Source organism: Erythrolamprus reginae, chromosome Z (genome assembly GCF_031021105.1).
Source record: "Erythrolamprus reginae isolate rEryReg1 chromosome Z, rEryReg1.hap1, whole genome shotgun sequence".
Lineage (NCBI taxonomy): Eukaryota > Metazoa > Chordata > Lepidosauria > Squamata > Dipsadidae > Erythrolamprus > Erythrolamprus reginae.
The window spans coordinates 112,192,332-112,264,420 of NC_091963.1; the positions used below are offsets into that span (position 1 = coordinate 112,192,332).

At 39.2% G+C, this 72,089-nt stretch overlaps 1 protein-coding gene across 1 annotated transcript; it reads right to left on the reverse strand.

The window, feature by feature from the left end:
• Window positions 1-15,465: 15,465 nt before the first annotated feature.
• Window positions 15,466-46,316, reverse strand: SP6 (Sp6 transcription factor). Its single transcript, XM_070726867.1, has 2 exons — window positions 45,963-46,316; window positions 15,466-18,136 (listed from the first exon to the last, which is right to left on the reverse strand). The coding sequence occupies exon 2, from the start codon at window positions 18,097-18,099 to the stop codon at window positions 16,996-16,998; it is 1,104 nt and encodes a 367-aa protein (XP_070582968.1). The 5' UTR covers window positions 18,100-18,136; window positions 45,963-46,316; the 3' UTR covers window positions 15,466-16,995.
• Between the last annotated feature and the right edge of the window lie 25,773 nt (window positions 46,317-72,089).

Here is a 72,089-nt window from a genome sequence, read left to right on the forward strand (position 1 = left end):
TCCGGCCCTCTAAAACCATCCCAATTTCTCATGCGGCCCCATGGCAAAATTAATTGCCCACCCCTGGTCTAGTTGATGGAGATGGCCAACTCTGTGAAACCTGGAGATGGCCGACTCTGTGAGACCTAACTGGTCGCTGGGACTCATGTGGCAGGAGGCGGTCCCACAAGTAATCTGGTCCGATACCATGTAGGGCTTTATAGATCATAACCAACACCTTGAATTGAGTGCGGAAACCAATTAGCAGTCAGTGCCAATTGAAAAAGCACTTTTGGTAAGACTCACAATAGACACATTCTTAATGTGCATAGGGAAAAGGTAGCATGCATTTGTTTGTTTATGGAATATGGATGACAGGATTTTAATATTTGTAGAAGTTACAGCAGTTCTAGATATGGGGTTTGACTGAATGTTGAAGTTTGCATTCTCTTATTTGTCTGCTGGAGAGAATAGTACATGACTCATGATGGTGTCTGCATAATCTTAGAGTTCTGAAATCAGTAGAAGAAGAAAAAAGATTGAACTGGATTTTGAGACTGCTTTGAAGCCTGAGGAAGGTGATGAGCTCGCAGTATGAAAATTTTTATTTTATTTATTTTGTCCAATACACAATGAGGGTTTTAGTGGGTATATATCTATATACACATAGTAAAATACATGATGAAGGTTATACAGGAGATACTCATAGTAAAATATATCTAAGAAATAATAGAAAAGAAGATATAGTAATAGAACATATCAATGAAAGAATAGAAGAAGAGATAGAGGAATAGAAGAAAGGTATAGGAGATATAGGAGAGCAATAGGACAGGGGGCGGAAGGCACTCTAGTGCACTTGTACTCGCCCCTTACTGACCTCTTAGGAATCTGGATAGGTCAACTGTAGATAATCTAAGGGTAAAGTGTTGGGGGTTTGGGGATGACACTATGGAGTCCGGTAATGAGTTCCATGCTTCGACAACTTGGTTACTGAAGTCATATTTTTTACAGTCAAGTTTGGAGCGGTTAATATTAATTGTGTGCTCTTGTGTTGTTGTGGTTGAAGCTGTAGTAGTTGCCAACAGGCAGGACATTGCAGCATATGATCTTGTGGGCAATACTTAGATCTTGTTTAAGGCGTCTTAGTTCTAAACTTTCTAGGCCCAGGATTGAAAGTCTAATCTTATAGGGTATTCTATTTCGAGTGGAGGCTCTTCTGGTGAAGTATCTTTAGACATTTTCAAGGATGTTAATGTCTGAGATGCTATATGGGTTCCAAACAGATGAGCTGTATTCGAGAATGGGTCTGGCAAAAGTTTTGTAAGCTCTGGTAAGTAGTGTGAGATTGCCAGAGCAGAAGCTACGTAGGATTAGGTTTACAACTCATGAAGCCTTCTTGGCTATATTGTTGCAATGGGCTTTGGCACTTAAATCTTTTGTTATTAGTATACCAAGGTCTTTAACCGAGTGGGGATTATCTGTGATAATTTGATTATTCAGTTCGTATTTGGAGTTCAGATTCTTCTTCCCAATGTGTAGGACAGAGTATTTGCTAGTTGAGATTTGGAGTTGCCATGTGTTAGACCACTCAGAAACAGAGTTTAGGTCTTTTTGGACAGTAGTTGTGTTATCGGTGGTGTTGAAGAGTTTCTGGACTAGAGACTAGACTAGACTTTCAATCCTGGGCCTAGAAAGTTTAGAACTAAGATGCCTTAAACAAGATCTAAAATACTCTACATTACTTTGGAGATGGAGAGCCTCCCCACAGCTTAGGAAATTATTTAACTCATAGGATGTTTTCCTCTCCATCTTATCCAGATTTCTTTTTTTTTTAGTTTAAACTTGGAAAAGAGTGTGTTTAGTTTTGATTCCTACCTATGGATCCCTTCCCCACTTTTCAAATGCTTATTCACACATTACACATATCTAAACCTTTAGAAAAGGTTTAAAGCAGAACTGCACAATGTATGTTTCCAGTCACTCTCAATAAATTGCTTTCTTCATTAAGCCTGGATAAAACCCTGTTTACTGCATGGGATGAAATCACCATCAATCAACTCAATGAAGAGAATGATCTCTTTGCTTTGGGCCGTCTTCCGAAGCTGGGTGGAAGATATTGGAGGGGGGCGAAAAATCCAACAAAGCCATCCCAGCATTTGTATATTATTGAGCTGGGGTGGCGCAGCAGGTTGAGTGCTGTACTGCAGGCCACTGAAGCTGACTGTAGATCTGCAGGTTAGCGGTTCAAATCTCATCACCGGCTCAAGGTTGACTCAGCCTTCTATCTTTCCGAGGTGGGTAAAATGAGGACCCGGATTGTGGGGGCAATAGGCTGGCTCTTTTAAAGAGTGCTATTGCTAACATGTTGTAAGCCGCCCTGAGTCTAAGGAGAAGGGCGGCATAAAAATCGAATGAATAAATAAATAAATAAATAAATAACCAAATCTTACAATCAGAACCTTGGATGGATTTGAGACAGTAACTGACATTTACTAAAGTCGAGTTTGGATTTTAGCATACAATTTTATTCATTGCATTCTGCATATGAGCTTTGGGGGCTAAGCCAATGTATGGTGTTACTAGTATAGTTTGCTCTTAGTTCCCCCCCCCCTAAAAAGGAGTTTGCAAAAGAGTAAATATTGAGATATCTGAATTAGAAGGACTCTGGCATGTGGTATTTGGGAGAGGTGTAGTAAATCTTCAACCAGTTTAGTCTTTTGCACTGACAAATTGCAATGGGGAAATTCTCCAATTCTTCCAACGTTTTTATATTTTGAACAGCCAAGAATATATAGTCTTACTCCAAGTCTAGGTGAAACCAATTGCCATTTATCAAATTAATTACCGGATATGTTAAGATTGTCTGTGTACAATATGTGTCTAAGGTAGCAACTTGCTTTATTTCCCTCCCCACCCACCCAAAACCCTGAAATATTTTTTTCAAATTCTTGTGTTGTGCTAAGCTAAAGCTTCTCCTTGTTCAGTACCATCATCCTGCTTTTTCACACAGGATACAAATCTTAACCCTAATCCTATTTATTGTTCAATTTTCTATGAAATATTTAAAGATGGGTAGGTTTGGCTGTTAAATGGGAAAAAAACCAAGAACAGGAGTCATTGATTTCCCCCTCAATGCCAAAATAATAACATGATTTTGATTTCTAAGTAACCCTAAGCTAAGCTTCTAAAGAACCTCAGAATTCTTGAGATTCATTCAGAAGGAACATTTCCAATATTCAGCTTTAGAGCATTCAGTGATCTTCAGCATAGCAACGAATACAAAATGGGACTAAAACTATGTGTCAAATAGTGAGCTGTTGAGTTACTAATAAATTGAATGTTTTCTTGTTGTTTACTTATTAGATTTTTCAAATAAGGCTCAAAGGGACATACAGGATGCTTTCTCCCTGCAAAATAGATTGGGCGAAAGAATGACCAGCTCAAAGTTGCCTAGTCACCTTCTATTGGTCTTTTGCCAGACCCATCCTTGAATACAGCTCATCTGTTTGGAACCCATATTGCATCTCAGATATTAACACCCTTGAAAATGTACAAAGTTACTTCACCAGAAGAGCCCTTCAGTCCTCCACTCGAAACAGAATACCCTACGAGACTAGACTTCCAATCCTGGGCCTAGAAAGTTTAGAACTAAGACGCCTTAAACAAGATCTAAGTATTGCCCACAAGATCATATGCTGCAACGTCCTGCCTGTCAGTGACTACTTCAGCTTCAACCACAACAACACAAGAGCACACAACAGATTCAAGCTTAATATTAACAGCTCCAAACTTGACTGTAAAAAATATGACTTCAGTAACCGAGTTGTCGAAGCGTGGAACTCATTACCGGACTCCATAGTGTCATCCCCAAACCCCCAACACTTTACCCTTAGATTATCCAGATTCCTAAGAGGTCAGTAAGGGGCGAGTACAAGTGCACTAGAGTGCCTTCCGTCCCCTATCCTATTGCTCTCCTATATCTCCTATACCTTTCTTCTATTCCTATATCTCTTCTTCTATTCTTTCATTGATATGTTCTATTACTATGTCTTCTTTTCTATTATTTCTTAGATATATTTTACTATGAGTATCTCCTCTATAACCGTATTTTACTGTATATATAGATATGTACCCACTAAACCCTCATTGTGTATTGGACAAAATAAATAAATAAAAATAAATATGAGGTGAGGCTTGCAGGAATCTAAACATACCAGGGCCCCCAACCATTACAAGTCAGAAGATATAAGAGCTCTTCCATGCCTCCTCTCTTTTAATTATTAGACTTTTTCATAAAATAAAAATGAAGGGTCTTCTATGTTTGTAAATCCTGGAAGTTTGCAAATGAGAGAGACACATATAATTCTTCCAACCTACCTGCTTTTCTGTCCCTAAATTTTGGGAAGCATCATGAAAACAAAGCAAATCTTGGGACAGCTGTTCCAAGTATAGTTGTTAAAACAGTGATGCTACAACTAGAATGGGTGTGTTCACTTCCTCGCGGAGACCTGATAGGGAATTGGAGGTTGTGCTTTCTGGCCAGACATGCAAGTGGACAAGTATTTCTGGTTTCACCTTTTGGCTTTGTGCCCAAACCTCAGAGTAAGGATTTGGTGTGTTCATCAAGATACCAAATGGAGAAACACTTGATCCTCTTGCAATTGTGATTCCTTTGCCCATTACTGATTTTCTATCACCTGGATATTAGCAGTTGTAAGGCAAGGCATGCCAGGTGTCCCCTCCAGCCTAAAATGATCCAACATTATTCTGTAGCAATACTCCTTTCAGACAAAACTTGTGGCTACAGCAGGAAGAGGACAGAACATCCAAGCACAAAGGAAGCCACCACATCTGATGTCAGTATAAGATGGGAATTAATTTCATTTAATGGGGTAACTGCATCTCTCTTTGGAAGAATTTGGTAAGGTGCATCCAAGCCAAAAGTGTTTATATGGCCTGAAACATTGAGAGAGAAATGCCTTGTTTTTATCAGTTCCATTCTTAATGAAATCAATGGCCAAAACACAAAATCCATGTGTCAACGTCTTTTACTATGCTTTTAATTGTATCTCTCATGGAACAAATGATGCAGCCACCATAGGAGGCAACTTCCAAGGCCTCCACTTTTACTTTTCTTGCTCTATTAATACATACTTTCATCTAAAATATTATTTTATTGTTTATTAAATTTAACTCACTTGTGATGACCCAGGGTAGTTTACAAGAATTATATCCCAAATAAAAATCTGACATGCACACACACACACAGAGCACCCTCCTGGCACAACATTCAACACTATTTGTTTGGCTCCTTATCAACTCAGGATCCCATTGGCAAACCACATCTCCAGGGCTTTTTGGAAGAGTAACAAGATGGGGGCTACTCTTATCTGCATGGGAATGATGTTCCACAGGTAGGGAATTACCACAGAAGCAACTTTTTCTTGGTCCCACTAGGTGGATTTCTTTGATGAAGGGGATATGTAACATACCTGGCGTCCGTCTCTGGTGGGTGGGTAGATACAAGCAGGAAAATATTTCAAATACGATCTTATTTATAGTTATGGAATTTTTACTTTCAGGATAAATCTTGAGGACGTCTGTTGAGGCCACTAAGTAATTTTTTCCCTTTCCCTTACACATGTCTATTCCTATGTCCCCCTTTTTTACATATTATCAGGGGTTTTGGTAACCCACGACTTCACTTTGCAATTTGTTAATTTGGGGGAAGGTGACCATCTACAGTGAGAAAGACCATGATGTAAAATGACAGGAAAAAAGAGAAAAACACAAAATACTTAGAAACAAAGGAGATTTAAACATTAAAACATGCACTTTATTCATCTTACATTTCAGTATTTTCAAGTCATGACTTATTTTAGAAGAAAATATTAGGTTGTAATAAGTGAACTACAGGATTGCTTGTGAAAAAAACTATCTGATAGCAATTTTTAAAAAACTATTTGCACACCACAGTTAACTCTATTCTGAGACCTAATTAGCAAGAACCTCCATTGGCCTTATTTTCAATGACAATGTTTTGCAATCTATTCTTATTTGTAACATTTTCTTGTTCTAATGCTTTCAAGCTAGGCTCTGCACATAGGATCTGTATAAGGAAGGTTGGGGGAATGTTATTTTAAATATTTGTTAAAGAAACAAAATCAGATTAGCCACCTAGAGTGGAACTACTCTAGCCAGCTTACAGTAATAAAAAGGAGAAAAAAATAAAAAGGCACATAAACAGAATGATAGAACAATGGAGTAAACAATGACAAAGAAACACCAATGATAATAAATACATAAAATGTGACAACTAAAAAGATGAGTGGTGGAGAGCAGAGAGCAAGGGGGAGGAGGGGGGGGTGTTCTGCCATCAATATAGCAGCCACCCCCACCACAAGGATGTCCACTGCTTTCTCTACATCCTTCTGGTGTTGTTTCCATTCTCCATTTTCATTGCTGCTAGTTGACACCTAAGAGTCTTCCATAAAATAAAACTGAAATAGATAGTGGATAATGAAAAAGGGGCAAAACATTGTGGTCAAGAAAACTAAATAGACAGTTTATGAAGTCTCCGGACGAGAACTTGGTTCCAAAGAGGCTACTTAGAACCTAACCTTTTTTATACAGCGTAAACGTTAGGGTTTCATTCGTACGTCTTTGGATATGACACCACCTTGCATGAAAGCTTGGAAAAACCTCCTGCATCCAGATCTACTTTTCAGTAAGAGCATTGGCAAAATACAACACTATTTGGCAGGAGACAAAAGAATTTCCTCTTGGCTTCAATAAGGCTTGAAGAAGCTGTGATTACTAGTTTGGTCTATGTTAACTCTATTGAACACTTCTCCACAGAGATAAGTAAGGCTCCTCTGCCTATATTATGCTGCCTGGAAGTATTCCAAACAGAAATTACTTTTGGAAAATACGCAATACCTCTCACCTGATCCCTGTTCTGTTCAGCAACTTAGGAGGAATTCACTGAAGGCAGAGAAAAAATATCACAGAGACTATATTCTGTCCTGTAAATGAATGAACTGTAAAGCAGGAACACACTTTTTTGGGGTTCAGCGCGGCTCTGAGTCTTTGTCCCGTCGTTCAAAATGTAATGAATTTTGATTTAGTGTAACTTTAATAGTTATTCTCCATGCATTCAATGTTTTCCCTGTCCATCACATTAAACATTATAATTCAGGAACAGCTTCTGAGATGACCAAAAGGAAGAGCCCCCAAGGCTCTTACAGCTGCATGGAATTCAGGCTTGGCATTTCTGAGGTATATAGTGCTCAACCTACGATAATATTTGTATGTAGTGGTGTTCATAAAGCAAACCATCGCGTGACTGATCTGATTTTACAACCTTTATGGTGCTTGTTAAGCAAATGTGGTGTGGTGAAGTGAATTTGTTGTTCTCCATGGGCCATGGTTTGTCAGAAACTGGAGGAAATTGCTGATTTCCAGAAGAAAAGGCTTAAATCATAATTGAATGACTGCAGGAAGCTGCCAAAGGCTGTAAATGAAGGTCAGTTGCTGAGCACCAAAATGTGGTCATATGACCTCAGGAGGAGGTACCCTTTGGAAATGGGTCATAAATAACTATTGGTGGGATTGTTGTAACTTCAAATGGCCCCCAGGCAATGAATTGTAAATTAAGAACTACCTGTATTTCAAGTGCCATATTTCAACCGCCAATATTCACTTGCCCTTTCCTTTCACTGTAAATAAGGCAGGTTTTGGGAAATTAGATCCATAAAAATTGCTCAGATCTAACAAGCAAGGAATGGGTTAAAAAGAGCCAAAACAGGAGAATCTGTAATGTGTATATGAATGGCCTTTTACTCTACTGAAATTTCTTTTTTTCCTTTTTTCATATTTCTTCTGCTAGTTCTTTCCATGTTTTAAGCTACAGTTCACCCATTCCTTGGAAGGGATTTCAAAAATATGTGTAAAAACTGGTTCCGTGTATGTTACAACCCCAATACTAGACAAAGGCATTTTCTTTACAGGTAATTTTTTGAGCTCAGCTGAAAGGATCGCAGTTACTTGGTTGTGTAGCTTGGAGATTCCATTCAGTTGTAAGATGCATTCATTATCTATTTGTGCCAAGGAGAATTACAGATACATTTCTTTTACAGAGCTTTACTCCATTAGATCAAAGCATACGTAAAACCTTGGGATAAAATATGTCAAGCAGGATATTGTAGTTGTCAGATATTGTTCTAGAACTGAACAATGGAGTTTGATACTTTTAAAAAGATAATTTACCATTATTAGAATTTCCTCTAATTATAATTTAAAAGAAAACCACCATCTATTATATACAGCATTTCTATCGACTCCTCCACCTATTGCTCCATATTTGGCTCTTCTCAAAGGTTTATGTAAATAACAACTGCAACGGAACAAGCCACAAAGGAAACTATTGCTACTGTAATATTGAGTGCCCTTCTTTTGAATTTGGAGTCTTTGGATTTTGAAGGAAAAAGAAATCCTATTAGCATTTAAAATCCACACTTGTTAATATAAACAATGCAATGGTTCAATGCGTGGAGGGCCCAGACATTGGTGTTTGAACATAGATCTTTTAAACATTTATTTATTATGTTTTACTAATCTAGATGAAATATTAATATATATTGCGAGTCCATATATGAAAATAGATAAACCCACATATTCTTATCTTATCAGACATTTTCACTATAGTTCTAGAATTGCTAGTTGTTTTAACTGATGTTGCAAAACTCTGCTTCAAGACAGAACCCAGATATGTGTCCTTCGATGAGTTGTACCACAGTCCATAAATTGTAGATGGGATTATTTTAAATAAAAAGGCCACAACTCTAGTAAAATTAGAACAATACTTTAGTATGTTACAATGTTACAAGTATGTTACAAGTAACAAGTATGTTACTTTAGTATGTTACAATACTTTAGTATGTTACAATGCCAAAGGCTAAAAATGTATCTTTATTGGGGGGGGGGGATGTTTGGAGTAAGCAGATCATGGCAGCACCAACTCCAAGGTGCTGCCTTCTATTTAGAGCAGAAACAAGGTGTTGTGTGATTGTTTTGCATTTATTTTCTTCCTTCATCTCTCTTTTTTATTTCTTTGCAGACATACATCTAGCATTCGAAGTATTGTTGTTTACTGAAATGTTTAGTGAAGTTTGGACTTGGGTAGAGTGGGTTTATAATGGCAAAATAGAAACATAAAAGTCTGACGACAGAAAAAGACCTCCTGGTCCATCTAGTCTGCCCTTATACTATTTTCTGTATTTTATCTTAGGATGGATATATGTTTATCCCAGGCATGTTTAAATTCAGTTACTGTGGATTTATCTACCACGTCTGCTGGAAGTTTGTTCCAAGGATCTACTACTCTTTCAGTAAAATAATATTTTCTCATGTTGCTTTTGATCTTTCCCCCAACTAACTTCAGATTGTGTCCCCTTGTTCTTGTGTTCACTTTCCTATTAAAAACACTTCCCTCCTGGACCTTATTTAACCCTTTAATATATTTAAATGTTTCGATCATGTCCCCCCTTTTCTTTCTGTCCTCCAGACTATACAGATTGAGTTCATTAAGTCTTTCCTGATACGTTTTATGCTTAAGACCTTCCACCATTCTTGTAGCCCGTCTTTGGACCCATTCAATTTTGTCAATATCTTTTTGTAGGTGAGGTCTCCAGAACTGAACACAGTATTCCAAATGTGGTCTCACCAGCATTCTATATAGCGGGATCATAATAATATTTTATAATATATTTAAAATAATACGAGTCTTCGGAGAGGGGCGGCATACAAATCCAAATAATAAATAAAATAATAATAATGAAAATAATATTCTATGGGTTTATAATTTTGCCATTATAAACCCATTTTGTTTTAAAATAGAGCTTTTATGTGGAAAGCACTAAGAAAACAACAAAGCAATCTTTTGGCTTGTATTTGTCATATTCTTGCAAAAAGCAACATGTCTCATCTTCTGAAAGTGGAGGGGACAAGAAATTCAGGTAAAAAAAATAAGGAACGAAGTCTCAATATCAGATGAATATAATAATGTAATCTCAAACCATCCTTACAAAACACTAGCCGAAGTATCTCACATTGAGCTCACTTATGCAGCTTTGTTTTTAACAGAAAAGTTAAATTAAAATGTAAGGCCCGGTTTGTACAGGAGACAGGTGCTGCATCACACCCTTTTTTGCCCCACACAATTGGGCCATCTCATTGGAATCCTTGCTGGTCCTGCTTCTCTGGCTTTTTGGGAACTCTTCCCACCTCCCCCTCGCCTCCATCAGCTTCTCCCCGGGGCAAAGAGAGTGGCAGGCGAGAGAGAGAAGTGGGTGTGGGAAAGGAGCAGGTGTTTTAGGCATTTGGCAGCCACTCAATGGACAGCAAGTTGCACAAAATGCAGCCAGCAGATGCAGCCATGGCTTGTGGGATTTCCACACAGGAATGAAGTTTCTCCTGCACACAGACAACTCTGCATATCCCAAGAGACACGTAAGCCTACTAATCTTTAGTACACAAATCGTTGTCTTTTCCAAAAAAATGAAACATCATTTTCCAGCCACTAAGAAACAAAAAACAAGGCAAGAGGACACTTTGTTTTGCATTATTAGGCCTTTCCCACATATATGCTATGTTGCATGTGTATATTCAAATTTTAAAATAAGGACAATCATGTTATCTTGCCATAATGAAGAAGCCTTTGACCAGGGGAGCAATTTAGAATAGAATAGAATAACAGAGTTAGAAGGGACCTTAGAGGTCTTCTAGTCCAACCCCTTGCTTAGGCAGGAAACCCTACACCACTTCAGACAAATGGTTATCCAACATCATCTTCAAAATTTCCAGTGTTGGAGCACTCACAACCTCTGGAAGCATGGATTATTCTAACTGTGAGGAAATTTCACCTTTATTCTAAGTTGCTTCTCTCCTTGATTAGTTTCCATCCATTGCTTCTTGTTCTACCCTCAAGTACTTTGGAGAATAGGTTGACTCCTTCTTCTTTGTGGGAGAACACTGAGATACTGGAACACTACTATCATGTCTCCCCTAGCCCTTATTTTCATTAAACTAGACATACCCAGTCCCTGCAACCGTTCTTCATGTTTTAGCCTCCAGTCCCCTAATCATCTTTGTTGCTCTTCTCTACTCCTTCTGGAGTCTCAACATCCTTTTTACATTGTGGGTGCCAATACTGAATGCAGTATTTCAAGTGTGGCCTTACCAAGTGGTATAAACACTTCCCCTGATCTTGATTCTATCCCTCTGTTTATGCAGCCTAGAACTGTGTTGGCTTTTTTAGCTGCTGCTGCACACTGTTGGCTCATATTTAAATGGTTGCTCACTAGGACTCCAAGGTCCCTCTCACAGTTACTACTGTTACTATTTGTTAGTCAATATGCTTCGATTCAGGGCAGATTCAATCTTTTCTTCTGTTCTGCTTTTAAAACAACTGGATTTGAATAGGAATAATCCTTTGAATAGAGGATAGAATTCTATAAAGACAGAGGCAATTCATTTCTGGAGCCACACAAGCAATAATGCATTTTGAAGTGGAGTCTGGACATGTTTTTTCTTATATACACAGCAGGTGAGGATTTCCCCACCCTCCTGCTGTGTCCAACAAGAGAAGGAAGAGGTATTTTCAATTTTCAAGTAGCAATTGAGGATTGTTGACATTGTGCCATAATTTGAATAAGCACCTTAGATGGCCACTCTAGTGTGATCATGAGTAGTCCCTGTATGTTTCCTTTAGAAATGCTTTTCACTAGTAATCCTTACAGAAAAAAACTATCAGCAAAGTTTAGGCTTATAAAATCTTCATGGTTGGGTATTGCCCTGGAAGTAATCAGTCTGAGAAAATGAAAGGCAACAATAAGGGGGGGGGGGGCATGTTGTTCTTCTCATCTCAGAGAATCTCTAGCTTAATTTGAGGCATTTAGAGTAATGGAGGAGTATAAATTCATTGACTTCAATATCTGCATTGTTTCACAAGCAAGGAGAAAAATTAGGGAGCCTTTCAACTCATGCGTAATGCCGTGTCCTTGTTATAGAACCTTCATGCCTAAGCATATAAAATTAGGAAGAATTTCCTCATAAAAGATTAATAGCTAGTACATTGCTTGAGTTTACAGCATTTCATCTGATATTAATTTTTGGAGTGTCATTAAACTGAAGTTTCAGTACTCAAATTAACCACTCTCCCTCCTACTAGCCTCTCTGCAAACATACTCTGGCAATGAGATCTGTTCTCACTAGTTAGTAGTTACTTTGGTTAATAGGAACCCCCATGCAAAGAACGTTCTTTTAAGGGTCACTAACTTTCACATCCCTAGCTAAGGTGTAATGAATCTTAACTTGCAAATGATAGAACTGCGACTGCTTGTAAATATTAGAACTGCAGCCAAAAACTTAGTTGCTGATGCTGAGGAGGGGACTGAGAGAACACATTAAAAGTGATGTGCCGGTGCCTGGAGGCTGTTGGGATCTGGATGGGTGTCAACAGACTCAAGCTCAACCCTGATAAGATGGAGTGGCTGTGGGTTTTGCCTCCCAAGGACAATTCTATCTGTCTGTCCATTACCCTGGGGGGGGGAGTTACTGACCCCCTCAGAGAGGGTCCACAACTTGGGTGTCCTCCTCGATCCACAGCTCACATTAGAGAAACATCTTTCAGTTGTGGCGAGGGGGGCGTTTGCCCAGGTTCGCCTGGTGCACCACTTGCGGCCCTATTTGGACCGGGAGTCACTGCTCACAGTCACTCATGCCCTCATCACCTCGAGGTTTGACTACTGTAATGCTCTCTACCTTTGAAAAGTGTTTGGAAACTTCAGATCGTGCAGAATGCAGCTGCGAGAGCAGTCATGGGCTTTCCCAAATATGCCCATGTTGCACCAACACTCCGCAGTCTGCATTGGTTGCCGATCAGTTTCCGGTCACAATTCAAAGTGTTGGTTATGACCTATAAAGCTCTTCATGGCACCGGACCAGACTATCTCAGGGACCGCCTTCTGCTGCACGAATCCCAGTGACCAGTTAGGTCCCACAGAGTGGGCCTTCTCCGGGTCCTGTCAACTAAACAATGTCGTTTGGCGGGACCCAAGGGAAGAGCCTTCTCTGTGGCGGCCCCGGCCCTTGGGAACCAACTCACCCGAGAGATTAGAATTGCCCCCACCCTCCTTGCCTTTCATAAGCTTCTTAAAACCCACCTCTGCCATCAGGCAGGGGGGAACTGAGATATTCTTTCCCCCTAGGCCTTACAATTTACGCATGGTATGTTTGTATGTATATTTGGTTTTATAATAAGGGTTTTTTTAGTTGTTTAGTATTGGATTGTTACATGCTGTTTTTTATCACTGTTGTTAGCTGCCCCAAGTCTGCGGAGAGGGGCGGCATACAAATCCAATAAATAAATAAATAAAAGAGCCAATATTTCCCCTTCTCTTAGGAAAAAATCGAAGGATTCTTCCTTTGGGCTGAGTTAAATTTTTAATGAACATGTCCCAAGCAATTGTTGTTAGATATTGCCTTCCCACCTTTTTTTTCTGGCCTGGACATGTCTGGACACCTTCATGATTTGAGGCTGCATGAGATCCCATGTGATTTTTGCTCTTTCCTTAAAAGTCCTCCCTTCTGCCAATAGTATGAAGTGCACAGCATGCTGTGCAGGAAGGAAAGGCAGGAGCAGTCAAGAACATTGCCATCAGCCAGAAAGTGCTTGAGTTAAATCCCCACTGGGTAACAGGCGGCGTGGTTGAACTTCCCAGGTGGGGTCATTAATGAGGAAGAAAAATGCTAAGATTGTGGGAGTTATGACGTTGCTTTGAAGAACTGAAACAAATTGGGGGTGGGTTGAAGGAGATTTTGGGGTAATTTATCCTAAATCAGATTTTCCTATGAAACTTCACTATCATGTAGAATAGAATTAGCAGAGGATTACAATATCAGTTGGAACAGTATTGTTAAGTTTTAGAGAGAGACATTACCAAACCGTGGGGTAAATGTCTTGCCTTTGGTGGACAATTAATGCCGTTGTTTTAGTGAAGACAATTCTGTTTAAAATAAACTTCCAAATTTTGATCTTAAAAAATATTTTAAATATCAACAAGTGTTACTATTTATGGTAAGTTCAAGTGGTCTGCTGAGAGATTAAGAGCCGGACATTCCTGCTTTTTGTGCAAAATATACCTCTGGTCACTGGGACCAGAGTTTTAATCGTCTGAGCTTTTGGACTAGGGTGCTGGATCCTATCTTCAGGAAACTTCTCTCTCACCAGAATGTGTGCTTTGGGCTATTTATGTGATGCATGGCTGTGTGTGGTTTTTTGAAATTGTTGATTTGAGCGGCTGATGGCCAGTTATTAAGTCATTGTCTGTTATGCCAAGTCCTTGATTCCTAAATGCCTAGTAAGTTGATGACAAGGGGCCTGTTTTCCAGGCTTCAATCATTTTCCTGGCTACCTTTGGACCCTGCTTGGCCTACAATCTTAGCTGCTAAATTGAAAGTATGTTCTTGTTCATTGCATTCTCAAGCTACTAATGAATTTGGGCTCTCTTATAACTTCCTTATGCTCTTGCAATCTTCCTCCTTGTCTATCTAATGTAGTCGCAGAAGCAATCCATGCAGGTCGTTCATAATCACAGAGGCAATTCATTACAATGCCTCCATGTCTGTGTAGGACAGACAGGGAGAAAACTAACCACCAGACTGCAAGAATACAAGGGAGCAGTCAGACAAGACCCCAACTCATTGGTAGCCTTACATTGCAATGAACAAGGACATACATTCAATCACAGGTACTAAGATTGTTTGCCAAAAAAAATACAAAAATAGGGAAATGACTAAAGCCTAAAAAATGGCCCTTTGACAGTCAACAGGACTGCTGATTTACCACCAACTTACCAGGTACTTAGGAGCTAAGGACTTAGCAGCACAAGTAAACAGCAGCCAATGACTTAATAACCAGCAATTAAGTGGCCTTCACCACCCCAATCAACAACTAAAAAGCTGCATACAATCTGGCATCACATAAATACTATGCATAGAATAGTCCAAAGCACACATTCTGGTGAGAGACAAGTTCCCCGAGGATGGGCAACATCCAGTCTAGGTCTTTAAAGCTGGAAATACTAAACCTCTGGTCCCAGTGACTGACCCAGATTAAATCCTGCATCATTTTCCTGGGACATGTATATTTGCCTTCATTTGTGAAAATATACCTCAAACACTTACCTGGCTCAAAAAGAATTACTAGCAATCCAGAGTATACAGTAGTATGCAGCCCTTCTGCATTCAGTTTCTGAGCAGAAATCTGCATTTTTCTATCCAAATTAAAAAAAACAAGTACAAATAAGATTTTTTAAATGCTTATATTATTTTCCTTGCACAACATGTATTGTAATTGCAATTTGTAAAAAATTGCACATGATGTCTGGGTCACATCTGAAACAAAAACCGTTCTAGGGTCAGTTCTTAAATCAAATCTGATTTAATTGTAGAACCTGGTTAAATTTGTGAGTCGCTACTGTGAGCAAAAGTTAAATCACTTTTTACGCAGCTGGAAATCAAGACGGTATTAACATAAATGAAAGATAGCCTCAATTTATCATAACCAATTCATGTGCTTGAACTAGTTTGCCATCTGCAGTAGTAAGAATGCAAAAAAACAAAACAAACACATCCTTAATTGCTGAATTTGCCCTCGGGCAATCAGAAACTGAGTCCTAATCCACAACTTTAGTACATATTTCCCTTGCAATGAAACTTTAAAGGCACAGTGAAGTAGGGGGAAAGGTTTGGAGGACTGAGAGAATATACATTTTTAAAGTGTGTGTACAGAGAAAGTGCTAGCCATTTCTACCCAATCAACAGATTTTCTGCCATGTACTAAGAAAATCCTGTCATTTTTGTGGAATTAAAAATATCAACCATAAGAAAGCGTTCTAGATATTAACAGAACAGCATATTAATTATAAGAAAATATGGTATTGTCATCCTGCCCTACACCCAATTGTTGTTGTTTTTTAAGGTAGGAAAAAACATCATTTTCCAGTTCCTTCAACTTTCTCTATCTTCTCATTTCTTTTTCACCTAAGAAAAGGAAACAGTCATATCACCTGGAAAGACCAGATGCTTTGTGTTTGGTTGAAAATATAAACGATTTTAGAAAACCTATTTTTAGTAGATAATCTAAGTAAAACATGGCACCAAAGGCGTATAGAAGTTCATGTTTCAGTTGGGACTTCAGGAAACTTTAAAGCTTGAATTATGTTATTCCATATTATAGTAATTTACAAGTGCCACCAACTGCCATAAAAATCCTAAACTACGTTTAGAGCTACCTTTATCCATAATTAAGGATATGGTCTGCTTTGGAAACAGAGTGAGGTAGCTGTCTGAGATGCAAGCCAATAATTCTACTCATACTCCTCGCAAAAAAATCCCCCATGGAAACTGAAGTGTGGTTAACATTTTGCATTAAACTGGATTTTTCATGTTACCTATTTAAACTGGAACCAAACATGGGATGGCTAATATCCAAACCCCTAAATCTCTAAGAGCTTAAACTAAAGAACAAGGTTCCACTATAAGCCTTTGTATGTTTTTGTGATTTTTGTATATAGCAAAAACATGAAACCTAATATTCAAATGGAAGGAGGCAAGGACTACATCCATCCATTTGTAACTGTCTCAAGATGTCACTTAACCAACCCACCTCCTCAACCATTCTTATAACAGTAGCTTCCTAAATTCCCTAAACAAAAGTACAATATGAAGTCCCACCCCAAAGCTGAAAAAGGCCAAACTTTCCAAATTGTCCCAACAATATCACCCTTTCCTCCTACAAAATAAATAACATTGCATTTAAGGACAGACTAATGTTCATGCCAGAGGATGGATTGATCCTATAGCCTTGAGTAGGAAGTTACAGACCCAAGATTGACCATTATAGAGAGACGGGAAGGGCTGGACATCCTTGAGAAAAGATGAAAAGAAAAAGGCTCAATTAGACTGAGAAGTAGCACTTGAAGTGCTTCCCTCAGGTTCCCGTTTGATTTTGGCAGGGAGCTCTGTTCCAGTTTTAGCCTCTCCTTCTGCTTCTTCTTTGGCACCATCGTGTGTCTTCATATGCTTGCTTAGATGGTCGCTTCTCATGAAGACTCGGTTGCAAACAGGACAGGTGAATTTTTTGGTTCCTGTATGGGTCTGAAGGTGCCTCTGCAATTCATCAGAGCGGGTGAAGCGCTTTCCACAGAACAACCAATTGCAGACAAAGGGGCGGTCACCACTGTGCCATCTCAAATGGGCCTTCAAATGGGATGTCTTGGCATATGCCTTGCCACAACCAGGAATATGACAGTTATGGAGATGCTTCTTTTTGGAATTGTCAGGGCACTGGCCCACCCTTTCAGCTTCTTGGCAGTTAGGACATCGACAGGCAGCTTGGCCAGAGCTCCGGGTCACTGAACGCCTTGAGCTTTTTGGCCTTCCACTACTATCCCCAGCTTGCTCCATTGGGTGAGGTTCTTGAGTAGAATCCAGGGATTTAATAACTTCTTGGTTCATGAGGTGGGATGCTGAAGGCAGCAGGTGATGAGGCGGACCACAGAGTTGATGTTCTGCAGAACCATAGCCACCCAACACTGGCTGAAGCCCACTTGTGTGGCCTGGTGGTTGGAGACCACTTTGGAGATCCATCCAGCTAGATCCAGCATGGAGATCCCACCATGGATTGACATTATTGTCATCGGTGGCATTGCCTGAATGTGTAGGTCTAAACCAAGGTTCATAGTGCTGAGACATATCTGGTGTTGCTTGTAAAAGCTTAGAGTATGACTCGGTTGGCAGCTGGTTTTCGCTGTCCAGATCTACCCTTGAAGACCCATGCAGCTCGTAACCACTGTTACCAGAGTATTCTGTGTCAGGTGCAGTCAAAGGCAAGTGCTGGAGTTCTGTGGGTTGCAGAGGGGATGGGAAATCTCCCCCACTCTCTGGGCTGGTACGAGGTTGATATGTCTGCAGAGGCTGCAGCTCCAAGTGGCTTGGAGAAGAACAAGGTGTCTCTGAGCACTGGTTGCCAAGAGAACCGCAGACGGCTGTGAGCATTGCAGAAGTCCCGTGGTGAGCAGGTTCTCAGATACACCTAAACATAAAAGACGGAAGAGGGAAGAAAGAAAAGTAAGACATCACCACTCATAGTATCCATGCATTAAAATTAACTTTTGTTTAGTTAGTACAACTCCAACTTTCTGGTATGGGCTCCAACCAGAGCATTTTTGATAAAACGGTAAAAATATACCAAAAATGTAATGGAAAACCTTTGTCCTAATGAATTTAAAGTTCATGGAAATATTTTTGTGATCAAATTGTGTTATCACTTCTTGCTAATAATTATTTTCCTAAGGAAAAGCTCTGAATTCAAAACACATTGGGAGTTTGAGGAATTCCTAATAAAACTGTTTTGTATCATTGTGTTTAAAAGCTTGACCTATGTTAATTGCTCTGATGCATCTTTGAAAGTAGACCTGTTACGCCGTCTGACAATTATTGAATAATAGCTTGAGGTTTCCATCTGCAATATTTGAAGAATTTGTACAAAGAATTAATAACAGTTGAGCCAAGAATTTTCTTATTTAAATCTCCTCCATTATTAACTCTCTAGACAAACACATGCAATTTTTAAAAACTTTCCTATCACATGAAAAAACAAATATATTGGTAAATAAGTCTTTCAACAAAGCCCACTGACATTATAAAAGAACTTGCTGTTTACTAATTACTGCTGAAAACTAGAAACATTAGTTTTTAAATATACAGTATAAATATTTCATTCAAAGAACATATGGAAGAAATCCCAAATTCAAAGATCAATATCCTACAATGTTGAAATATGTTGAGTACATATACCAGTGATGGCGAATCTATGGCACGGGTACCACAGGTGGTACAAGAAGCCATATCTGCTGGCACACTAGCTGTTGCCCTAGCTCAGCTCCAATGTTCATGTGTGTGCTGGCCAATTGATTTTTGGCCTGCACAGAGGCTCTGGAAGGCTGTTTTTTACTTCCAGATAGCCCCTGGGGGATGGTGGAGGGCGTTTTTACCCTGCCCCGGCCCCAGGAAAGCCTCTGGAGCCTGGGGAGGGTGAAACAAGCCTACTGGACCCACCAGAAGTTGGGAAACAGGCGGTTTCCGGGCTCCAGATGTGGGGGGGTCGGGGAAGCAGTTTTCACCCTCCCAAGGCATTGAATTATGGGCGTGGGCACTCGGGCATGTGCAATAGTATACGCCCACAATCTCTGGGCACCCAAAGAAAAAAAGGTTCACCATCACTGACATATACAGTAGAACCCCGACTTACGAGACTAATTGGTTCCGGAAGGAGGCTCGTAAGTTGGAACGCTCATATGACGAAACATTGTTTCCCATAGGAAACAATGTAAAGTCAATTAATCCGTGCAACAACAAAAAAAAACCGCTGCCGCCGAACGCGGAAGTTAGCGTTCGGCTTCAGGAGACAGCTGCGAAGCGGCGCGGGTGTTTTAAAACGTCGCAGCCGGCCTGGGGGGCTTGCCAGCACCCCCCCGAGCCCCCCAGGCCGGCTGCAACCTTTTAAAACACACGGGATACGAGCGCCAAGGAGCTGTCTCCTGAAGCCGAACGCGGAAGTTAGCATTCGGCTTCAGGAGACAGCTCCTTGGCGCTCGTATCCCGAATGTGAGCTCGGGAGGCGAACAAAAATGTCGCTCCCCTCCCAGCTCTTATCTCAAGTAGCTCGTAAGTAGAGCTGCTCGTATGTCGAGGTTCCACTGTACCATAAAAAATATGTAGATACTCCGCTGAGAAATATGACTGTCTTTCCAAATATTTGCTGCACTCACATGGATTAAAGTATGTGGTTTTCTCACTCCAGTCGTTCAGAGCCAGCAATGCCAAACTGGTAATTTCCTTCTCATAACTCTAATATGAACACCTGTCATAATATCCAAGGTCCTTCCATAATATCCAAGAGGCACCTCATACCATGATAGTTCTAATCAAATTAGATATATATATTTCCAGGGTAGTTATGTTATATTTGTCTTTAAGAAAAATACAAGCACTGTTGTAGATGTTGTTGCAGTGGGGTGGAGAAAAGACTTAAACATAGTTTACTCCTTTTGCCTCCTTTAAAAGCCTTTCTTAGAGACAGACCCTCTAATCGTCAGTTTCTGAGAACAGATAACAGTAATTATATCATCTACAGGCAATTTAGCTACACAACTCTCACTTCAGCCCAGAGGAAACAGAAGGCTTGCCAAATACCTAGAATACAAAATACTACTGGCCTGTATTTCTCTGGAGGGAGGGAGAGAGGGAGGGAGGAAAGAGGAAGGACCGATGCTGATCTCTATTGCTGAATTATCTTTATGTTTCAAATGTAAATATAGAAGACAAACTCCCTCCCTCCTTCCTTCCCTCCCTCTCTCTCTTTCTCATGCACTCATATTAACTGTTCCATATAGAAAGTTTACTCCTATCAGGTTTCAACCCATTACTGTGAATAGTCCAGAGTAGTCCAGACAGATAAGATGAGAGTTGATGGAAGATCCCAAAGAATGCCTATCCCTTTCTCCAGAATACCATGTTCTGACTCATTGTTTGTCTGTGTGAGAGAATGATGCTCCCTGTATTTGCACACACCTCAGAAATCTATCTATGCCAGATCAGCTATTCCCAACTCGGTGCCTTCCAGATGTGTTGGTTTACTTTTATGGAGAATTATGGGATTAGTAGTTAGGACTTCCCTCAGGTTGGGAAGGTCTAATCAGAGGAGAAACTCTTCCGATTTAACGCTCCTCCACTCCTCCCTTTTTAGAGCAAATGAAGTTGTTACCATAACTGGCTAATCTTCCTCCTAAATTATTCCTTGTGCAAACAACCTGCTCGTGGATGTACAGAAATATCAAAGCTCTACCTTTCTTCTTGTCTCAATCAAGAAGACAACACAAACAACAACAGAAGGGAAAGTAAAATGTCTCAATAGTTTACTCCAGGGTCCTAATAATGCATGGGTATTGGAAACACTAATTTGATTTGCTTTTATTGTAAATCTTAACAGTTTGCATTTTAAAATCAACATAGAGAAATATTTGAAATTTTGTATTCCTGAAAATTTTATTTCTAATATGAGTATCTGTAAAAATAATTATTACAGTTTTGACAAAAACAGATATATTCAGCAAAGAGCATATGAATACAAATGAGTCAGGAAAAATATGCACATATTAATTTTTGTAGAAATTTTTAAAAGTTCACAAGATGTAGTAATAGGAGAAACAATTTAAAAATGGATAGGAAAAAATCAATTCCTCTGTGTCAGCCTCAAATTTTAAACAGAGTCAGGATATGTTGCTTATGAGGTACATTAATTCTATTTACTTGGAAGGAGAAACTACCGTGTTTCCCCAATAGTAAGACCATGTCTTACTTTCTTTTTACCCCCAAAAGCCCCACTATGTCTTACTTTCGGGGTATGTCTTACATTACCATCCCCGGAAGCGAGCCAGTTTATGCCCTGGAAACCAGCTACTCTTCCAGCCAAGGCACCTTTTGAGCGGCGTTGCAAAAAAAAAACCACACATCTTACGTCTCCCCTTCCCCCAACCCCGGCCTCTTTCACACAACCCGACCTCTTTCTTTCTCCTTCTCCGGCAGATCGAGCACGCGAAGAGGCACCTCTCACCTTCCGCCGCTGCTGGCCGCCCGCCCTCTTTCGCCCAGCGCCGCTTGAAAGGACACCCCCCCTTGGCTTCTGCGATATGCCGGAGAGCCAGAGAAGGGGGCGTCCGGACCCCCCCACCCCCAGAAGAAGCCAAGGGAGGGGGGTCCTTTCAAGCGGCGCTGGGCGAAAGAGGGCGGGCGGCCAGCAGCAGAAGGCGAGAGGTGCCCCCTTCTCCGGCTCTCTGGCATATCGAAGAGTCACCTCTCAGCTTCCGCCGCTGCTGGCCGCCCTCTTTCGCCCAGCGTCGCTTCGGAAGCCGCCGAACGCCGTCAGGGAGGTGCTTGGCGAGCGGAGAGGCGGTCACCAAGCGCCCCCCTGATGGCATTCGGCGGCTTCCGAAGCGACGCTGGGCGAAAGAGGGCGGCCAGCAGCGGCGGAAGGTGAGAGGTGCCTCTTCGCGCGCTCGATCTGCCGGAGAGCCGGAGAAGGAGGCACCTCTCGCCTTCTGCTGCTGGCCGCCCGCCCTTTTGCCCAACGCCGCTTGAAAGGACCCCCCCCTTGGCTTCTGAGATATGCAGGAGAGCCGGAGAAGGGGGCGTCCGGACCTCCCCACCCTCAGCAGAGGCCAAGGGGGGGGTCCTTTCAAGCGGCGTTGGGCGAAAGAGGGTGGGCGGCCAGCAGCAGAAGGCGAGAGGTGCCCCCTTCTCTGGCTCTCCGGCATATCGAAGAGGCACCTCTCACCTTCCGCCGCTGCTGGCCGCCCTCTTTCGCCCAGCGTCGCTTCGGAAGCCGCCGAACGCCGTCAGGGGGGTGCTTGGCGAGCGGCACTTGGCGAACGGAGAGGCGGTCGCCAAGCGCCCCCCTGACGGCGTTTGGTGGCTTCCGAAGCGACGCTAGGCGAAAGAGGGCGGCCAGCAGCGGCGGAAGGTGAGAGGTGCCTCTTCGCGCGCTCGATCTGCCGGAGAGCCGGAGAAGGAGGCACCTCTCGCCTTCTGCTGCTGGCCGCCCGCCCTTTTGCCCAACGCCGCTTGAAAGGACCCCCCCCCTTGGCTTCTGAGATATGCAGGAGAGCCGGAGAAGGGGGCGTCCGGACCTCCCCACCCTCAGCAGAGGCCAAGGGGGGGGTCCTTTCAAGCGGCGTTGGGCGAAAGAGGGTGGGCGGCCAGCAGCAGAAGGCGAGAGGTGCCCCCTTCTCTGGCTCTCCGGCATATCGAAGAGGCACCTCTCACCTTCCGCCGCTGCTGGCCGCCCTCTTTCGCCCAGCGTCGCTTCGGAAGCCGCCGAACGCCGTCAGGGGGGTGCTTGGCGAGCGGCACTTGGCGAACGGAGAGGCGGTCGCCAAGCGCCCCCCTGACGGCGTTTGGTGGCTTCCGAAGCGACGCTAGGCGAAAGAGGGCGGCCAGCAGCGGCGGAAGGTGAGAGGTGCCTCTTCGCGCGCTCGATCTGCCGGAGAGCCGGAGAAGGAGGCACCTCTCGCCTTCTGCTGCTGGCTGCCCGCCCTCTTTCGCCCAACGCCGCTTGAAATGAACCCCCCCTTGGCTTCTGCTGGGGGTGGGGGGGTCCGGACGCCCCCTTCTCCGGCTCTCCGGCATATCGTACCGTGTTTCCCCGAAAGTAAGACATATGTCTTACTTTCGGGGTATGGCTTATTTTAGCCGACCCCCCTGAAACCCCCCATATGTCTTACAATCGGGGGGGGTCTTACTATCGGGGAAACACGGTATCACTTTTTTTCCGTACTTTACCTTTTACGATCCTATTCTGAAAATACAATTAAAGAAAATTAAACTGCAATAAGTTTGAATTTTTTTTAGTAAACTATTGAAGATTGTTTTTATCCTAGTTACTAATCATAATTGGGATTTTGCATGATTGCATTAATAACTAATGCCTCATTTGCATTTAATCTTTTCCCATTTTATTTTTATTAAATGTACAGTATATGCTACCCATTTCAACATGTAATTATGAGCAGCAACTTAGGCAATTTACTATACAATATTTTACTTTATTCAGAAATGGTGCCCCTTCTCAGTCAAGATGGGTTATCCTCGTCCATTCAGTGATGAGGACTAAGTCTGTTTCTCTTTTTTAATGCCAGGATCTACCCTGCTAGAACCCAGTTTTGACGATTCCGAAGATTAGACTCGGCATGGCAAAACTGCAAGATAGACCTCTGCAAGAGTTGGGTGTTCTCCAGGGTTGTGAAGAGGTCCACTGATGGAAGGCTGAATCTGGACATGATGATATGGAAGATCGATGGGTGTAGGCACCATTCAGCATGGTTCACTGTTGAACGACTTAGCCAATCTACCTGCATGTTGGTAACCCCAGAGATGTGATCCGCTGACAAGAATAGGTGTCGCTCTGACCATAGTACCAGCCTCAGTGCCTTACTCATGAGGGTCCTGGAGTGAGTGTCCCTTGGTGGTTGAGATGCACCTTGGTTGTAATGTTGTCTATTAGGACCAAAACATGTTTGCTTGCCACAAGGCAATGTAATTGTTACAGGGCTAACGACAAAGCTCGCAGCTTTAGCCAAATGATAGAGCACTTGGTGTGTGTTGCTGACCAAAGGCCTGAGCCATGTGTCCCTGAAATGGGCACCCCACCCGCTAAGATTGGCATCCATTATAATGGTAATCATGGGCAGAGCATTGAAAAGGGAGCCCTTGGAGATGTCTGGAGAACCCTGCCACGGGTTGGAGAGACCATCGAACCCATGGTAGACCAGGAACCTGTGGTGTGAAGAGCTGTAACCCATCTTCTGAAAAGGCAAGAGAAACTATTTTGTTCCCAAGAGTGTAGGTGGGCCCAAGGAGTGATGGATATACTAGATATCATTTTCCAAAGGAGAGTGGACAATACTATTAAGGGGGGCATACATTTTCATTGTACCTGTGATGCTAATCCTCTGATACTGTCCTGTCTCTCCTGAAAAAGGGAAACCCTACACTCTAGGGAGTTGATAACTGTTCCAAAAGGAACTATGGAAGTGGAAGGTGGCTTTTCTCAAGATTTGATTGAGAACCCGTGGTGTCGCAGTGAGGAAATGGTTACCTGGAGGTGCTGTAGTGCAAGCTCTTTAGTGGGCACGTGCACCAGAATATTGTCCAGGTAATAATGGACACGAACAGGTAAGGTCCTTAAATGAGCCACTAGAGCTGCTAATCTCTTAATGAACACCTGGGGAGCAGAGGAAAGCCCAAAGGGTAATGCTCTATTTTGGAAGTGTCTACTACTGCGTAGTAAATCCGAAGATATTTGCAGTGCTGATGGGAAATAGTGATATGCATGTAGGCTTCCATCAAGTCTAGCAAGGCCATAAAGTCTCCCTGGTGGATACAAGCCAGGATGGATTGGAGGGAGCACATCTTGAACTTACTATACCTACGGTATGAGTTCAGATGCTGTAAATCTAGTATTGTCCCCATGTCTTTGGAACCACAAAAAGGATTGAATAAAACCTCTGGCCCTGTTGGTCACATTTTATTTCGTCCCCCCTTTGGCATCTTTTTTTTAATGGCTCTATTCCACATTTCTTCAATATTACTGTAACTTTTATCTCACGGCGAGTTGTCCTGTGGTGAGCTGGCCATGGCGAGTTGGCCACGACAAATTGACTGTGGCAAGTTGGCCAAGGCCAGTTGTCCTAGATGCAGTTAGGGAATTCAAAACACATCTTAAAGTGGTTGAGGTTGATAAAGATTGCAATACTGAAAGTCCTATTTAGCATTTTGTAGGCAATCCCATTTGGTTGGTAACTTCCCTGCATTTGCAGGGAATTGAACTAGGAATGGTTAGCAAGAAATGTATAACAATATTTACTACAAAAACCTAATTTGCTTTTGAGCATATTTTATGCCACTAATAGAAATATCCGCTTAATGGAAAAAAGAACACATCCATTTTATCCTGATTTTAGAGTATTGATTCTCTTGGTGTCACACAAAATAGTCCTTCCTCTAATCTTTTCATGTTTTTTCTTTCAATACTTTTTCTCTTCTGATTTCTTGTTTTTTTTTCTCCAAACCACTTTTATGGTAGATTTGTTTTGTTTCCCAATCAGACTTTCTTGGTGTTATTGACTAATGTGCATTACAAAATTTTACCCATTATTGAATACCTAGCTGGATGACTGCTTGCATTAGCAATCAAAATATATTGTACAATCATTTTCCCTTTTTGGCAGATTTAATCAGAATAGGGAAAAAATGGGAAGTTATATAGAATTGGGGAAAGATGAGTGAATTACAAGGGCAGAGTAATATGATATTGGATGTTTTTCTGAACATTAGATCATTTTTTTAAAAAAAATCTTTGAAGTATCATATGATTTTAAAGGTGGAATTCATTTTGAAGCAATAAAATTCTATTTTGCAGTATTTCCCCTACTGTCTATTGAGCCTCCTGCAAATGGGGGAAAAATAGAAAATACAAAATGAATGGCTATATTCTTTTCTTCTTTTGCCAAGCCCACAATACTACACAATTGTTAATAACTGGACAATATTTTGTACTGCTCTAGAATATACTGTATCTTCAACAGAATTTTAAAATGCTATCGGAAACAATGAGGGAATAGAAGTATGAGTAAAATTGAACTTTATTAAAAAGTGAATTGCTCAGGAATCCAATCTGTATTCCTGCATAGCTGCCAAAGGACAGGTGTGATTATCAGAATTCAGAAAAGATATTTATCTGAAACAGCAGTAAAAAATTTTCAGGAAAAATTATTATTTTGTATAATTTTAATCAATTTTTTAGAAAGAAAGTTTAATATTCCTAGATTGTTATCATTGAATTAGGCCCCTGCAAATTATGATTTTGGGATATTTTTTTATTTTGAAGTCTCTAATTTTGTTTTTGACTCTGGTCTCCCCTATGGGCATAAAATGTTCCAATGACCGATTTACTGCAATCAAAGTACATTTCATAGTGATTAGAAAATACGGTGCATGAAATTTTAAGTATTAATATATGTCATCAGCAAAACATCAGCATATTTTCTCAGATGGTATTACTAAGATGTTATTTCACCAATATAACAGTTATTTTTAAAAAGTGTATTATTTGAGATGTACTGTATATGATAGTGTGCTATCATTATTGCTAAGCATTTCAAGTTGACCACTTTATTTTTAAAATGTTACCCACCAAACCCAAAAGTTCAATTTGGGTTATAGAATTTATTCTTCTTGCGTTTGTTTACAATCAAGGAAAGTATATAAAATATAACTATTAGGGATTTGCTTTTTATGAGTTTTTACTCCAGTGTTTCAAGTGGTTCTGTTTACGAAGTTTATAATTTCTTTTAATTATGTTGCAGCCTGCCCACAGCCTTCAAGCTAGGGTGTGATAAAATTCTCTAAAATCTCTTCTATGTCCTGTTGTAAATTAAGGTTATTCTGTTTAGAAAAGATAACTTCTATGAAGGTTGGCTTGATGGCTATTCTACGCTTGCGCTCCTTCCATTAGCACCCAAATTATATGAATATCTTCTATACTGGGTGGCCAACAGCATTTGGAACAAAACAAATCTACTAAGAAACAAGTCTTATTTTGCACTCTGGGCTTATTGCCAGGTACATTTGCATCAGATTACAGTCTCAACAAGGCTATGGCTTTAATTTATTATTTTTATTCATTTTAATCAATTAAAACCAAATAATCAAGAAATACATAAGTACAAATACCCATTCTAAAAAGTTTGTGAAATGTATCAGCTTAAAAAGCATTTTCCCAATTTTCCACTTAGGTGAGAAAACTGCTTCAAAAGCAATGCTTTTTATAAAAACATAAATTGCAATTACAATACAAATTAGAGGACAAAGTGGTTAAGGGGACAATGATAGCATGGGCATAAAATTTTGGATATGCTATTCTTTTAGAAGAATGGGATAAAATTTGGGAGGAAAATTACAAATTTACTCTGGTGGCATCATGTAAGGAAAATATATATAAAATGTTCTACCGCTGGCATCTCCCCTCCAGCACATTGGTAAAAATGTTCCATACAATGCCTTCGAAATGTTGGAAATACAAGAAGAAGCAAGAGACCTAATACCATCTTTGGTAGACTTGCCCTTAAATTAAAGTATTTCAAAATAAAATAAGAAATTGGCTGGAAGAAATTACACAACAGGCGATTGATTTGAATTTGGAACTGTTCTTGTTGGAAATTTTTAGAGAAAAGTTTTAAAGAAAGAACTGTCATATAGTTCATGTAATTACCGCTGCTAGGATAGTTTATGCGCAGAGTTGGAAAAATGATACCATCCCCACATCCTCAATGGTTGTTAGAAAAAATCTTGGAATGCTCTGAGATGTGCAAACTAACAATGGAGGTACATGAGAAGGGGAAGACAGAATTCTATGATGCTTGGAATAAATGGTGTAAGTGGTTAAATCACAACAAAAAACTTCAAATTTGGTTATGAAAGGTGAACTATAAAAAACTGTAAATGGTCTTACTTTCACATCTTCAGGGGTAAGCTACTGCCCAGATGCAGGGGGAACGCAGTGGGGTAGCAAAAATGGAGTTCCACCCCAGAGCACCCAATTTGCACTGAAAGATGTTGAAAGAAAATGCATAAGCCATGCCCACAGTGTGGTAGTAAAAATTTTGGTAGCCCTTCATTGCATGTCTTATGTAAACAATTAGAGGTATATATAACTAAAATGTTAGAAATAGATGTTGAATATAAAGGAGATTCAATCAATTAAATACAAAATTGGGTAAACAATAGCGATTGTTTAGATCAAATATCTAAAATTCAATTATTTTATTTTATTTTATTTCTGCATTTTATTTCTGCTGTATCTTTTGTTCCAATATTCATTTTGAAAGCAAGGAAAGACTAATATGCATACAACCAGGAGCCATTTTACTGAAAAAAATGCTAAAGTTCCAAATAAATAAAAAAATTATGACATGAGAATATACATACACAAACACACAGAGGTTAAGATAAATCTGGTTAAGAAAGTACATATAAAATATTGTTTTACTGTCATGCATATTAACCGCTGTGTACTTTATATTTACTTAAACTCATTATAAGCACAACAAAAACTCATATTTAACCACTTATGCCCCATTAATTTTTAAACTGCAAAACACAGATTTACTATGAAACAATATGATGATATCTTCAATTAGCTTGAAGGAAAAGCATAAACAGGTTTTGTTATCTCTAAATCTAAATTCCACTTGACAACCTCTGTTGGATCAAAAGTCCCATTATCAAAGTGTGCAGTAATACTAACCCCATATACTGTGTATGTAGGATGCCTAGCCCACTACAACTGCTTTAAAAGGCATATATTAAATAAAGTAAACAACTGAATATTTCTTATAAAAATTATAAGCCAATCAATTGCAAACATACAATAATAATGTGATACTCACATGAAAGATGCACAACTTCTAAAGAAAATGCACTCAGTGTATAAATAAATCTACTTTTTATTGAATCGAAGATATACAAGCAATTCTGTTTTCATTACGGTACTTGAGGAAGACAGACAGACACAGTAATAACATAGTCTCCCAAGTGAACACATTACATGCCATTTTGAAATTGATTTAAGATAGTATTTTTCACACCAAAGAACTCCAGGACAATTTCTTCTGAGAGAAAAATTTATTTGAATTAAAATTTTAACAATATTTTTCTCGAATTAACATGTAAATGAAATTAATATTTGAATTAAAAATTTAGCATTATTTTCCCTAATTATCAAAACATATCTAATCTGAAATTCCTTCTTCAGAATTACTTCCTGAATGAATCTTATGTTCTATTAAAGGCCAATGCAAAAAAATATATGCAAAACGTGTAAATTAGATGACTAAATTTAATTCCACCCCAAAAAAATATTACGGCAAAACCAAATAAAATTTAACTTGGGCAAACATCTCAAATGGAAATTGGCAATTTTGTACTACCAAAATTAAAGCATCTTTACTTAATTTAAAAATTGTGAGATTCTTTGAAGGAATAGCAATTATTTTTGGGATAAAACATGACGATTTAGTGAATACATTTCTTTGCCTGGCTTTATTTTTAACTTATTTTTATTGAATGAAGACAAGTTTATTCAGCACTTAGAATGAGATCTTGAATTATGAATTCAAAATGTATTCAAGGTATCTGTTGTAGTCCAAATTAATTAAATTTCAAGGAGGAATCTGATGCATTTGAGGGATATATTTTTAGCCTCTGACAAAATATTCTCCTTCTTTTCCTTTCACTCTCCCTTTTCTTCTTTCTTGTTTTTTCTCTCCCTCCCCCTTCCTTCCTTCCTCTCTCTCTCATTCATTCATTCAATTTTTATCCTGTATTTATTACTTTATAAATAACTCAATGCAATGAAGCACCTAATATATTCTTCCCATTTCCCCCACAACATGGGTTGAGGGACAGTGATTGGCCCAATAACATCCAGCTGGTTTCATAGTTTCTATGACAGCACCTTAACAATTACATTAAACTACCTCTTTTTCTTACCTATGTAAATAAATTAATTTACAAAACCAGTATTATTATTAACAATGTTGCACTTCAATGATTAGCTGGCTTATAAATTGGTATTTGATCTTATTAATGTATAGATCTTATTAATGTTTAGATTTTATTGTGTTCTATTAGTCTAGATTAAATGACAATATATTTTATTTATTTATTTATTTTTATTCTGCCCTTCTCCTTAGACTCAGGGTGGCTTACAACATGGTAACAATACCACTTTTTAATAGAGCCAGCATATTGTCCCCACAATTCGGGTCCTCGTTTTACCCACGTCTGAAGGATGGAAGGCTGAGTCAACCTTGAGACGGTGATGAGATTTGAATCACTGACCTACAGTCAGCTTCAGGGGCCTACAGTACAGCACTCTACCTGCTGCGCCACCCCGGCTCCATGTATGTCATCCATTAAATCCAGCTCCATGTATGTCATCCATTTTGCTACTCAATGTATGTCATCCATTAAATAAACAAATGAACAAACAAACATTAAGCCATTAAAAAGTTTAGTTTAGTTTAGTTTAGTTTAATCAGATTTGTATGCCGCCCCTCTCCGCAGACTCGGGGCGGCTCACAGCAATAACAATACAATGTAAAACAAATCTAATATTTAAGCTAATTTAAAAAACACCACAAATTAAAACCAATCATACATACTAGCGTACCATGCATAAATTTTATAAGCCTAGGGGGAGGGAACATGTCAATTCCCCCATGCCTGACGACAGAGGTGGGTTTTAAGGAGCTTATAAAAGGCTAGGAGGGTGGGGGCAACTCTGATATCTGGGGGGGAGTTGGTTCCAAAGGGTCGGGGCCGCCACAGAGAAGGTATAGGCCTCACCATTTTCCATGAAGATTTTTTAATTTTAACCATTTTATTATTGTTCCCAAGCTACTGTCTTTCACTTTCTTTGATGACAAATGTAGCCATGGTTTAGCCATAGTTTCATTTTCGTTTAAATAACATTTCTAGGGAAAAACTGGTAGAGGCAGGATTACTTCTCCTTTAGGCACCTCAGTTGCAAATTTAATGCACCAAAACCTACAGACTTTCATCCTCTATTCAACCCCCTGTACCATCTGCCTCTCTGATATTTTGTTCTTGGTATTTTTTCATAAGCCTAAGGCTTAATTTCACTATGATATTTATAGATAAAGTACTTACTTGGTTAAATTGTTCATGCTGCTCCCATTCCATTCAGAGGCATGCATCAATTGTGCACACAGTATTCATAATCCATATATTTGGGTGGATATATTGTGCCAAAATTGTATAGCAAGTGTAATAAGCACAGCAAGAGTTGCATGAAACAGGTTATAAAGCAGTGCTTTGCTTTTATTTAATACATTTCTACGGCTGTATATTTCATGTTTTTTTACACATGTGAATTCAGATAGCTGATCTCAAACAGTGAGTTACTGATTTAGATTTGCAAAAAGGATTTCTAGTTCTACCAAGAGGCACTTTCTTGAGCCATTTTGCAACCTTTTCCAATCAGCCACCTACCTTAATCACATAATGATCACAAAACTCAGAAGGGTTTGATCTTTAACTGGATTCAATGCCATCCCAAAGGCACTTAGTGACGGGAGATAATTCCCATTGAACAGAGACTGTGAACATGCAGTGAAGGAATAACTGAAACTATGGAAAATACTATTTACTACCTGCTTTTCACAAGTGTCCACCAGGAATATCGACTAAACATTTTGGTTGTTCTGATTTGTTTTATCTTGAGTTATTATTGCATTAATCTGATTTTATTTTCATGACCACAGCTAAGTACAGTTCTGTAGATAATGTTGTATGCTGTAGTGTTTTTCCTAATCCTTTTTAGATATCTTAGAACAATTATATATTTCTTTCTTTATCCCAATTGCGATTGGATTTAATTTACTCATCTAATCTGTATTATTTATTTAATTAATTAATTTAACATTTATATAAAGTTGCCACCCGCTATCCAATTCTGGGTGACTTCCAATCAAATGACCTAATAAAGATTAGTAATTTAAGAAATTTGAAGATTTACATGATTTAATTTATATAATTTAACCTTGTTCTGTTTTATTTGTTTGCTGCATTTGTATAGTTGCCAATCTCACCTGATATCACTCTGGGAAGTCTTGAGGATTAAAACAAAAACTAAACAACCAGTATAATTTATCAATTAAAACAAATAGTTATAGGAGTTTCAATTTAATATAGGAAGAGCATTTCTTATTACTTGTGAATTATATCCCTAGAACAAACAATTTGTCATCTCTGAAGAGCTTTGACTTACAATTCAGGAGTTCAAAAAAGAAGATAATTCTATGTCATTGAAAATTAAATCATTCTCGTTTTAAGTAATGGATTCAGGATAGGTATGTGTTATCTATTTCTGAAAACTTTCATGTTCTAAAAATAAGAAGATAACACAGTACACTGTCTGCTACATGGCCTAGATTTAATATAAACAACTGAATTAATTTCATATACCGGTAAGTTTTTATACTTACTATATAGATTTTTCTTTGTTAATTAAGGGGAGTTGATTATATTTAGTTCATTTAATTATTGCATTATATTTATTAAATTTATATGTCATCCATTTCATTGTCAGGAGATTCTAGGCAGGCTTACAATACTATAAAAGAAAGCATTATTTAGGGTTTTTTCCTTCACTGAATAATCACTAATTAATATACAGTATATTGGGCCATTTTGTATTTTGCAATTTTAACACATAAAATTAATGGCTAAAATTGGATATATTAATTACACGTTCATGTTATTTTGCTATGCTACAATTAAAATTTCAAAATTTTACATATTAAACCAACAACTTAAATTTTTTTGGAAGAATGAAAGGATATTCTTTTAATCAAATTGAATGAGACTACTTTAAAATATGTAGGAAAAAACTGATTAAAAAAAAACAATCATCAATAGCCTGCAGGAAACCTAAAACACTTTTTTTAAATGCATGCTTTTATATTTTAGCCAGTGCTTAACTGGCAAACATGGTTCCCTTACTTTCCTGACCCTTCCCAGCTGTCACTTGGTTTCAATCAATGCACATTTGTACCAGCGGTGGGTGGCTCCTGGTTTGGACCAGTTCTTAGAAACGGAAGTGGCGGCGGGAGTCCTATGCATGCGCAGAGGCATCGTGCATGCAACACATGGACCGGTAGTAAAGGATTTTTGAACCCACTACTGGTTTGCACTGTTAGCACCCAACTCCATCCATGTACTGAAATAAAATTGCAGCAGCATATAAGGAATGCTTTACTTTCAAGTAAACATATCTGTCAATCTTACCTTTCTGTGTCACTTCCATAACCCAGGAAGATAATATCTTGAATTTTCTCATTAGATTCTAACCTGAAACTTGGTTTTCCTTTCAGTTTTAGAATCAATTTTAAAATCTCATTAGATTCTAACCTGAAACTTGGTTTTCCTTTCACTTTTAAAATTAATTTTAAAATCTCATTAGATTCTAACCTGAAACTTGGTTTTCCTTTCAGTTTTAAAATCAATTTGGAAAGCTGCACTTTAAATCCATATTATGATATCAGTATATCAGTTTCATTCTTTTACCCCAATTTTTTAAAAAATCTTCTTTTGCAAACTTCATCTCACTTAGAAACCTAAATGTTAGGGAACTTTATTTTGTATTCATGTATGTCATGCTTTCAATCAGCGGAAACCTTTAGTCAACCATCTACTTGTATTGGTTCTAACACCCAATTTCTCCATCAGGCAAATATAAAATTTGTAAGTAGTGTTCCCTCAATTTTAGCGGGGGATGTGTTCCGATACCGCCCGCGAAAGTCGAATTTCCGCGAAGTAGAGATGCAGAAATAAATACACTATTTTTGGCTATGAACAGTGTCACAAGCCTTCCCTTAACACTTTAAACCACTAAATTGCAATTTCCCATTCCCTTAGCAACCATTTAGATTATTACTCACCAGGGTTATTTATTAAAGCTTATTAAAAAAAATATTTAATAAAGGCGGACAAAAGTTTGGCGATGGCATATGATGTCATCGGGGTGGGAAAAACCATGGTATAGGGGAAAAACGCAAAGTATTTTTTAATTAATATTTTTGAAAAACTGTGGTATAGACTTTTTGTGAAGTTCGAACCCGCGAAAATCGAGGGAACTCTGTAATCCTCTAAGGTTTGTAATAATCCTCTATAAGCAGGGGTGGGTTCCTCCCGCTTTGGACTGTTTCAAGCAAACTGATAGCGACCTGCTGGTGTTGTCATGATTATGTAAACGGCCTGGTTTGGTCAGTGCCAGTCCATGGGTGCCGCCATCTTTTTAAATTTTTTTTAAAAATAGTTTTTTTTTCTTTTGAGCACACGCAGAAGCCGAGTTTCTGGCACTGTGCCTACGGTCACCATCTTGTTTTTGGCTTTTAAAAACAAAATGGCTGCTGCTCATGCACGCATGTGTGAAGCGTGTGCTTACATGAAGTACGCCCACCCAGCATAAGAGGAAGCGAACCAGCAGCGAGGTAAGTAGGAACCCACCTTATAGGTTGACTAAATCACCTTTGAAGGAGAGGCAGGGAAGGTTGTTTGGTCAGAAACTCATTTTTAGGTGACTCTTTGAAATCTTAAATAAACATGTAAATAAACCAATTTTTATGGGGTGACACTGCATTTCGTTCTTTAGCAGCATTATGAAGGCTGAAATATGAGTCAATAAATTTATTTGCAGCCCATCTTACTGAAAGACACAAGGGATGAATACAGGCAATCCTTAATTTACAATCACAAATCAGCCCACAATTTCTGTAGCTAAGAAACACAGTTAAGTGAATTTTGTCCCATTTTATGACATATATTTCCATCATTGTTAAGTAAATTGGAGTTGTTAAGTTAGTAACACAACTGTTAAGTGAATCCGACTTCCCCACTTTACTTTGCTTGTTAGAAGGTTGTTATGGCTCCAGAACACTGCAACTCTCATAGATATGAGTCAGTTGTCAAGTGTCTGAATTTTGAACATATGGTCATGGGGATGCTGCAAGGATGTAAGTGTGAAAAAATATCATAGGGCCTTTATTCAGTGCTGTAAGTTCGAACAGTCACTAAATGAATGGTTGCAATTTGAGGACTACCTGTACATGCAGAATGAAAATTATATCTGATTTCATTAAGATAAACGTAAATGCTGTAATTCTTAAGCAGGCATTTAAAGACTGTTTTGATCTGAATGAATAAAAATAGGCTGAAAATAGATTCTTTGGACACTGCAACTAGTATAAAATGAAATGGCTTGTAAGAGCCATGGTGGTGCAGTGGTTAGAATGCAATATCGCAGGCAAACATTACCGGAAGTTCATAAGATCAGTTTCCGGTCACAATTTAAAGTGTTGGTTATGACCTATAAAGTCCTTCATGGCACCGGACCAGATTACCTCAGGGACTGCCTTCTGCTGCACAAATCCCAGCGACCAGTTAGGTCCCACAGAGTGGATCTTCTCCGGGTCCCGTCAACTAAGCAATGTCGCCTGGTGGGACCCAGGGGAAGAGCCTTCTCTGTGGTGGCCCCGGCCCTCTGGAACCAACTCCCCCCAGAAATTAGAACTGCCCCGACCCTCCTTGCCTTTCGTAAACAACTTAAAACCCACCTCTGCCGCCAGGCATGGGGGAATTGAGATCCTCTTTCCCCCTAGGCCTTTACAATTCTATGCATGGTATGTATGTATGTATGTTTGGTTTTTATATTAATGTAATTTTAATCATTTCTAATACCAAATTACTATTGTACACTGTTTTATTGTCGCTGCTGGCCGCCCCGAGTCTCCGGAGAGGGGCGGCATACAAATCCAATAAATAAATAAATAAATAATCTTAAAGGGGCTCAAGGATGGCTCAGCACCCCATCCTTCCGAGTTTGGTAAAAGAAGGATCCAGATTGCTAGGGCAATATGCTGACATTGTAAACTGCTCAGAAAGTGCTATAAAGCACTATGGAGGGGTATATAAGTCTAAGTGTTACTGTATTTCAACTGTACTCAACGAGTAAGTCCTCATGGAGAGAAGCAGTGGGGTACCACAACGTTCCATCTTAGGCCCAGTACTCTTCAATATCTTCATAAAAGACTTAGATGAGGGAATCGAAGGGGAACTTATCAAATTTGCACATGACACTAAACTGGGAGGAATAGCTAACACCCAAGAAGATAGGCCCAAGATCTTGACAGACTTGAGTGCTGGGCCCTATACAACAAATGAAATTCAGTGTAGAGAAATGTAAAGGTATACATTTAGGTAAAAAAATTCCAAAAGTATACATATAAACTAGGTGAAACCAGGCTTAAAAGCAGTGATTGTGACAGGGATCTTGTTGACTGGACAATCAACCAAACATTTATTATTTTTATTTATTTATTAGATTTGTATGAGCCAGCAGTGGCAGTCAAAAAAAGCCAATGCAATCCTAAATTGCATTAACAGAAGGATACAATATAGATCAAGTAAGGTACTAATACCACTCTATACTGCATCCAGTTTGGGTTACCACACTACAAAAAAATATATTAGAGACTCTAGAAAAAGTGTGGAGGAGAGCAATCAGGATGATCGCACGAATCCCAGCGGCCGATAAGGTTCCACAGAGTTGGCCTTCTCCGGGTCCCGTCGACCAAACAATGTTGTTTGGTGGGCCCCAGGGGAAGAGCCTTCTCTGTGGCGGCCCCGGCCCTCTGGAACCAACTCCCCCCAGAGATTAGAACGGCCCCCACCCTCCTTGTCTTTCGCAAATTACTTAAGACCCACCTTTGTCACCAGGCATGGGGGAGTTAAGTTATCCTTTCCCCCTAGGCTACTTCAAGTTATGCATGGTATGTTTGTGTGTATGTTTGGTTTTTTATAATAAGGGTTTTTTAGTTGTTTTTATTAATTGGATTGTTCATGTTGTTTTACCACTGTTGTTAGCCGCCCCGAGTCTGCGGAGAGGGGCGGCATACAAATCCAATAAATAATAATAATAATGATCAGGGGAGACTAAAACATACGAAGAGTGGTTGCAGGAACTGGGTATGGCGAAAGAAGGACCAGGGGAGACATGATAGCAGTGTTCTAACATTTGAGGGGCTGCCACAGAGAGGAGTAAAGCTATTCTCCAAAGCACCTGAAGGACAGACAAGGAATAATTTGTCAGAAATAGTGTAGGGTCTCCTGCTTTAGCAGAGGGTTGGACTAGATGACATACAAGGTCCCTTCCAACTCTTGTTAAACTATTATCTGTATTCACTATTAGTAAATCCAGGTTGCTATAATCAAAGATAATCTGATTTACATATAGTTAGTGTACTGGTTTTAAGCCAATTCAAAATACTATTTTTAGCCTATGGAGGTTATTTGGTAGTTGCTATGGGTTTATTTATAATTTTTAATATCTTGGCTTATAATTTATTGGGGTTTTTTGATGGCTTTCATTATTTCATAAATGTTTTATTTAATTTTCCATAAACTGTCTAGAGTCAGAAGACTAAGTAGCATATGAATATGGGTGAATAATTAATTAATGACGGAACTAGCCTGAATAGCCTTTGCAGAATAAAGGGTCATTATGTATATTGTATAATGGTGGTTTCATTTTTTAAATTCTCCTTTCATCTTTTTACCATGCTTCTTGCTTTTATGATATGCCTACTGAGATACATTTTTGAAAGCATATATTTTTTTCTTTAACATTAAAAGTAACAATTTTATAACTTTTGGAGGTCCTCTGAAGTCATGTTCAAAACTTAACATTTAACCTTCTGACATCTGTCTTAAGCCCAGTTCAACTTCTTGTCTCTCCCATATGAAAAGCAATGCTCAAGCATGTATAACTGCTTTTACTTATATCCATCAAAGTTACCTTATCTATTATAGCTGTCAAACTTTAGACTAATATTTCCTAAATTGATTTGATTGGTCATGATGTTTTGGAGAAAAATGTTTGATAATGAATACAAGTAATAACTTCATAAACTTTGTTCTCTCACCCTCCCACATATATATTTAAATAAGGGCTGCAGTTCATTGATCAGTGCCGCTGACTAAAGTTTTAATTGCAGATTAAATTTTGTTTCTCATATAATTTGTATGGCTGCCAGTATGTAAACAGTAGTGGCTTTCCCATCAAGTATTTATGACCACACACTTCAAAGAAAAAGTATCCCTGCCCATCAGGAATCTCAAAAACAGCATCTGAAGTTTGTAGCATATAGATTTCATCAATTAATTAAGCTTATTAAAAACTATGATATTAATCTTTTAAAACAAATCCCATATACCTTTGTTCATAATTCTAGTTGAAAAAGCACTAGAGTAAAAACTGAACCACAATACTTATTCAGTGCTAAATTGCCTCCAGATATTTGTTGAAATCAACGTAAAATTCTATTCTACGATAGTAATCATACACAAAAAAGAAATATTTTCTTTGTTAACTAAACCCCTTGGAACTATGTTCAAACTTTTCAAATCCATTTGTAATCCCATTTATATTTCCTAATCTGCAGAACATAAAGAACACTTTGTTGCGGCTATTTTTGTAGTAAAAATATTTAGCCAAATATTTGCTCTTATAACACAAAATCATAATGTTTGAAATTTATATCAAAATAACCTACAACATTTAATTCCTGGAAATCAAATGGAATAATAATCCATCTGATAACTATAGATTTTAGAGGTAAGGAATTGTATGTGTTTAGATCAATTTCTGCTTCAGAACAGTTATTAGACAGTATAGAACAAAGTGGGCAAAACGTCAAAATCTGTTGGTAGATGCTTATATGGTAATTTATTACAAATTTCCAATTTCTGTTAACAGAAATATTTTTAAAAATTGAGTATTGTTTTAAACATGTCCAAGCATTTTTGTCTTCCCCCTGGTGACCTCCTAGATACCCATCCTCCTCAGAAATCTACCAAAAAGAAATGTGCAACTTGAAATTAATATTTATTTGCTACTTGAAAATATGACTTTGCCACAAAATAAGATTAGGACTATGTTCAGAGGGATGAATCCAGAGTGATACTGTGCCCACCTAACAGATACTATTAGATAAAAATTGAAAAATGTTGACCAAATCTATTCAAATAAACATCATTGAGATCCTATACATCTATTTTAAAAAGGAGAATTTTTTAAACTTCTGGATCCAAATGGATCATTTATATAAACATACATATAGCTTCTTGTTTCCTGTTTTGTAAGTACCTAGTTGATTCATTGTTTTTGGTTCGGTTTGCCTGTTTTCATTTAATTGTAATTACTTTGCACTAAGTTACCTCCTTTGAAGACAGCAATTAGTCTCTTTTTTGAAGCATCCATATTTACACAGTTATAAGAATAACTGTAAAAGCATCCAAAGCATATCCCACATGACCAAACTGATACAAACAAAAATCTGTATAGCCAAAGACTTGTGAATCAACCAACTGCATTGCAATTGGCATTGCAACCTTAAAATGTTCAGTTCAGTTTTAGAAGGATGCCAAAGCTATACATTTGGAATACATGGTAACATGTCATTGTAATGGGCCAAATTCTGCATTATCTAGACATAAGAACATAAGAAGAGCCATGCTGAATCAGGTGAAAGCCCATCGAGTTCAGCATTCTGTGTCGCACAGTGGTCCATCTTGAGCAGAAAGAGAAGGCAAGACACCCCCCCCTTTTCCCTGACCCCCAACAAATGGTACTCAGGGGAATCCTGCCTGCCTCAACCAACATAAAGGCGGCACATGGACATCCATTTCAATAACCACCGATGCACTTGGCATCCATGAATCTGCCAAATCCTGCCTTGAAGCTATCAAGGCTGACAGCTGTCACGACCTCTTCTGGAAGTGAATTCCATAAACCAACGACCCTCTGGGTGAAGAAATATTTCCCTTTATTTGTCCTCGCTTTCTTACCTATGAGCTTTAGGGAGTGCCTCCTTGTCCTAGTATTATGTGATAGAGAAAATAATTTTTCTCTATCCACCTTTTCTATCCCATGCATGATTTTATAAGTTCGATCAAGTCACTGCTTAAATGCCATCTTTCAAGGCTGAAGAGACCAAGGCATTGCAACCTGGCATCATAAGGGAGGTGCTCCATTTCCTTGATCATTCTTGTTGCCCTTTTTTGCATTATATCCTTCTTGAGGTATGGTGACCAGAACTGTACACAGTTCTCCAAGTGTGGTCTCACCATCGATTTGTACAGAAATGTATGGAATGCTTTTTCAGCAATGCTTTGATGATTGAACCAACCTGAAACATTTGTCCATCATACACATATCTTGACATTGCTAAATTTCGCCTATTTATTTTTACACAATTTCCAACTAAAACTTTGGACAATTCATTTTAAATGTGCATTATTGAATAAAAGCATATGAAAGACAGAAGCTATATAACAACGACAACTATGATTCTTAAGGCTTAGAAAGTAATGATAAGGTTTTATCATTAAATGGAGATGAAAAATGGAAATGAATTAGCCTTGGTGCAGTGGTTAGAGGGCAGTAGTGCAGGCTACTTCTGCTGACTGCCGACTGACTGCAATTTGGCAGTTCAAATCCAGCCAGCTTCAGTGTTGACTTGGCCTTCCATTCTTCCAAGGTGGGTAAAATGAGGATCCAGATTGTTGGGGGCAATATGCTGACTCTGTAAACTGCTTAGAGAGGTCTGTAAAGCACTGTAAAGTGGTATCTAAGTGCTATTGCTATTTCTAATAGAAATGGCTTTGGAATGGAAAAAATAAATTACCATTTAAAAAGTGAGTCATGTTTCTGAATTATTAAATGCACATAAAAATAAAAATACCTTCATTTCAACATTATGCATTAAATTGTTCTTTATGCATGTTTAAAATATGTTTGGAAATGCATTACAAAAATGTCAAAAAACCAAAAATAAATATATTATAGGACAAAACATTGTGAGATTTAAGCTGATCTTTCAAAGAGAAAGAAACTCCGTTCCTTTTAAATCCTTTTCAATTTTATACTGGAACAGGTAATAGAAAGTACCCCCATATACCCACTCTGTTTTCACTCAGGGTTTATCTAGAAATGCATATTATTATATGTGAAATTATAACCTATTATATGTGAAAGTACCTAATGTAGATTGTACATAGAGCAGAGTCTTATTTTGGCTGTGAAAATGGCCCAATAATGAAAATGTTAACTGAACAAATTTGCTTCTATGGATATGTGTGTGTGTGTGTGTGTGTGTGTGTGTGTGTGTACACAACACACACACACACACACATACATAAATGGTTTTTTTTCCCTTTCGAATCACCCTGGTATACCCAAATATGGAAGGGAGCCGATTGCCCAGGTCCAAATCCCAGTAAGGGTATGTCTAGCTGATGAGTGCTAAATAGCTTGAAATAGATCTATACTAGTCTTCCTTCATTTTCATTATCAGCAAAAATGTTACATACACACACATACACAATGTGTGTGTGTTTTGCGTGCGTTTAGTGTGTGCATGTGTGCATGGAAGAGGCTAATCAGCATTTTCCTGTATCATAGACAGCCTGGATTTACAAATCAATTATTTCTGAATGCAATAATGCAATATCTACAACTAATTTCACTAAATGAACAACTCACCTTTTTTCAATTTTAGTTTCACTTCTCCAACACAATGAAAATGCCACTGGGCTGTGATTACCTGCAACTTGTTGCGCAAATACCACAATTCTGATTACAGTACAATACCAGCTGGAGAGGTAAAAAATTTATGTGATAGCAATATGTTTTAATACTCTAAACTAATTTTTCTATTTTTGAAGTTCAGTTAGTCTTAGAGATTGCTCAGAAAATGTGACTTGCTAAAGATTAGAAAGTAAATCCCTAGAGGATCTATGTATAAAATCCAACAGCCTGTTCTATATCTTAACTAATCGCTGCGACTTTCATACATTCAACTGTAAACTTTTTCTCAGAAATTAAGATCAATAGGATTATCTCCAGGTAAATCTACATTAAATTCCAACATCAATTCTTGAAAAATTTAAGAAAGGGGGACATTATTTATTACCAAGGTGAGCATTGTTCCACACTGACAGAGTTGTTGCCGGTTTAATATTAGCATGAAGGAAAATATGCACGTGGTAGAACTTCTTACCAAGTTTGCTAAAAAATCATCAGGGTTTGAGAAATCCAAGTTTTTTCCTTAGTTAGTTCAATGCTAATCTAGGGGCTGGTTTGTCAGTTTAATACAATTGATGGATACATTTCAAGAAAAACTTCTATTCAAGGAAAATTGGCGTAATTTTAAAAACTATTTAAAAAGTGAACAATGAATCAGGAAATATCTAGTTCACCTTCTTTGCCAAAAATAAACCATCGGCCTTTGAATGATAGATACATGTTGTTGGTCTGATTAAACATTAGAATAGGCTTTTAAAATGGCATGGTAGAGAGCGGCAACGTAAGATTTAATAAATAAACAAAAATAACGCACACAAAACATCCTTGATGGGATCATGTATGGTTTCTGAGAAGTAACAAGTGTTGCTTTTTTTAAGGGGAGATAAAATTAAAAATAGAATATGATAGGCCCATGGCATTACGAGTCTATGGAGAGGGGCGGCATACAAATCTAATAAATAATAATAAATAATTATTATTATTACTCTTTGAAGGTTTGCTTCACACAGAAGCCTGTCTGCCATTTAGATATCCAATAATTTCTTAGACATAGCCATTGGCATCTCACCCACAAATGATTTCTTAGATAGTCCACAAATCTACACTGATCAGCCGTAATATAAGTAAATATTTTACAGGTACCCATTGAGAATTGAACATGCACAATGGCTCTCCATTTTCTTGATTTCTCTTGTTCACTCCAGCAGCCATACCACAATCAAAAGAAAGCAAAGGGGACACTCCAGGCAGCCTCATGCGGAGCTTCATGAAGGAAACATCGGGAAGCATTACATCAACAAAGGTTTTACAAACCAGCACATGTTAAAGGGCTAAATAAGGTTCAGGAGGGAAGTGTTTTTAATAGGAAAGTGAACACAAGAACAAGGGGACACAATCTGAAGTTAGTTGGGAGAAAGATCAAAAGCAACGTGAGAAAATATTATTTCACTGAAAGAGTAGTAGATCCTTGGAACAAACTTCCAGCAGACGTGGTTGGTAAATCCACAGTAACTGAATTTAAACATGCCTGGGATAAACATATATCCATTGTAAGATAAAATACAGGAAATAGTATAAGGGCAGACTAGATGGACCATGAGGTCTTTTTCTGCCGTCAGTCTTGTATGTTTCTATGTTTCTAAAAACATGCAAATTTCTGAGACTGCTTCATGACCCTGAATAGTGAAATGATTAGAAAAGGGAAATAGATAAGAAAGTTTTTTCTCATTTTTAATGAATTGTTAATAATTCATTAAAAAGCATACAATAAGCAATCTTGGGGAAACTGGAAATCTACACATTTAGTAGCTTGTTAGCCTTGATCCAATGTATTGCCTGAATGCATAGATTACTCCTTCCCTTTCATTATGCATTGCTTTTGCCTTAGGTAAATGGAAGTTGGCTGAAAGTACAAACTGTATTCTCCATAAGTACTGAATGTTAAATGTTTTAGTTGCTCTGATATATCTTTGACCTAGCTATATGATGCAGTGGTGTAATCACTTAAAGCTGGATGTCCATAATTCAAACCAAAAAAAGACCGCTCTTTTTTCATCACTCTGTCTTTATGAAAAAATATCTCCTCCTTGCACCTGAATGGTAATGGAGTTTCTCAATCATCCAAGTCATTGTTGTACCATTGTTCCAAAAGACAACTGGACTTTTGGTTTTTTTCCTTGAAAACATTTTGCTAAACATTTTCAAGGAAGAAAGTCCAGCATCTTTGAAAAGTAATTGCTTATCAATCACCCAGTCATAATTATTTAAGCCTCAATGCAGAGAATTAATAAAAGGCTTTCCACAGTGCCTTTATTATGTAAAGAAGTGGCTCACGATTATTTTATACAATACAGAATATTAACCTTGTGTTGTTCATCATGTGCATATTGAATAGTGAAGTCTCATTCCTTTACTACAATATAGTATACATACAGTATTTTGAAATATCTGTTTCCAACACCCACAAATTACATTTGAAGGTATATTATCAAGTATTTTTAAAGGGTGCTCCAATTAATATAATATAATTGAAACAAGTGAAATTGTAAGATTATTAGGATATAATAATAATAATAATAATAATAATAATAATAATAATAATAATAATAATTTATTAGATTTGTATGCTGCCCCTCTCCGAAAGATTTACCATAAATCTTGATAATGTACATAATCCAAATGCTAGGTGGGTTCTCCCAATTCCAAAGCCAGACACTATCTCGGAAACCAGTTCCTAAGATCAGAATGCTTTTAATAATACAATGAAAGAGAATTATCAATAATATCAGTGTAAAAACCACCTGCAGCCTAGTTCCATTTCTTATAATGAAAGACTGCATGTAGCAGAGAGCAGCTGCCAACTTATCCGTTTAAGATTATGTTTTATCATTGGCCTTGAGCTAGGGACAGTAATTAAATCAAGCCATAGATCAAATCTAATTCCCTGTCCTTTTAAACGTAATTTTAAACATGGATTTCTTATTTTAAAGGAACAACCCAAACTCATTCATAAAATATAAATCATTCCGAATCAAGTTCCATCTATATCTATAGATAGTGATATCAATATTTCTATATTGTATCAATATAATTCTAAAATGTGATTTTTTTTCAAAGCGAGGATTTTATTTCATCTGCCGGCTTGATTGGTACTTTCACTAATCCCCTTATATCACTTTAGTGATGCTTTAAAGGTTATTAACTTTGAAACACATTCACACCTAGCCAAGTCCTACTCAGATCTTTTCTGAGTTTGAAATGCAAGGTTTAAAACAAGCTTATTAACTATCTCCTAACATTATAGTAATATATTCTTGCCCTTTTTTCAGCAATATTTAATATTTTAAATCTGAGCTTTATTCTTAGATTATACACATGTATACACTTTATACACTGTATTCTTAGATTATACACATACAAAGCCACAATTCTTAAATCATTTTATGCAACAAAATGTATAGTCCAATAAGGCTTCAATTCCATATGTACTTACCTGGAAAATATTAGATTAAATTCAAATAGACAAAAATAATTATACTTTCATACTGGGAAAAAAAAGAAAAGTGATTGTATTATTTCCTAATACAGCTGATTCTAATTAGGCAAAGCCTGCTTTCTCTGTAATCATTATTCCTTTCAGTTATTTTAATTTGAAAAGGTATCTAGGCTTTCTCAATGAGAAGTCATACTCAATTCAGCGGGACTTATACTCAGGCAAAACGTGCAAGTAAATTTAATTTGCTCCATTGTTCTGAGTATCACACGAAATAGAAATGTATTTTTTTTTTCTGAAAGTTTTATATATATACACACGGAATAAAGGACACGATAAAGAACTCCAAACTGAAGTAACTGCCGAAAGTTTAGACAGTTTGTAACGAAAGAATAGAGGCCAAAATGAACGTTTCTTATCGTTTTATACACCTGTAATCTTCGTTGTGCACCTCCCTGTCTTTTACTTATAAGGCAATTTGGCTCTTCCATAAGTTCAGCATCTTTGAACGCGGATTTGTTTTCTAGCACGAAAGAAAAGGCAAGGGAAAGAAACCGAGAGGAAAATAAATAAGTTACATACTGGTTTAAACTTGCTGGTGGAAGCAGCGGTCCTCCAGCAGGTTTTTCCACATTGGTTTGTCAGGAAAACGTGTTGCGGTCTCCAAAGCAAAATCCAGAATCCGAAGAAGTGAAGCAGTCCTCGGCGAACCCAGAGCGAGGGGACGTGACCGAGGAAAGCTAGACAGGTATATGCAAGTTAATAGCTACTCTAGAAGTGACTGGTTCCAGCTTTCACAGCTGGGAAGGACGGAGTAAATTCAAACCACGCCCCTCAGCCCCACCCAGTACCTGATGGCTTTAACCCTTCCACGTATGGACAACTGCTTTGGCAATTGGCCCACGTAGAGAAACAAAACGCGCACACTCCTCTCTCGAAAGGCTAGCTTAATTGCACAACGCATTTGCTTACATACTGCCGGCTAAGAAGCGGTAAAAAAAAAACAACCCGTAAAAGAGACGCATCTTTAACTCTACTCGGCTCACCTGACCCCCGATCCCGGGAAATAACTTTTGGCTACTGATACTGATCCAACCCCGTCCCATTTTGCACGTACAATTTTCATACTCACGGCACGCTTGGTTTTTCTGTTACAATTAGACGTCCGTATTCACTAAGTTGTTAGCCCAGTCGTCGTTTGCCTAAACTCTACATACTTAGGAACTATGTTAGATTCCTGTTTTAACTCTCCTGTCCCCAAACGAGATATTTGCCAAAACAAAAAACAAAAAACACCCACTTTTGTTCTAGGAGAATATGATCTTATCCAAAGAGCAACTGTTAAGATGTTCCCACTGAATTGCTTGCACAATTCTACTTGGATTCTCACAAAAAGGAAAATCAGATGTACTGTATACTCCCATCACATCCCTTAATCTAACACTATCTATAATGTGTGCTTTAAGATTTTAACTAAAGAGCCAAGTGGGAATAAGTCAGTTTACTATGTGATTGCACTGCATATTATACTAACACAGCAGTAAAAACTACATGCAGTTATTCACCTCAGAGTTGAAATCCAGGATCTCTCAACCAAAATATTATCTGTTTATTTGTAGTTTAGCATGAACCTAGCCAATTGTAGTTTTTTCAATAACCACAGTTAAGCAAAACTTGCCTCAGAAGGTTGTGTAAATATATCATATCCACATATCGTATGACAAGTCCATGCAAATGTATATAAATGCACCTTTGTGCCTACCATTCCTGTCCTAATGTCTTTTTATCTTTTCTATCTCTATTTTATACTTCTATTATGTTAAACATACTACAATACAATACTATATTTGTATGACTAAATAAATAAATAAATAAAAAGATAAAAGCACATCAAGAAAGTTACTTAAATATATATAGGGTGGTTAATCTAAGTGAATTCACTCCCAACTCCAAAAATACATCATTCCTCCCTGCATGTATGATATTTTGAATCTTTTCTTTGACAAAGTAGACATCTGTTTATTTTTTTCATTTTAGTCTGGGCATATACATAAAAATACAGCAACACATAATTCAAAAGCTCCCTTAAGTTTTTAAAACTGAATGTGAGAGCTTGTCAGAAAAGAAAAAAAATACATTAGACTTGGAAAAGAAATAAAGTATTGTACAATATGGATTGTGATATATATATATATGTGTGTGTGTGTGTGTGTGTGTGTGTGTACATTTGTAGTGTTGGAACAAGAAATAGGACAGAAATGCATCAGCTAACACAACTATGCTAATACAGTATATAGATTAGATTTGGTTATAATTTGCTAATCATTTTTATGACATAAATGCCAGTTTAATGTAGTGGTTAAAGACCGTGGGCACGAAACTAAAAGACTAATTCTGTCTTTGGCACAAAGCCAGTTGAGTGACATTGGGTCAGTCATGTTCTTCCTCTCAGCCCTAAGAAGAAAAGAATGGTGAACCACTTCTGAAAACTTTTGCCCGGAAAACTATAGAAACTTGTCCTAGCAGCTGCCAAGAGTCAAGAATGCTTAATTATTATTTTTTAATCCTTGTGGTAGAATTATCAGCATTATTCTATATCCTCTTACTAAAATTAAACAATATGCTCTGTTGCTTAAGCTACATGCCAAAGTCAATTTGTATTATTTAATTTTGTATATTGCGCAGTTATGTAGATGAAATGGATACTGTTGTAGCTAACTTCCTTCAGTAGCTATATAAATTTACCAAATAACTAGATAAATTGATAGCATAATTCTAATCCTTCTCAAATTCTGAGTTTGAAGACAACAAAACAGGGATCAGTTAGCACCTTTTCTGTCTATCAAATGTAACTAAAAGATATAAGATTTGGTGAGCTGTCATTCTTTTCATCAGATGCTTAGAGTAACTGGAGTGATGATAAGATTTAAATGGGATGAAAGAGTTTGAAGAGTGTCATACTGCTTTTAAGAATAATAGGTAAAATTTGCTATTTAATAATATTAGAGGCAAATATTAAAGAAATAATAATAATAATAATAATAATAATAATAATAATAATAATAATTATTATTATTATTATTATTATTATATTTGTATGCCGCCCCTCTCCGGAAAAATTGGTTAATTTGAATAGTTGCCTTAGAGACAAACTGTAGCTACTTATGGTTAAATAAGATTGAGAGCAATCAACATTCCAAAGGGAAAAACGTGAGTCAAAATAAACAGATTTTGAAAACTGACCAACTGACTGGCTGTGGAAGATCATGGAAAGATAATGTAAAATGTCATAACTTCTGAAGTTTTTATACCTTTATCCTTCATCTCCAGTTTAATTAAGCTCAATTCATGCATTACCCATTTATCTCTGTAGAACGTGAAACACAGGCATCCATGAGTACTGATACCCATTCACATTGTTCCAGAAAGTTGGAAGTACAAGCTTTTGGCATTTGCAGAGGCCAAGTTTATTCATTCTGCCAAACATAAAATAGTTTTATTTCCCAGCTATAAAATATAGATCATGTCTCTCTGAATTAAATGAATTTGTAAATTTTTTTTTTTTTTGCAAAAATCTCCATTTTATCCATTAGTGTCATTAACAGTGGTAAATGCATAAGCATTTTATGTTCACAAATGATACAAGAAGGTTTTTAAGCAGAATGTGAATTTTACTTTTCTGGATACAGGTAGCGCTTGAAGTATGGCTAGTTATTAATGGCCAGTGCCATTCAAAGTTAAGACAGATTCCCTCCCCAATAGTTACATATAATCCCATTTCAAAGTTATGGTGGCTGTAATGCCCTGCAGTCATTCGCCTCTATGACCAACCACAAGTATCCCATAACTTCTGTCTTCCATATTATGCCCCACTAAGACCCTGCAGTCTTTAGACTTGCTCTCCACACACCCATTGGACTTACCTTTTGAAGATCTCTGCATCTTGGGGCGTCAGGGAGGTGGTCCTGGGCCTGTATTATCCCTGCCCCATTTCTGAAACAACCTATACTTTGCTTATGATTCATATGTTTGTTTAATAACTGCATTAGAAAGAATAGGGAAAAGGGGTTGTGAAGGGAGGCTGCATTAGTGTCGTATCTCAAGGACTGCCTGTGCATCCCAGTGATGTTATAAAATAGAAACATAGAAACATAGAAGACTGACGGCAGGAAAAGACCTCATGGTCCATCTAGTCTGCCCTTATACTATTTTCTGTATTTTATCTTAGGATGGATATATGTTTATCCCAGGCATGTTTAAATTCAGTTACTGTGGATTTACCAACCACGTCTGCTGGAAGTTTGTTCCAAGGATCTACTACTCTTTCAGTAAAATAATATTTTCTCATGTTGCTTTTGATCTTTCCCCCAACTAACTTCAGATTGTTCCCCTTGTTCTTGTGTTCACTTTCCTATTAAAATACTTCCCTCCTGAACCTTATTTAACCCTTTGACAAATTTAAATGTTTTGATCATGTCCCCCCTTTTCTTTCTGTCCTCCAGACTATACATATTGAGTTCATTAAGTCTTTCCTGATACGTTTTATGCTTAAGACCTTCCACCATTCTTGTAGCCTGTCTTTGGACCCGTTCAATTTTGTCAATATCTTTTTGTAGGTGAGGTCTCCAGAACTGAACACAGTATCCCAAATGTGGTCTCACCAGCGCTCTATATAGCTGAAATGATATGAGCTTTAGTCATGGGGTAGATCTTTGGACATTCTTTATTTTTTAAAAACTTGGTATCTATACCTGAAATAAATAATGTAAATTAATCATGTCTGCTTACTCTTATGCCTGTTTATTATACAAGTATTGCTCTGCTTCAGCTAATTATGAGAAGCATGGCATAATAGAAATCATTTTGCTCTGGAAGCCAAATATCTTGGAATACTAAGTTCTTCTTCTGGTAGTAATTTTTTTTATTTATGAAGTATAATTTTTGAATACATAGATCTTTGGTCTTTCATGTCATTTGGAAATTGTTCTTAGTCCTATTGACAATAGCACCACCTACTGTTGCTTCCAACATCAAAATGCAAAGAACAATGCTATGATAGAAAAAGGAAAGAGCTGAGCAGAAGGATGAAATAAGAAGTTGAGAAGAATAGACTGTCCATAGTTGGTTGCTCCATAGTTGCACACTAGGACCAGTCTATTCTCTATTAATACAAAAGGCCAGTTGTACTGTGATTTTGCATACTCAACAAAAGACAACAATAAATTGACTTTGGTTCTAGATAAAGCCAATCTCATTTTGCCATGATTGTTAAGTGGATATAGCTTCCCCCATTGACTTTGCTTGTCAAAAGCCACCTGAAAAAGTCACCATGTAAATGGTGATTATATTACCTCAAATTTTAAATACATATCAGTTGCCAAGTGCTCAAATCACATTGTGACTACAGGGATGGGGCATCGGTCGTAAGTGTGAGGCCCCACTTTTCAGTGCCATTAAAACAGTGCACAATGTTTTGGTGGCTAAATGAATGGTTGTATGGTTGATAAGAAGCAATGTTTCCTCATCAACAGACTTGAATAGTTAGCAATTTGTCCAAGTACAGTTGCAATAGAATATGTTGCAGTGATGATGGTATTATTTAATAGGTATGTTAGGCCACAGAGCTGATTAACAGCTACAACTTCAAGCTTGACTGTAAAAAATATGACTTCAGCAACCAAGTTGTCGAAGCGTGGAACTCATTACCTGACTCAGTAGTGTCAACCCCTAACCCCAAACATTTTTCCCTTAGACTATCCACAATTGACCTCTCCAGGTTCCTTAGAGGTCAGTAAGGGGCGTGCATAAGTGCACCAGTGTGCATTCCATCCCCTGTCCAATTGTCTCTCCATATCTCATTTATCTTTTCTTCCTTTCAAATATGTTCATCTATACTTTTATATCTTTTCTTCTATTCTTTTCTTTACTTATATTATTACATATCTTTCTCCGGAACCTCCTGCTACCGCACAAATCCCAGCGACCGATAAGGTCCCACAGAGTTGGCCTTCTCCAGGTCCCGTCGACTAAACAATGTCATTTGGCGGGCCCCAGGGGAAGAGCCTTCTCTGTGGTGGCCCCGGCCCTCTGGAACCAACTCCCCCTGGAGATTAGAACTGCCCCCACCCTCCCTGTCTTTTGTAAACTACTCAAGACTCATTTATACCACCAGGCATGGGGGAGTTGAGATAGCTCTTCCCCCTAGGCCATTACAAGTTATGCATGGTATGTTTGTGTGTATGTTTGGTTTTATAATAGGGGTTTTTAGTTGTTTTTTATTATTGGATTGTACATGTTGTGTTTATTATTGCTGTTAGCCGCCCCGAGTCTATGGAGAGGGGCGGCATACAAATCCAATAAATTATTATTATTATTATTATTATTATTATTATTATTATTATTATGTATTGGACAAAATAAATAAATAAATAAACTTTATTTAGAATTATTAAGAAAAGAAACGAAGTACTCGCTATGTATCTGTCAATAAATGTAGCTTTTCATCCCATCCTCAGGACCAGCTGTAAAATATGAATGGTGGTTTTTTTTAGGGCAAAAAAATTTTAGGGCAATTTTTTTTCAAGGCCATGGTTCCCTGGGGACAGGTAGGGGCCTGCCCCCAGCTTAGGATCATCTTCAGGAAGAGAGCCGGCATCATCTCTTTACTCAGGCCTCACTAGCACAGAGACCACACAGGTGGAGTAAATAAAGTTAATGCTGTAGAATTACCGTCGGGGCATTTCCTTGCTGAGGAGCGTTTGAAGCACTGTGCCATGCCTTGAAATTACAGCTAATTATAGAGGCCATTTGCATAAATTACAAGGAGCGAGGCAGTTGTCGCCAATCCTTTCCATGCACTTAGGAAGAAAGTTCCGCTTGCTGGATGGCAATAAACTAAAGAGGGGGGGGCTGGGTTGGAGAAGAGACCCACCTTTGAAGATGATGGAGATGGATTCAGAAGGCAGAGGATGGTGGGGGAATCCATTTACAAAGATGCCAGCTCCTAAAGATACACTGGAGCCGAAATTGCTTTTGGATGGAGGCCTAAATGTTGTGGAAAATGAATTGGGGAAACTTTACTTTGCAAATTGGAAATTTAGAAGTTGGTTTATCATCATCCAAAATATGATTCATTAGTGAAAATTATTTTTGGTGTGCAAAAATAGTCACATTTCTACTGCAGTGAATGGGTTTTTTCCATAAATTTATGAATGATCGCAATCTATTTTACAAAATTTATTGTTAGCAGTGCTAACATAACATGTGGAGTGACTGACCACTGCTATAATTAGACTTCTATAGTTTCACAATTCTCTACTACATCCTTCTTGTGGAAAACATGTTATGTTTCACCAGACCAATCCTTGAATACAGCTCATCTGTCTGGAACCCGCACCACATTACAGACATAAACACTCTAGAAAATGTCCAGAGATACTTTACTAGAAGACCCCTCCACTCCTCTACTCACAACAGAATACCCTACGCAACTAGACTTACAGTCCTAGGTTTAGAAAGCTTAGAACTACGTCGTCTTAAACACGACTTAAGCATAGCCCATAAAATCATCTGCTTCAATGTTCTTCCTGTCAACAACTACCTCAGCTTCAACCACAACAACACACAAATGCACAACAGATACAAACTTAAAGTAAACCACTCTAAACTCGACTGCAGGAAATATGACTTTAGTAACCGAGTAGTTGATGCATGGAACTCACTACCAGACTCTGTAGTATCATCACTAGTGATGGGCGAACCGAACCCGCACAATTCGGGTCCGTACCAAATTTTGCGGTGTTCGGTATCCCGAACCCGAAATTTTTTCAAACTTTGGGCAAAGTTCGGGGTCGTGTTCGGCGTTCGGAGCTTTGACGTCACTGGCAGGTTGCTAAGGACGCCAAGGTAATCACTTCCTGGATTCCATGGAATCCAGGAAATGATCACCTTGGCATCCTTAGCAACCTGCCAGTGACATCAAAGCTCCGCCCCTGGAATCTCTTCATGGGAGGGATTCCCCATTCAGGTTCGAGTTCGGGTTCGGTTCAGGTTCGGCTGAATTTTGCTTAAAGTTCGTACGAACTTGCCGAACCCGAACACCATTGAGTTCCCCCATCACTAATCATCACCTAATCCACGAAACTTTACCCTTAGATTATCTACTGTTGACCTCTCTCGATTCCTAAAAGACCAATAAGTGCACCGGAGTGCCTTCTGTTCCCCTGTCCTAATGTTTTTCTTTTACTAGTATCATGTATATAAATATCATATCTTTGTATACCACCAATACGTACACGACAAAACAAACAAAACAAACAAACAAATAAATATTAGGTAAGATAAAGGTAAAAAGGATGGTGCTTCATTTCTTAATCCAAAAAGCCAGGATTGTCCAGAGACATTTCTGTGGCTATGTGGCCAGCATGACATCATGCCAAAACACAGAGCATACATAGAACATGGAACATCAGGCCAAAGTAAAAAATTTGGATGTTTAAGCAGATTGTGGCTCAATACCCAAGAGATTTGTCCCCTCTTCATAAGCCAATATGCCGCAAACCTTCATAGTGATTCAGTCTGATAACATTTCTCCACTGTTCTTCATAATCAGCTGTATTTGGATATGAGATGTGGTTTTCTGTGTTAATTAGAACATTGGAAATTCTCCAGGTTCAATCTCTCAGCATAGATCCTAAATACAGGAACAATTATGAGACAGATACTTTATAACATTTTGTATTTTTGTTGTGCTGTACATTATGTGCTTTGCTTTCTTTGAATTACACAAGTTTACCAGAGCTTACAAAATGTTTGCCAGACCCATCCTCAAATACAGCTCATCCGTTTGGAACCCATATTGCATCTCAGACATTAACACCCTTGAAAATGTCCAAAGATACTTCACCAGAAGAGCCCTTCACTCCTCCACTCGAAACAGAATACCCTACGAGACTAGACTTTCAATCCTGGGCCTAGAAAGCTTAGAACTAAGACGCGTTAAACAAGATCTAAGTATTGCACACAAGATCATATGCTGCAATGTCCTGCCTGTCGGCGACTACTTCAGCTTCAACCACAACAACACAAGAGCACACAACAGATTTAAACTTAATATTAACTGCTCCAAACTTGACTGTAAAAAATATGACTTCAGTAACCGAGTTGTTGAAGCATGGAGCTCATTACCGGACTCTGTAGTGTCATCCCCAAGCCCCCAACACTTTACCGTTAGATTATCCCCGGTTGACCTATCCAGATTCCTAAGAGGTCAGTAAGGGGCGAGTACAAGTGCACTAGAGTGCCTTCCGTCCCCTGTCCTATTGCTCTCCTATATCTCCTATACCTTTCTTCTATTCCTATATCTCTTCTTCTATTCTTTCATTGATATGTTCTATTACTATATCTTCTTTTCTATTCTTTCATAGATATATTTTACTATGAGTATCTCCTCTATAATCTTCATATGTATTTTACTATGTATATATATATACCCACTAAAACCCTCATTGTGTATAAATAAATAAAAATAAATAAGCTGTTTTGTTTCATCAATGACCTTTTTGACACTAATTCTGGAAATAAAAGTCCTCACATTTGAAAGACCGTAGAACATAGAACAAAAGATTTGGATGGGGACTTGGAGTTTTTTTTTAGTTTAATCCCCTGTTCAAGCATGAGACCTATATTTCAGACAAATGGTTGTCCAGTCTCTTTTTGAACACCTGGAGTGATGGAGCACCCATAAATCACAAAGGCAAGCTATTCCATTGGTTGATTGTTCTAACTATTAGGAATTTTCTCCTTAATTTTAGTTTGTTTCTTCCTTTGATTAATTTTCATCTTTTCTTTCTTGTCTTATCTTTTGGCGTTTTGGAAAGCAGTTTGAATTGCTCGTCTTTGTAGAACACTGCTACCATGTCTCCCCTAGTTCCTTTTTTCAGACATACTCAATTCCTGTAACTGTTCTTCATATGCTTTAGCCTCCCTTTAATAATTCTTGTTGCTCTTTTCTGTAGTGGCAACATCCTTTTTATATTGTGGTGACCAGAATTGAATGCAGTATTCCAAATGTGGTCTTACTAAGATTTTGTAAAGAGATACTAGAGTATCTTCAAGTTGTGAAGCACCATTGACAAGAATGGTGCTTCATTGTCGTTAACAAGAATGAGCAGGATGTAAAGCTCAATATATATAGCACTATCTTCCCAAAGTTTTCATTTGACTGTGTCCTTTTCCTGTGTCTGCACCCCCACCTTCAGTCTTTAATTGAGAAATATCAGTCCAAATCTGCTCTGACATTCTTGATAACAATTGCAGTAACTACAATGAGCTTTCAGTGACATTGAAAAAAAAAATCAATGCTTTTAATTATTCAAGGATATTAAAATTTGTTATAAATAACTAGAAATAAATCAGTAGTGTGTTGTTCCAAGGGTCTGCAAAAAAAGATATTTCATATAAGTGATCTACCTTGTCTTAGAAATTATTTGCACAGGTCTTTCCAGTTGGGGTATCCCAAAGTGTATCAACTCTAGCTTTGGGAAGACTCTAGGAAAGCAGTTTTCAAGCAAATTGTTTTCTATACTAATAGATTTATCTGGTCAGCATAAATGAAGTCAAATGGCTGCCATTAGTCCTTCCTTCCCAGATTTTACAACCCTTCAAAAAGCTTCCTCAGTATCACAACTTTAAAACAGCTTCTACAGACAAAGAGGAGGGCTATTTTATAACTTTGTGGGAACTAGTTTATCTAGTCACCTATGAATTGGAAATAGGAACTTTTCCCTTGGAATAGAAGGAGCTAGCCATGAAAAAGGGCAGTTCATTTGAGGGACAATAAGATTGAAAAGGGGCATGCAGAGAAGATAAGGATACTCTACAAATAAGCAAGCTATAGATTTCCAATGTTTGTATTCCCATATCCCCCAAACCCCTTAAGCAAAATACCCCTTGCATTGAATGTTGGTCTCTTCATGTCCTTGCAGCTTCTTTTTTCAGCATTGTCCTCATGATACTGCTTTCACCTGATCTCTAGTCCATATCTGAGGAAGCTATAAAGGTGCTCCTAGCTCCTGAATCCAGATTCTCTTTCTATTTTTGCCAGACCTATCCTCGAATACAGCTCATCTGCTTGGAACCCATATCACATCTCAGACATTAACACCCTTGAAAATGTCCAAAGATACTTCACCAGAAGAGCCCTTCACTCCTCCACTCGAAACAGAATACCCCATGAGACTAGACTTTCAATCCTGGGCCTAGAAAGCCTAGAACTAAGACGCCTTAAACAAGATCTTAGTATTGCCCACAAGATCATATGCTGCAACATCCTGCCTGAGGGCGACTACTTCAGCTTCAACCACAACAACATAAGAGCACACAACAGATTTAAACTTAATATTAACCGCTCCAAACTTGACTGTAAAAAATATGACTTCAGTAACCGAGTTGTCGAAGCGTGGAACTCATTACCGGACTCCATAGTGTCATCCCCAAACCCCGAACACTTTACCCTTAGATTATCTACGGTTGACCTATCCAGATTCCTAAGAGGTCAGTAAGGGGCGAGTACAAGTGCACTAGAATGCCTTCCATCCCCTGTGCTATTGCTCTCCTATATCTCCTATACCTTTCTTCTATTCCTATATCTTCTTTTCTATTATTTCTTAGATATATTTTACTATGAACATCTCTTCTATAACCTTCATCATGTATTTTACTATGTGTATATAGATATATACCCACTAAAACCCTCATTGTGTATTGGACAAAATAAATAAATAAATAAATAAAATATATTCGAACAGATTTTACTGTGGAAACAACCCAATGTGCTTCAGAAACCTTTTTTTTTTGGAGGCATATGTGTTATGTGACTGCCTAGAAAGTGCATTCAGACTGGCACCTATTAACCACTTTAGGCTGATGAAGATATGTTTCAGCCTTTTGCTCCCTGGGCACTATCTTCAAAGCCACTCTATTTGGAGCAATGGAAGAACCTGCTTCTTTCAGACCAGGCTGTCTCTGCGTATCTAAGGCGATCTATAGCTCCGAGAACTGGATTAGAGTGAAGACTGGAACTGAGAGTGAAGTCAGGAAGGGGCTGCACAGGAGATAGTGAGAAAGAAACCTCTGCTCTTTCAGGATCCATTTCCACCTGTCAGCTGTTGTCTGGGTGGCTTTCATACATAGCTTTAGGATTATTCTAAAAGAGCATTATATGTCTACTTGAAAGGAGTGAAACTTTCACCTGTATCAGCTGATTGTCAGGGTCCCTTTGAACACACCCATACAAAACACAGCCAGACGGAGTTTTGACAGATGACTAAAACCCACTAGTCAAGCCATCTGTCAATATTACTGTCCTGCCCCAGCCCATGTTAGGGAGGGTGATTGGTGAATGTTTTCCTGGTGATGAAGAAAATAAAGGCTGAAGAACTCATCAATCTCTACCCTTTACCATGTTCTGTACATCTTCAAATGAACACTAATGTATGTCAACAACCTAGAGCTACAGCACAGGGACCAAACATTTTAGTAGTAGTAATTTTCTGCCATCTCAAGGAATGAATAGAACTTTTTATATATTTTTATTTATGTTTCATGTTTCTAAACTGCCCATCTTCCTCAAAATGGAGGTCTTTCACCAAGTTTAATATTAACTTTGCTAGGAGAATGAATCCTGAATCAGAGATGTTGTCAGAACAATGACTTGCAAACTCAGACAACTGCACAAATTTTAACATAGATAAATTCTATATGATAGGGGTGTCAAACTCACGTCGTCACGTTGTTGCCATGTGATGTAGTGCGACTTCCCCCTTCACTAAAATGCGTGGGTGTGGCCAGTATATGACGCATCTCTGCGGTGACCTGTAAGTTTGACATCCCTTCTATATGAGAACAGAGACACCAGCAACCAAAGAATGGGATTTTGATGCTACTGTAGATCCACATTTCCTGTGTAGATCATTATTTATATTCTGCCTTTTAATACTATTTTAAACTTTCTCTTAATTTTTTTTCCCTTGAGGCCTGGGGCCATTGACTTCGAAGGTCGGCCTCGAGGTCGGCCCATGAATGTATGGATGGCTACAATTATTTTAAATTGAAATGTTTTTATTCTGATTCAAATTCGTTTTTGTTGTGAGCCGCCCTGAGTCCCTAGGAAGTTGGGCAGCATAGATAAATAAATAAACAAATAAACAAATAAATAAACAAATAAATAGGAACTGAAAAAAAGAAACAAGGAAAGGAAATAAGAAGCTAGAGTATTCATAAAATAACTTATGTAAAGTTAGTTTCAGCAAAAGAGGACTGTATCTCCGAGTCTTCAGAGAGGGGCGGCATATAAATCTAATAAATAAATCTAATAAATAATCTCATTCCAATTTTCCATACACAACTCACCTCTATTAATTTTCCCTCTTGCTGCTACTTTTGTCTAGTAGTGGTTAAGGCAACAGGCTAGAGAGCAGGACATTGTGAATTCAAGACCCACCATGAAAGCCAGCTGGGTAACTCTGAGGCAGTTGCTTTCTCTCAGGCCAACTTACCTCACAGAAAAAATAGAAGGACGGGGTTGGAGATGCTCACAACATTGAGGTATTAGTGAAAATAATAAAGGTGGGATGCAGATAAATAAATAATGATTTTATGTAGCTTATTAATTACTTCAACTGTTTTAACCCATTTAAAAGTCCAACAGTAACACGTATGATCTGTGAATATTATAATGTTACAGTGCAGTGAGAATGAAGTTTTGCAGGACTCTTCATTGAAACGTTTGCCTGATTTAACAGATTTTCCAGATTCACCTATTTGCAGTTTCAAACTTATTTTCTTTTTAGTAATACCTCTTTGTAGTCCTTTTTGTCAGGAATTTCCTCATTGTTTGGCGGGGGAAAAAAATTCTGCATCCTCAATTCTTAATCATCTAAAGAATAACATGAAAGTCTGAGCTTTTCTAGGTCACTCTCCCTTTTATTTTCCTTTAGCCACCGCCCTTCTACCAGGTTGGGTGCTTTCGTTTTTTCTTTTCTTCTTTCTTTTTACCTCATAACAGGAAAGACCTGCACTCAGCTCACAGCAAAGGCTTTTTGTCCTGGAGACGGCGCGTCCGTCGGTGGGTTTTGATGTCTGCAGTTCAGAAGCCGCCCTTCCAGGTGGCTCAAAAGCATCTCTGTGGCTCAGACACATAGACTCGCATCTGCATCTCCCACCCCTACCTCAAATCCCTTCTTCCTCCTCCTCTGCCGCTGCCTTAAGACTTTGCTTCCTTCCTCTCAGGGATCTGTAATTTGTTCTCTCCCCCCTCCCCATCCCCTGCCCCACCTTCCTCTTCTTTTGTTTTATCCCTTTTTCTTCACCAAGTAACCATGGTGTAAAAATCATAGCTGCCAGATGCTTAAGAATATACAATACCACGTCCACCTTTCAATACTTTCTGGTTCTTATTTTACATAAATTCTTATTGTGCAGTCCAATTGCTTTCATATGAATTCATTTTCATGTGAATTTTCCTAAATACCTTTATTGACAATTATATTATGAGGTAAAAGTATCCATTCTTTTGAAGATGATGCATTCCTGGAGTTTTGTGCAATAAAATTGGAGACTTTATGTATGGTTTGTCTGGAATGTATGAATGTTTTTATATTAAGGGTTTTAAACTGTTTTTAATTTATTTATTTTATTTATTATTAATCAGATTTGTATGTATAATTATTGGATTTGTACTGTGTATTGTTGTTGTGAGCCGCTCCGAGTCTTCGGAGAGGGGCGGCAAACAAATCTCATTAATAATAATAATAATAATAATAATAATAATAACAACAACAACAACAACAACAACTTTGGTAAGCTAGCTGCTGCAATGCTAGCTTATACATTCATTTAAAAAATTAACTTACAGTAGTTAAGAAAAGCATACATTTACTATTAATTTCACATTTTTTTTCTTTTAGCTCCTTTTTAGCCAGAATTCTTACATATTTATTTTCATTCATTCATTCATTCATTCATTCATTCATTCATTCATTCATTCATTCATTCATTTATTAGATTTGTATGCCGCCCCTCTCCATAGACATATGCTACTCCTTGTCTTGGTCCTATTTCCTCAGTAGGTTGACATGCTTCCAAACAACATTTTTTGGACAGTGGTGGTGGTGGGCTTAGAAAAAGATTAGGAAATAAAGATAAAGCTGATGGCTTCTACTTTGATTTACAGTATGCCAAATTTGCACTTACTATAAAATGTAGAGTATATATTAAAAGTAAAGCATCAAATGGGGAAAGAAAGCTAATGGGAATTATCTGTATTTTTACCAATCTAATGTCCCTATACTTACCGGTAGGACATTAGATTGGTAAAAATACAGATAATTGCAAATAACCCCTCTTAAATGGTCTGCCAGAAGCCTTAGATAAGAGTTTATGTTTTTACAATATTATATCACTTTTTCTATAAATTAGTACATGGGAACTGAACTGCTAGGTTGGACAGTTATTAATATATGTTTGGCAATATTCAAATTGCTACTAATGGTATTAAAAATTATTAGCTCATGAATGATGCCAAGAATTGCCAAAGTTTCCCAAATGAATTTTCTGCTTTCATGTTTTATTGCTTTCATGTATTTCAGTATGATTTCATGAATCACAGGAATTTTGTTCTCAAAGAACCAGTGTAGATTGGAAATCTAAACTTTTAATAATGTTGAAGAGGCATATGATTTTATTCCTTTTACTGTTGGACTCTGTTTCTTCACTGACATAGAAACATAGAAACATAGAAGTCTGACGGCAGAAAAAGACCTCATGGTCCATCTAGTCTGCCCTTATACTATTTTCTGTATTTTATCTTAGGATGGATATATGTTTATCCCAGGCATGTTTAAATTCAGTTACTGTGGATTTATCTACCACATCTGCTGGAAGTTTGTTCCAAGGATCTACTACTCTTTCAGTAAAATAATATTTTCTCATGTTGCTTTTGATCTTTCCCCCAACTAACTTCAGATTGTGTCCCCTTGTTCTTGTGTTCACTTTCCTATTAAAAACACTTCCCTCCTGGACATTATTTAACCCTTTAATATATTTAAATGTTTCGATCATGTCCCCCCTTTTCCTTCTGTCCTCCAGTTTTCTCCTGAGCCAGGTAACATCTGTGCTCCGGGATGATGATGATGATGATGATGATTTATTAGATTTGTATGCTGCCCCTCTCCGCAGAGCTAAGCTCCTTAAAACCCACCTCTATCGTCAGGCATGGGGGAACTTTACTATTCCTTCCCCCCAGGCCTATACAATTTATGCATGGTATGTTTGTGTGTATGTTTGCTTTTAAATAAGGGTTTTTAATTATTTCAACATTAGATTTGTTATATGCTGTTCATTATTGTTTTTAGCCGGCCCGAGTCTACGGAGAGGGGCGGCATACAAATCTAATAAATAAATGCCTGATGGCAAAGGTGAGTTTTAAAAAGTTTACGAAAGGCAAGGAGGGTGGGGGCAATCCTAATCTCCGGGGGGAGCTGGTTCCAGAGGGTCGGGGCTGCCACAGAGAAGGCTCTGCACCTAGGTCCCACCAACCAACATTGTTTAGTTGATGGGACCTGGAGAAGGCCAACTCTGTGGGACCTAATGCTGGGATTCGTGCGGCAGAAGGCGGTCTCGCAGATATTCTGGTCCGGTGCCATGAAGGGCTTTATAGGTCATACCCAACAATTGTGACCGGAAACTGATCAGCAACCAATGCAGACTGCGGAGTGTTGGTGTAACATGGGCACACCTGGGGAAGCCCATGATGGCTCTTGCAGCTGCATTCTGCACGATCTGAAGTTTCCGAACACTTTTCAAAGGTAGCCCCATGTAGAGAGCGTCACAGTAGTCGAACCTCGAGGTGATGAGGGCATGAGTGACTGTGAGCAGTGACTCCCGGTCCAAGTAGGGCCGCAACTGGTGCACCATGATTGATTCCCTTATGAACCCTATCTATAATTTTCTTATTCAGGGACATTTTATTTAGCACCAGGACCATTGGTGGTTAAGCCCCTCCCATTTTATTGGCCAGCCACCCCCATTGCTATTGTAATCTACCATCATCATGTTATGCCCACTACCTAGGAGATTTGATGATTATTTTATTCTACTAAGAATTTTTTAAAAACACTATTTTCACCATAAGGAAACAATGGCCGCCGTAAGCCAACAAGCAGCTATCAATTATCGAGTTCATTTTCAGAAATGGTAACCTTCTACTTGGTTCACTATTTTGTTGCTTGGGTGGATTTCTCCTGAAGGGCTACCAAAATTTTTACTACCACAGTGTGGGCGTGGCTTATGCAGGACGCCCTGAATTTTCTTTCAACATCTTTCAGTGCAAACTGGGTGTTCTGGGTTGGCGCTCCATTTTCGCTAGTCCACTATGCTCCCCCCAATCCAGGCAGTAGACCACCTCTGTGGATTTCCCTGCATATACACCCCAACTCCTACTGCATGAAGCAGTGGCAACAGGGCTCCTACAGTTGACTCCCATTGTCTCATATCATATCTAGCCAATGTTTCAAAAAAACATTTTCATTTTTCCCAGAGCAAGGCACTGTGAGAGAAAGGAGAATTTTTGACTCAATATGGTGCAGCATAAGAGCAGCACACCTGCTTGGGCAGGAAGAGCAATAAGAGATTAGTTATGCTGCAGACTGAAAGAAAGACAAAACATTTAAAAACTCAGAGGCAGTACACGGAGACTCTTCTTCATTTGACATTTGACCGAGGGGCAAATAAGGATATATAATGCTTGCATTGGCATCCTTCAGTCTCAAAAGACCATGGTATCATGCTCTGGATTCCCCATATATAATGCATAGCCTTGATTTATCGGTTAATACACAATTTGCTGTGTTTGTATAAATAATCAACTACAGATTACTGCATTTATAAACCAGGATTTATTTATTTATTTATTAGATTTGTATGCCGCCCCTCTCCGGAGATTTGGGGTGGCTCACAACAGTAATAAAACAATTCATGACAAATCTAATAATTTAAAAACATTTTAAAAACCCCGTTATTAAACAGACATACACACAAACAAACATACCATACATAAATTGTATAGGCCCCGGGGAGATATCTCAATTCCCCCATGCTTGGCGGCAAAGGTGGGTTTTAAGGAGTTTACGAAAGGCAAGGAGGGTGGGAGCAGTTCTAATCTCCGGGGGGAGCTGTTTCCAGAGAGTCGGGGCCACCACAGAGAAGGCTCTTCCCCTGGGACCTGCCAAATGACATTGTTTAGTCGACGGGACCTGGAGAAAGCCAACTTTGTGGGACCTATGGTTAGTTTGAATACTGTGCAAGGTTAAAACTAAATTTTACATGTAATATGTACTTGGATTTAAAATACATTTGAAAACATTTGTTAATCTGTTAAAAGTTTTTTTTCCCAATTAATAAAATTAGAGTCAAACACCTTTCTCAATTCTGGCAACTATATCCTATCTTCAAAAACAAAAGCTTAGTATTTCCCCCCATTTTACTGATGGGCTGGAGCGCAAAGGAATATTTTTCATGTTTTCTCTCCTATCACGTTATACCAGCATTACATTATCCTATTTTGTGACTCAACAGAAGCTAAAACAGACATGACATCATTGAAATAATTAGTAATTCTTTTGTGTTTTTTCAAAGAAATAGCAGCCACACATTATCGCTGATTAAAACCAAATCTTACAGAAATACTTTATCCTTTAGCTTTTGCCAAAGTCCTGATTTAGATTAGAGGTTAGCATCATTGTCAGAAGAAAAGATCCTACTACACCAATGCCTTCTATTTTAAGGCAAATAGATGCAACAAGAGTTTTCAGGTCCACATCTCTTCCCTACACCCTAGTATTGTTTTCTCTTCTAAAAATAAAACAAATAAAAACTTGAATAAAATCATGACTGCTTTGATGTAGGTATATTTTGAAAAGGCAGGACCACGTTAGGGAGATTGTAGCCTACATGGGAATTTCCAAGCAGAACAGCTGCTGTAAATGGGCATGTATGCGAAATGAGCTATGGCTGCTTAAGAAAGTATGGTGTGTTTACTTTGATTCAATAGGCCTTTCAGGTGGGCAGGTCATCCCCATTCTAGCCTAGCTATGTATTACCCATTGGAAATTAAATCAGAAGGATTTTGGATACATAGTTTTAGTTTGTCACATAGCAAAAAAATCCATAATTAGTTTTAATCTAGGACTTTATGTAGGTTCCTATAATACCCCTCTCACCCCCTCTCTCCCAAAACCACCTTTAGACAAGTCTGGAAAAATAAATAAAACTATTTTCCAAATTCAGGAGGATCTTATAGAAACATAGAAGATTGACGGCAGAAAAAGACCTCCTGGTCTATCTAGTCGGCCCTTATACTATTACAATAGTTGTTATAGACAATAACAATTTACAGTATTATTATTATAATCATCCACAAAAAAGGTAAAAAAAAGTTGAGATGGCATTCTTGACCATATGATGAGTGACCTGATCCTTTTTACGTTTCACTAAACAGTCATGGCCACCATATTAACTTTTCTTGATGATCCCACATGCAGCTTTACACACTCTCTCTCTTTCTCTCCTCTCTCTCTCTTTAAAATGCTTTACAGTTTGTGTATGCCCAGCTCCTCTGAGTAATTTACGAAGACAGTCTATTATTTATGTGAGCCGGGACAAAGTTGGTGCTACTTTGAGAGAGTACCACAACTCTCTTTAAAGTAGCATTGTTTTCTTTCAGGTTTGTGAAGGAAAGGCACTAGTTAGATATAGAGTCCCAGGTATGCATGGGACATTTATGAATTTCACTTTGCCTTTTTATTATTATTATTATTATTTATTAGATTTGTATGCCGCCCCTCTCCGTAGACTCGGGGTGGTTCACAACAATAACAAAGACAATGTAAGAACAAATCTAATAATTTAAAAAACACTAAAAAACCCATTATTAAAAGCAAGCATAAACACAAACATACCATGTATGAACTGTATAGGCTTGGGGGAGATGTCTCAGTTCCCCCATGCCTGACGGCAGAGATGGGTCTTAAGAACTTTATGAAAGGCAAGGAGGGTGGGGGCAGTTCTGATCTCCGGGGGGAGCTGGTTCCAGAGGGTTGGGGCCGCCAAAGAGAAGGCTCTTCTCCTAGCTCCTGCCAAACGACATTGTTTAGTCAATGGGACCCGGAGAAGGCCAACTCTGTGGGACCTAACCGGTCGCTGGAATTTGTGCGGCAGAAGGCGGTCCCAGAGATATTCTGGTCCGATGCCATGAAGGGCTTTATAGGTGATAACCAACACTTTGAATTGTGACCGGAAATTGATCGGCAACCAATGCAGACTGCAGAGTGTTGGTGTAACATGGGCATACCTTGGGAAGCCCATGATTGCTCTCGCAGCTGCATTCTGCACGATCTGAAGTTTCTGAACACTTTTCAAAGGTAGCCCCATGTAGAGAGCCTCACAGTAGTCGAACCTCAAGGTGATGAGGGCATGAGTGACTGTGAGCAGTGAGTCCTGGTCCAGATAGAGCCGCAACTGGTGCACCAGGTGAACCTGGGCAAACGCCCCCCTCGCCACAGTTGAAAGATGTTTCTCTAATGTGAGCTATGGATCGAGGAGGACACCCAAGTTGCGGACCCTCTCTGAGGGGGTCAATAATTCCCCCCCCCAGGGTAATGGATGGACAGATGAAATTGTCCCTGGGAGGCAAAACCCACAGCCACTCTGTCTTATCCGGGTTGAGTTTGAGTCTGTTGACACCCATCCAGACCCCAACAGCCTCCAGGCACCGGCACATCATTTCCACTGCTTCGTTGGTTTGATTCATTGCAAGTGGTTGTTACCAGATCGGGGAGAAGAAGGTACAGGGTTTATGGCTAACTCTGAAGACTGCTTTGAATTTATGTTCTTTTTCTTCCCTCCCTCCTTTTTTAACATTGCTAGCTTCTATAAAATAAGTAGCAGTTGTGCTTTGTGAGCACAAATAGGTTGTTTGATATTTTGGTACCCAGACATGCAATCTCAATATTTGCCAAATAAACAAGAGGGATAAGACATAGAACAAAAATACAATTTGCATAAAATACAAAAGCATTTTACATAATTTTAGAATCAAGGTGGTCTTTGGCCAATTTCATTTTGCACTTCCATTGATTATGCATTATGTGAATAAGAGATATAGCAGGGGGGGAAATCAAACTAAATTCACAGATTTTGACATAATTACAAGCCATGTTTAAACAAGCCAGGAAACATAGCTGTTGTATCCTGAAATGGCTACCTTGTAATTCCTGTAAATAGTTTGTTCCTCTTTTCAGCGCTGTCTGAGCCGAAGCAGGAAGTCGCTCCTGATTGGCTCAGACGCGGCCGGCTCTAGCTTTGGCGGGAACCGCAAATGTATAAAAGGAGCGGTTTCTCCAGGCAGAGTCAGTCGGTACTCGCTGAATTGTCACTTTGCCTTGCTGAGCTGTCACTTGTTCTCTGAGCTGAATAAAAGTACCGATTGCTTGAATCCTGCCTCTGGGTCTACTTCACTGGCGACGAACGGACGGAAGAAACATCGCGTGCAACATGAACAAAGTCCAGATCGGCCAGGCTCCGGAACTCTTCGATCCCGAGAAAATGACCTGGGACGAATACATGGCCACCTTCGAGATTTTCCTCGAGGCGGCGGGAATACAGGACGCCGAAGCCGATCGCAGAAGGGCTATTTTCCTTAATTACTGCGGCCCAGAAATCCGTGGACTGGCCCAGACTCTCACCGAACCGCAGCAAGCAAGAACCGTAGCGTGGGACGTCCTACAGGAAAAGCTAGCGAGCCATTTCAAACCGACCAAACCAGCCATGGTTTTTCGGCATCAATTCCACATGATGGCTCAGAAGGAAACCGAGTCAATCAACCAGTTTACAACGCGACTTCGAACGGTACTTGCTCAATGCAAGTTTAAAGACCCGGAAGCTCGCCTCACCGACGCCCTGGTTTTCGGCATGAAAAGCGCCACAGTGAGAAATAAACTCCTCACCGAAGAAGAGCCGACTCTACAGACCGTGATTAAACTAGCCCAAACCGCAGAAGCAGCCGACGCAGCAGCTAGGGAATTGAAAGAGCACGGAAGGCGAGAACTCATTGCAAAAATTGACTCCGCGTCTCCCCGCGCCGTGGAAACAGACGACCTCAGCCAACCAGCTCACAGCGGGGACAACTGCCTCCTGGTACAAGACCAGCCGAGACACCATAGAGCTACTCACCCAGCCCCCTGCGCGGGCTGCCGGGGAAACCACCAGCGCCATCGATGCCCTTTCCGAGACGCTACATGCCACCGCTGCAACCGTCGAGGCCACATCGCCATCGCATGCAGAGCAACAGCACCAGAAGAAACATTTGCCACACCGCAATACCAGCGACCGCAAAACCAGACCCCCCAATCGCGAGAAAGGAGACCGTTCCGCAACTCGGGTCAAAGGAACTACCCAACCGCTAACCGCGACTACTATAGAGGTAACTCTCAATTTTCCGTGAATAACACGGCAACCAAAAAGGGGGCTAAAATTGTTATTTCACTGTTACTAAATAACCAGCCTTGCTCAATGGAGCTGGATACGGGTTCTAGATATACCATCATGCCTTGGGAGAAGTTTAAACTGTATATGCCTAATGTGTCTAAGGCTGATTTAAATCAAACCTCTTTGGTGATCAGAGACTTTCAAGGGGGGATAATCTCGGTCCTGGGAACAGCAAATGTACCTATTGCATTCAAGAACGTTAAATGTACCCTTCCCATGCTTATTGTAACGGGGGCCAAGCACTCTCTTCTGGGTTTAGCGTGGATGGAACCGTTGGGGATCGAAATTTCGGGTGTGTGTAATGTAAACTGTGATAATATGCCTAACTTTGTGAAAGAGTTCCCTGAGGTGTTCAGCCCCACCTTGGGATTGTATAAGGGGCCCCCTATATCATTCTCTATTGACCCCAAGGTCCCACCGGTCAGACTAAAGCCTCGCAGGGTCCCCCTTCCGCTTCTCCCTAAACTAGACATACAGCTGGATAAACTCATTAGCCAAGGTATTTTGGTCCCTGTGGAACAGGGGCCATGGGAAACTCCCATAGTTACACCTCTGAAGCCAGATGGGTCTTTAAGAGTTTGCGCTGATTACAAATCAACCCTGAATAAGGCACTCCAACACCACCCCTACCCCATCCCGGTTGTACAACAACTTCTACACTCCCTGGGGGAGGGGAAAAGGTTCGCAAAGATCGACCTGGCGCAAGCTTACCAGCAACTTCCGGTCGATGAACAAACAGCAAACGCACAAACAATTGTAACGCACAGGGGGGCTTTCAAATGCACGAGGTTACAGTTTGGGGTAAGCATAGCCCCAGGAATATTCCAGAGCATTATGGAACGCCTATTGTCAGGGGTAAATGGGGCCATCCCATACTTTGATGACATCTTAATTGCAGGGGAAAACCAGGAACAAGTAAACAAAAGAATAAGGGAAGTACTTAAGAGGTTACAGGACAAAGGTTTAAGAATCAAGCCTGATAAATGTGTCTGGGGAACCAACAGTATAGAATTCCTAGGTTATAAAATAGATAAAGAAGGTATCCACCCCACAACAGAGAAGCTGAGAGCAATTAGAGAAGCCCCAGAACCACGAGATAAGAATGAGCTGCAGGCATTTTTAGGCCTCCTTAATTTTTATTCCGTTTTTTTAAAGCAGAAGGCAACGGTAGCAGAGCCTCTCCATCGCTTACTCCAGAAGGAAGCCCGCTGGACATGGGGGGAAACTGAACGTGAAGCTTTTTCTCAAATAAAGAATTTATTAACTTCTAAAAGTGTAGTAGTCCAATATAGTGCTTCACTACCCATTAGGCTCACGTGCGACGCTTCGCCGTACGGCATAGGAGGAGTCCTAGCTCACGTTCTACCTAATAAGACAGAGGCCCCAATAGCATTTTTCTCAAGAACCATGACCAGCACAGAGAGGAATTATAGTCAGTTAGACAAGGAGGCTCTAGCTTTAGTGGCAGGGGTAAAGAAGTTTCACAATTATATTTTTGGAAGAAGCTTTGAACTAGTTACTGACCACAAGCCCCTACTAGGTCTGCTAGCCCCCAACAAGCCCACTCCACCGTTTATGTCTCCAAGACTAATCAGATGGGCTCTTTTCCTCTCAGGGTACCAGTATGAGCTCACCCACAAGGGGGGGAAGGAAATCAATCACGCAGATGGCCTCAGCAGGTGCCCCATAACAGACTTAGTGGAAGACCCTGTTCCTTCCACAGATGTGTTAATGATAGAACTCGAGGATAACCCACTAACCACGGCTAAAGAGGTAGCTGCACATACGCAGCAAGATCAAATCCTTAAACAAGTGGTGAACTGTGTTCTAAAGGGATGGCAAAATGATGTTGTGAAACCTGAATTGTGTGACTTTAAAAACAAAAGACTTGAGTTATCTTATGTAAAGGGTTGCCTGCTGTGGGGGGATAGAGTGATCATCCCCAGAAGCCTAAGGGAAAAGGTACTCAAAATGTTACATGTGGGTCATCCTGGGATTGTCAGGATGAAGAGCCTGGCAAGGGGGCATTTATGGTGGCCAGGGCTGGATGCTGATATTGAGAGCTGGGTTTCGAAGTGTGAACCATGCCAAGAGTCACGGCCTAATCCCCCCAAAACAACTCCGGCTGAGTGGGAGCAGCCTGCTGGTCCTTGGTCTAGAATCCACATTGATTTTGCTGGCCCAGTGGGGTCCCAGTTTTTTTTAATAGTGGTTGATGCCTTCTCCAAATGGGTGGAAATAATAGCAATGAACAACATAACCACAAGTGCCACCATCAAGGTATTGAGCAGACTGTTTGCATCCCATGGTTGCCCAGATATCTTAGTGTCTGACAATGGGCCACAGCTAACAGCCAGGCAATTCGAATTGTTCCTAGATGGCCTAGGGGTCAGGCATGCCCTCATCTCACCTTATTCGCCCTGGGCTAATGGATTGGCAGAACGTTACGTTCGTGTGGCAAAGGAGGCATTGCGCAGGTCAGGCCCTGGGGATGTGCAACAAAACTTGGACCAATTCTTACTCACCCAACACATTACCCCTAACTCGCACACACATGTAAGCCCTGCAGAGTTATTGATGGGAAGGAAATTGAGGTCACCACTAGACAGGTTAAACCCAAGGTTCTGTGTCAATAATAACCAAATGTGTGTAAAACCTGAAAGAGAAATGTATTTGGGACAAAATGTATATGTAAAAAGTTTTGATGGAAATGTAAACTGGATGAAAGGAGTTGTTGTTAAGCAAAATGCACCAAAGACTTATATTGTAAAACTAGAGGATGGTCGTTTGTGGAAACGACACATAGACCACATTCGGAAGCGACCAGAAAATCAATTGCCACAAACCGCTGACATGGACTCTCCCCCTCCAACAGACTTTAGCACATTGCCCGAGTTAAGAAACACGCAGAGAGACTTATCGGGCCAGGGGGAACCATCCAGCGATGCCGAGCCATCCTCATCCTCCGAAGCTTTCGTTGGGCCCGCCAGGCCAAGTCTGCCGCGCCGGGAGAACAGCGGCGAGCCATCCTCTACAGTTGGTGTCGAAGGAGAAATTGAACTGCGCAGGTCAGATCGAGCTTCACGGAGGCCCCACCGATTGGACGACTTTGTCACATGGCTTTCATGATGGATGTGTCCAACTATGAGGGGAGGGGTGTTGTATCCTGAAATGGCTACCTTGTAATTCCTGTAAATAGTTTGTTCCTCTTTTCAGCGCTGTCTGAGCCGAAGCAGGAAGTCGCTCCTGATTGGCTCAGACGCGGCCGGCTCTAGCTTTGGCGGGAACCGCAAATGTATAAAAGGAGCGGTTTCTCCAGGCAGAGTCAGTCGGTACTCGCTGAATTGTCACTTTGCCTTGCTGAGCTGTCACTTGTTCTCTGAGCTGAATAAAAGTACCGATTGCTTGAATCCTGCCTCTGGGTCTACTTCAATAGCCAGTCTTAAACTTTGGTTTCAAATTCTGGCTTTTTAACCCCAAATAAATGTTTTGTTTTGAATAAGTTCAGATAAGCAGATGAATCATAGATAAAACAAATCCTGGGTTAAAGTTGCATGTCTGTCTTTGTTGTAAAAGAACCGATATTCCCTGCTTTTCGTTAGAATGTCTTAGCTCATTGCACTATAGAAAGTTAGCATCCACCCCTCTTAGAAGAATGAAATATTTTAGGAAATATTAAAAGGCAGAATAGTATATTTTCCCTAAAACATGTTTCTAAAGACAGAAACTCAGAGGTTTTAGCTCCCTGACCTCAGCTGATACTTGGTGCCCATTGAGAAAGATTAGGCCGTGATGGCGAACCTATGGCATGTATACCACAGATGGCACAAGGAGCAATATCGGAGGGCACGCCCAGTGAAGGGCTACCAAAATTTTTACTACCACACTGTGGGCGTGGCTTATGCAGGACACCCTGCATTTTCTTTCAACATCTTTCAGTGCAAATTGGGTGCTCGGGGGTGGAGTTCCATTTTCGCTAACCCACTGCGTACCCCCCCCCAATCCGGGCAGTAGCCCACCCCTGGGCACGCCAGATTTTGCTAGGTTTCAGCTCCAGTTTACATGCGTGTGCTGGCCAACTGGTTTTCGGCCTTGAGAACGGCCGTT

Bases quoted from the DNA above. Each gene is read 5' to 3' on its own strand.
- SP6 (XM_070726867.1), bottom strand. From the start codon at position 18,099: ATGCTCACAGCCGTCTGCGGTTCTCTTGGCAACCAGTGCTCAGAGACA.